We start from the raw sequence: 72,089 nt of genomic DNA, 5'->3' as shown, positions 1-72,089 counted from the left end.
TGTTGCCAATTCCTATTTGTAGGTTAGCTTAGCCAGTGAAAGATCATATAGTAGAATTTTCTTCGAATGCGTTGCTAAATATAAACAGAGGGCAATGGGTCCCCCTCATAAAAAGCTACAGTAACACAGTGTCGCCAACACTGTGCCCCCAACAGTGTTGGCAGACATAAAAAATACATGGGCCCCTCAGGCCCCTTTGAAAATTTACAGTGAACCCAGGTTGACAACACTGTCAGAAAATCCACGGCAGTGTTGTCAGACATAAACAGGGGGCCATAGACCCCCTCATAAAAAACTACAGTAACACGGAGTTGGCAACACTGGGCCCCCAACAGTGTTGGCAGACATAAAAAGCTACAGTAAAAGCCCACAGTGTTGCCAACTCTGTCAGAAAATCCACGGTAGTGTTGCCAGACATAAACAGAAAACCATAGACCCCCCTCATAAAAAGCTACAGTAACACAGTGTTGCCAACTCTGTCCTCAAATACATAAGGCTACAGTGGGCCCACAGGCCAACTCTGTCTACGGCAGTTGCCAGACAGGTGCATGGGCCCCTCAGGTCCTTTGATTACAGTGAACCCAACTCTGTCATACGGCAGTGTTGCCAGACATAAAAAGCTACAGTGGGCCCACAGGCCAACTCCTACGGCAGTGTTGCCAGATGTAAACAGGGCAGGACCCCTCAGGTCCTTTGATTACAGTGAACCCAACTGTCTACGGCAGTGTTGCCAGATGTAAACAGGGCAATAAACCCCCCTTATAAAAGGCTACAGTGGGCCCACAGGCCAACTCTGTCTACGGCAGTGTTGCCAGACATAAAAAGCTACAGTGGGCCCACAGTGTTGCCAACTCTGCCCTCAAATACATCATAAAAAACTTCAAAATATCAGTTGGTGAAATTTTCGTGGGGTGAGTTGGCAACACTGAGCCCCACATGATAATTCGAGCCCCAAATGAGGGCGTTGAACTCTCAAGAGTGTCCCAGCTCTTTCGTGCTTACAGAGACCTTACATTTCCAAAGCAAAACTTTTCAATAATTATTCAACTTGACAGAACACAATTAACAGAATTATCTTATATGTTGTAAGTGAATCTGAAATAGTTAAAAAAATTGTAACGTTCAAAAAGAATTTGTTATTTAACATCTACTCAAGGATAATGCAACCCAGCACATCCACATCTCGTCGCACAAGAGCGTGGTTAAAAATATGGAAACAGCAATAAACAAATTAGTAATAACAACGTAGAAACAAGACAATAAGCATGTTTAATATTATATTGTTGATGTACAGTAAATAATATACATCCCTTGGCGCGACACAAATGAAAAATCTCAGCATTGACAACAAGCGGTTCACTTCATTGCTGGTGCAGGACAAATTTCAATCTCATCTTTCTTTCTTATATGGAAAAACATCACGATAAGACTTTCTTAGTCGAAAGAGGAATGATGGTACTTAAAAAAATACCAAAATGAGAAAAATTGGGGGGAAGTTGAGCTGATCAAACTTGAAATTTGAACATTTCAAAGGAGTGTTCATATTGGATCAAGTATCAACAATTGATTCACTACCCTTCCTCTTTACAAAGATCTCAAGAACACTTCTGCATGTTCCTTCATTCCAGAGATATAGGCAATTGAAAATTGCATGTGTGCGAAAATGACTTTTAGATAAACCCTCGTATATTCCGTAATGATCATATTTAAGCGAAATCCTTTCGCAGGTTAGGATTTGGAGCAAAGCAAAGCTGTGTACAAAATATCATCAAAATCGTTGTCTACCAGTTATATATATATACCTAGGTATGTATCGTTAAATCTTTTTTTTATCATATCAGAAGCAATTGCTTGATGTTATTATAAAAATACTTTTCATTGCTTTCAAGCTATTAAATTTGTTAAGTACTACTTCAGTTGATAACACTTAAGATCAAATGACCTAGAACGTGAGAATTGCACCATTAACAGCTTTTCTGTAATTTCAAAAAATAATGTTGCGTTGACGCAACGTTGGCCTTTATTGTTTTATTTATCATTGAATCTAATTTTTCGGTTGCTTGGCTATTTTATGTCAGATAAATGTGTGAATATCAAATATAAAAATAGATAGCCAGATTGATAATATAATTTATTGGATAATTTACAATTTAATTATTCACTCCTTGAGTATTAATATACAGGATGTTTGTAAAGTACATATACCATCATAATCAAACATAACTCTGAAATCACATGACATAGAGCAGATTGTCTTTTGGTAATGTTCTACAGGTCAAAATGTTATTTTTTTCTTTTTTGCCATTTGTGTTTTTGGACCACTTTTCGTAATGGAGGACTCATTACAATGAAAATTTACTGCGATATTTATTTATTTTTAACTAACAATTTCAGGTACAGTGCCAAAAGACCATTTTATACTGTAACTACGAAACAAGAAAACTTAAACAAACAACAAAACAAAACAATATGAGATGGCGGAGAAAAACCTGTTACACGTGCATTTTTAGCAATTGTCAGAAACTGTGTACTAACAAGAAAATATCATTATTTCCGGGCAGGTTATTATATAAGTGGGAAAACCTATAACAAAGAGAGCGCTGTAGAAGGGAGAGCCTTGTAGTGGGAACGTGAAAGAGCTCTTAATTGCGGGTTGGCCTTGTGGGTACTCATAGATGAAATTGGTCACGATTTTATGCAAAATGTTCACGTCTGCTAGTTCGTGACGAGTGTGAGGTGACTAGATATTCAAAATAGACATAATATTTGTTTTATGGAGTTGTCTGAGAGAAGTTATTCGATGGCGTTCAATGGCGAGGAAAAAGTTGAGAACAGAATCAATCCTCGAAAGATTAATTTTAGAAGCCATAGTCTAAATGGGTGAGCAGTGTTCGAGGATGGGTTAGTTAAAGGATTTGCAACATATACTAATGGTTGATTACTTATGTATTTCAGTAAACTTGTACAGAAGGCCAAGGAGAGCTAATTGGAATTTATTTTTCCGTCGTTGATAACACCAAGATATTTTTTAGATGGAACCTTTTTCGAAGGACTCTTTTCGAGAGTATAGAGAGCCATCACTTTGTTCCTTTTTAAAAATATTGTAAGGCAGGAGCGTTTTTCGGGATTCAATTGAAGTTTCCACTAACGACACTACACACGTAGTTCTGTAAGAGCATATTGTAGGATTAGTTAATCACGTTCAGATGAAATTTCTTTGAAGAGTTGACAGTCATCAACAAGGGGAAGTACATGTATTGGAAGAGAAGACAGTCTGTCGTGCAGATTATCCATATAAAAAGGAACAAACGTGGGCCTAAGATCTCCCCTGGGGGACACCAGACAGGACGGGTAGAAAGATGAAAGATTAACACGCTGCTCTCGTTTATGGAGATAGTCGTTTAGTAAAGACAGAAGTTTACCGTGGATGGTGAATCTGGATTGTAATTTATGAAGAAGGAGATTATGGTTAATTTATTGAAGACATTTGAAATGACCAAATACATAACGTCAAGCTGGGAATTATTTCAGCCGTCCATTTATTTTCATCAATTTAGATCACCCCTGCATTGGTCTAATGATGTTTGGGAATTATCTAGATAGACATTACTCTGGGAGATGGATAGACTGTTACTGGCCGATCACCTGACACCCGCAATTTTCTGATTTTTTCTTTGATTTTTTTTAGTTGTATGAGATACACAACCCTGAAGGCCAACGTTTCGTTAGGGCAAAAATTTTATTCTGTTCATATCAGTCGTATAAAATTTTCTTAAGCCACAGACTTTGCAAATCTGCTATGCTATGGTTGTTTCTTAATGGAATAATATTTGCTGTTGTTATTGGTAAACATATATCGTTCATATTTTGGAGTTTAATTGACAGATATTAATTGTACGGATGAGAATGCTGCTCTCCAGTCTGGTCCATAGCATTTCCCACTCATCTCTCTAGAATATATTTTCATCCTTCCACTTTTGAGTGATTGATTTTGTTCCTTTTACTTCGCATTTCGTGCCACTTTTTTCTAATTTGAGAATGTGTGATGATTTGATGATATTGATGAATGCACACTCACAAACATCCATGCCGAAGACAGGATACTAACCTGAGACCCCTGGCGTCGTATGGCGATGTGTTAACCACTCCTTCACGGGTGTAGGCCTTTCCAATTTTATCTAATCTATAGTTCGTAAAGGGTTCCATCATTACACAGTGTTTCAAAATTTTTAACACCAAATCTGAAGTCCTTTCTATACTTACACACACCCTATTAACGCCGTTTGCTGATATTTCAATTTTGATATTTACAGTGATGATGTACATATGTATTCTTATTACAGGATTTTATAATTAAAAAAACACTTGAAATAACTCTGCCCCTCTAACAAACTCCCCAGCCTTATTCAACCCGTAGGTACATGGGTGCAGCAACACAGGCCTTTCGTCTGTCCCTATCCTGATCAAGTTCTATATACTATTTTCCATCCATGCCAATTTCCTTTAGGTTAATCTCAACATTATCGAATCATCTTCCTACAGGTCTTTTACTATCAGGTTTCCCAACAAGAATCATGTAAACTCTTCTTTCCTCTCCCATCCGTGCCACATGGCCTGCCCACCTAACTCTTCTTGATTTTATGTAACCTTCTCCGCTCACCTGTCTCCTCAACCCTTTTAGATCCAAATATTTTCCTAACGATCTTATTTTCAAATATTCTCAATTTATGTTCCTCTTTCAATGTAAGGGATAAGTTTCGTATTCATATAATAATACAAGCAAAATTACTGTTTTGTATATTTCAACTTTTAGTTTCTTAGATACTAAACAAAACCACAACATTTTATGAAGAGGAAAGTAACGTGAATTTCCTGAATTAAGCCTGCTCTTTATTTCCTCTTTAATATCATTTTAATTTGTTAGTATTATTGATAAGTACTGGACTTGAATTTGGAAAATCGTTGAAACAAGTTATTATCAATTTTTAGATTTTGATTATTGCCTAACACTTGCTTTCGGCCTGTAAGCTAACTTCCAAACCTCTATTTTAGCTGCTTTGGAAAATAGTTTAGAATTATTCTTAATTGTATTTACATCATCCCCCACTAAGTGTACATCATCTGCATATGCTAACAACTGAGTCACACAATTTAATTCTAGTCCTTCGTTAGCTTCCTTTACAATCCTAACAGCATATTCTAAGGCAAAATTAAAGAGCAATGGAGATAATGCATCTCCTTGTTTTAACCCATCATGAATTGCAAATTTGTCAGACACATTAATACCCACACGACTCTTACTTTCTGTTTCACTGGTGCATAATATTATCATACTAACAAGCTTCTTAGGTATTCCAAACTCGACTAATAAATTATATAATTTATCTCTTTTGACTGAATCATACGCTTTTTCGAAATCAATGAATAGCTGACAGTTTGATTAAATTTCCATTTTTTCTCTTATCTGTCTGATGTGAAGACTTTGATCTGCAGTTGATCTGTTACGTTTAAATCGACATTGATAATCACCTATAATTTCATTAGCATATGGAGATATTCTTGCTTAAAGAATGTTAAATAATATTTTATATATGTTGTTGAGAGTAGAAAAATTCCTCCGTAATTATTGCAGTTCATTTTATCACATTCTTTAAACACAGGAACAATTGTGGATTCTTAACACTGTTAAGGGATTTCTTCTTTATTCCATGTTACACAAATTAATTTATGAATTTGACATATTAACGAATTCCCACCATATTTAATTAACTCAGCTGATATTAAGTCAAGGCTTTTCTTTAGCCTTTTAATAGCATCTTTAACTTCCGACAAGTTATGTTCTGCAACTAAAGGTTCTGCTGTGTATACTTCATTTTGTTCTGACTTTTCTCCTAGATGACCATTTCAAAGTTCATTAAAATAGTTCTTGCTTGGGTCAGCCACAAATTGCCATTTTTATATTTTATCAAGTTTACTTTAGGTTGCCACTCCTTTCTAAATTCATTTACACCTTTATATAAATCTCTTGATATTTTTATTTTCCCTGTTTTTTTTTTACAATTTCGTTAATGTAACTTTACAAGTAATCTCTTTCTTTTACTACTAATTTTGCAGTTAATTTCTTACTTTATTCTACTATAATTGCTTAAATGTATATCATCAGAGTTATTTAAACACCTAAGTCTAGCCTGATTTTTTATTTCTATTAGATTATGACATTCATTACCAACCATGGCTTAATTTTTCTAGGTTTATGGTGTCCTATACTTTCTTTAGCTGTTGATTCTATTGCATTACGTATGTGATCAAAATTATTATTTACGTCTGTTTCATTTATATTTTCATCATCATTTAATTCCTGCAAACTATCGAATCTGACAGTTTTATTTGGTAATCGTCAGCAAATTTTCCTGTATTACATTTTAAAGCTTTTAGATTTTATTGTTCATGATTTATCACCGAGATTCTTTCTCTTAATTTAACGATTACTAAATAATGGTCACTGGCACAGTCAGCACCTCTATGTAAACGAACGTCAATTATATTAGTACGCCTTTTGTTATCAATGAGAATATGAACTATCTGATTATGAGTTTTACCATCTGGAGAAAACCAGGTATAGTTAGGGATATCTTTATGTTTAAGAGTGGTACTTTTCACAATTAAATTCTGTCAGGTTGTAAAAGTAATTAATCTTATACCATTATCATTCTTTAATTCATGAAGACTTTATCTACCAATAGCACGTTTAAGTGTTCCTTCTTTGCCAATCTGTGCATTACAGTCACTTAACACAATTTTCATATCATACTGGGAAATTTTATCAAAGACCTGTACTAACTCTGCATAAAAATCATCTTTAGTATTGTCATCTTTATCTTCCGTTCGTGCATGAATGTTTATTAAAATAATTTTGCACCACCTACCTTGTAAAACTGCATATGATATCCTATCGTTATTAAATTCTAATGTTTTAAGATAATTTTATTACTTTTTCTATTAATTCTATAATTTAAGATCATTCTATTATTTAGGAAGAAACTTGTTCCATATTTATGAATTTCAGTACCACCATAGAACAAGAAAGTATAATTTTTAGTTTTACAATTAAAAATTATTTTACAATAAATAACTGTGCCCTCGAGCAAGAAAATGGCAACCTACAACGAGATACGTTTGAGAAAAACGCGATTGAATATTTGTAAAATTCATAAATTTCACAGATATCTTTTAAGTATCTTGAAACTATGATTTAGTTATAAAATATACTTTCATTAATCACCTAACACATAATCCGTGTATTGCAGGAAAAAAAAAATCCACAATAAAATAATTTTTGAGACAAGAGTTGGAAAAATAATGATGTAGCTTACCATTGTACTGAACCGAACTGTTGTTTGCCCTTTCTTTTATCTTTGCAACTTTTGATAGAACAATTAAGCATGATCAGGTGAAATTCAGTACATACGAATGAATAATTTAGACCTTATTTCAAGAGTGCTTAATACAACTCCTTACAACTTAATAAATTAGTGTAAATCAGTATCATACAGGCTTTGCAGTTTTCTAGGTGATTTCTATTGAAAATTAAACTTGGGATCTGATGTAGAAGTAACTTCATCATCCGAGGTCATAGAAGCAGTCTCTAATTGCAACACCGAAACATTTTTCAGAGAGATTAGGAGCAACATATTGGTATTCAACACAGGTGTAATATAATGGTAGGCAACACAATAAGAACGAAAGAAACAAATACTTACACTTTCATCACCATCTGAGGAATTTCCACTGCTTGACGATTTTCATGATGAATAAATACTTTATAATAAATTATATCTCCAACAAGTTCAATTTCCAATTGCACCCATGGGCGTTCAAGCTTTCCCAGCAAGACGGCCATCTTGCCTTGTGGGTTACCAGTATGTTGCTACACATACGTCGTGATGAAATAACTTTTATAACGCACTGTACTGCAATACTTAGCCTCCCTACGACGTGGTGCTAACGTCGGCACCTTGTAATCAAGGAATCCCGGTTTCGGTACTCGGTGGAAGCTCATAGTGGTTCCCATCTTACTTTAAACTATAGGTTCAATCCCGATTAGCCTTCTGCACATAGAAGTTAACTTAAAACCCAAATCAAACCGTGCGCTTGATTATTTGAATTACTTCAATGGCTTTTTATTGTTGTTCATTTTCTATTGGCAGTGTGGAAAATATTTTGCCAAAGTTATCATAAATGCTGTCAATTGGGTTTTTGTTCAAGATTCGGATTCATTGTGTGTTAACTTCGTTAACCTTCTGCATGTGCAAGTACGTTTCAAGATCTTAAACGCAAGGCCATGAAAATAGGCGGCAGGGCAGAATTGCGCTGTGTCTAATGGGAAAAGCAAAGCGAGAGCTGGACAAAAGTACTCTGTTTGAGCTCACCGTTTGGCATCCCTTCAATAAACATTCATCACTTCTTGATGAACAGTTCTTTGTCCTTCTTTACAGTGCACAGATATCAATCAAAGCCAGAAACCACTTAATCTACTGCCCTCTGATCCATGCTTTTACGTGCCGAAGGGTACTGCAATAATAATAACAATAACAACAACAACAATTCAAAATGATGGGGTGTGAATTATCGAGATCAGATCCCGACTTTGTGAAATGATTTCCCGTCGTCCCGTAATGATTAACAGATGAGAAATTTCAAAAGATCTTATTTTAAAATTCTTGATATTTTCTGAACTATAAGTGTCTGACATTTATTAAAATTGAACAGTTTTTATTCAAGAAGCGCTTGAAGGAGTAATTGTTCGTACGTTTCGAAATTTTAAAGGCTGCGGAAAATTTTGAAAATTTCTCGGCCTGGTCGATAAATGGAGAATATTTTTTCAGTTCCGATTAACAGGATTATTAATATTCCCAATGCCGTCCCGACCAAAAGTTTTCCCTCTCGCAAATGCCTAGTTCCGGAAGTCAGCATGATTCTAGTGTCTCCTTTGAAAAACTTCTCTCGTTTTCTTGTTGGACATTTCAGTATAATATTATTAATATATGTCTTCTTCTTATTATTACCATTATTCATTCATAAATCATAATTACAAACACAAGTCAAAATCAAGGAATAATTTTCTTGAGTCAACTTACAAGCACTGAAAACAGGGAAATACAAAAAAAAAAAAACTCTTGATGTAAAATTTTATGGCCGACACTGACTGACGTTTCTTTAGTTTGAGTATTATCGTATGTGTATTTTCATGTTTTATATGTATTTTATACTTCCATTACAGTGTATTGTGATTCGATTTTTGTTTGTCTCTTCTATTTTTCATTTCTGTTTTTTCTTCTTTTATTTTATGTTTAAAGGTTTTTGGTTTTTTTCCGAAACTGTTAGCAATTACAATCAATTTCCAAAAGTTAAAGTAGATATGGAGTCATTCCATGCCAAATCAACACGGATATGTGCAATTTCCAACCTGACCACCTCCGATTTTCATGAAATTTGGGGAGTTGAAACTATGCATGGAACTTAGTAACTATGAACATTTTTAGTCTCGTGCGTCTCGTAATTGTTAAATTATTCAAGGTCAAAGTTAGCAGAAATTGCCCTTTTTGAGCCCGCTTAGCTATGCTAAATCTGATGTAACTCCGCCACTATTTCGACTAGGAAATTCAAATAAAGTTTATTGAACAGGGAATTGAACAAGCTTTCCAGTGATATATAACAAGCTTACCTATGGATAAAAATATAATTTTGTCAAGTGACCTTGACTTCTGACCTTGAATATCACAAAACATGTCATCACCAAAAATCGTGAAAAAAAAATATATTTGGTCCCTCATGCCATACTATAAAACATATCAAAAAATCATTCTGGGACTGCAATTGGATCAGTAGATACAAAATAATATGTGTAACTATGTGACTGATAAAAGCCCCATTACACGAACTATGACGAGTCAAAAGTTCCTTAACACACTTTACAAAATGTAAGGGAGTTATAATGGTCATGAAGGAAATAGGTTAGACACAGGGAGATCCCTAGCTATGTGTGTCAAGCGCAAGTCCGGCACATTGTTGACCCCCATATTGCATTCAACGCAAAAATTTCAAAGGGAAGGGTGTGAAGTGATATATCAGATCAGGCTAGAACTTCACGAGAAATGAAACGGTGAAGGTTTTTCTAACTTATTTTTAGGCAGCAAAACGTTATACGCATGTCTTTCACTTACGATAAATGCACATTATAGTGTTGTCAATATTCCTGTGAGCACACTCGTTGACGTCTCTCACACTCACATAGAACATTTGGCAATGTAGCAGGTGCAACATCATTGCAAGCAGCAACTATGCCTTCTCTCAGATGGTCAATATCAGGGACTTTTAGTGCATGCACCATTCTCTTCAAATGTTTCTGAAGGTAAAAGTCCTCCTAAGATGTTAGATCTGGGGAATGTGCAGGCCTTTTAATAGATCCCCGTTTGCCCATCAATCTACCCAGATATTTACCATGAAGAAATTGCCAAAATGTTCACATAGTGTGGTCACACACTGTCCTGTTTCAAAACTCTGGAAAAGTGCCATATCCCGTAAGCAAGATTCAAAAACCAGTTCACTTAACACATCCAAGAAACCCTCACCATTTAAGGTTCCCTTGTTGAATATGGACCAACCATTCCCGTTCTCCATACACTATACCACATCATTAGCTTACCAGCAACAACCATTCGGCTGGGATCTGTCTACTGTAGATTATCAAATCACATGTATTGCATATAATTTTTATTAACTTTACCGTGAACATAAAAATGAGCCTCGTCACTGAAGAATTTTTCATTCCAAAGGAAGTATCACGTAATTGTTTGAGATACTTTTCCCGATATTCTCTACTATTCAAGTGTTTGGTGAATGTTGCTGATTAAAATCATATGCAATGGTGCGTATACTTCTTTCTCTCCAAAGATGACAGCGTGATCTCGACGAGTTCCCAACACGTTAGGAGCATTCTAATGCTTTGGTGATGATATGTTTTGAGATATTCAAGGTCAGAGGTCAAGGTCACGTTACAAAATTATATTTTTATCCATACGTAAGCTTGTTATATATCACTGGAAAGCTTGTTCCATTCCCTGTTCAATAAACTTTATTTGAGATTCCTAGTCGAAATAGTGGCGGAGTTACAGCAGATTTAGTATAGCTAAGCGGGCTCAAAAAGGGCAATTTCTGCTAACTTTGACCTTGAATAATTTAACAATTACGAGACGCACGAGACTAAAAATGTTCATAGTTAAGTTACTAAGTTCCATTCATAGTTTCAACTCCCCAAATTTCATGAAAATCGGAGATGGTCAGGTTGGAAATTGCACATATCCGTGTTGATTTGGCATGAAATGACTCTATGGTGAAGTGGAAGAAAATGCTTGTGCCATAACTTCGTAATCCAAAACAATAAATACATAAATAAGTAAAATTCAAATTCAATTGAAAAATGCTTTGGCTTATTTGAAAGTTGTTGATATTTTCTGAACTATAAGCGGCTGAAATTTCTTGATATTGAGAGCCTGTATTTCACAGGAAACAATGAATTTTATTTGTAATACTATTGTATATCTAATTTCATGAACTCATCCAAATACAAGGGGGCAAGTACCCCCTGCTCCCACTGAGGGCACCCTTGGCTGAAAGCGTAAATCTATTTCTGAGAAAGATCTCGTGATATAAGAAGCAGAAGACCACAGTGCATTCTTATGTACTACTCTAAAGAAAGGAATGAACATTTTTAAAGTTACCTTTCTACAGCTCCACGATTCTTGCTTGATGTTTCTGCAAGACCATGGAATGATGATGTTCCGTAAAAATGTTTAATGTAGGGAATCATTTGACAGCTAAGTAGTTTCCCGCTTGTCGTAAATTTAAAATCTGTTTCGCCACTGTAATGGAAAAGGAACTCATTTGATTGTAGACATTTTTCACCCGACAATAATAGTACAATAATGGTAAATAAGTCGAATACCTTTTTGCATAATCAATATTTTGCTTCGCTTTTCTACCTGTCATGTTAGTCGTGGCTATGAAGATCACTGATTAACCAATGGAATGGATGAAGGAACGAACAAAATTCATGACTTAACCAAGGTTCAAATTTTCGGCATCGGATAATGAAATGAAGGAAATGGTTACTTTCTGGCATCTTAAATGTGCCATTCCAGCTTTCTTCTAGATTGGTTCAAAAGATCATCGAAATGATTGGCCGCACATACACGCACACACGGATTGGCATTTTTTAATGGTAAATTAATTTGTGTTATTTACCTCGGAATAAAGGCATATTGCATGGGCCCGTGTCCAAATCACACTTTGAGTAAATCCTCAATAATGTACGAGGATCATCCAGAAAATGGAACGTTTTTATGTAGAACCCACAAATGATGTATGCAAAAAAATATGGTACAGAAACTACATTCTAATTTTCCACATATTCGCCATGCCCATTCAAGCACTTGTCATAGAGTGATACCAGTTTGTTCATACCTTCATGCAAATTTTGACTGAAATCAATGCAATGAAATAACGTTATTATATAAGAACCATTTCTATATAAATAGAGATTTTTCGATTTTCAAGGGAATTGTAACGGAAAATAAGTAGTATTTTGGAGGACAATTTATAATTTTACACATTGAGCCTTAAATGGTCACGTGCATTCTGGTGGTGGTTGAGGTCTAAACTTTGAGGGAGGGGCCATATACAAATCATTAATATCCGTATAAAGTCGCAGATTATATCAGAGATTCCAGTTCTCAGGAATTTAGCAACTCTCAATAACTAGTTTTACGTGTTAGACTCTAACTAGGATTGAAGAGTTGGGGTTGACATTTTTTACTGGGGCAATATAAACCCTAAGTGAAAACTGGCATTGACGTTCTGGTGTGAGCATTGAGTAGTAGGTTTTGGGAGAAATACATAGCATCAGTCTTAAGCCTCTTAGATTGTTGAGAGGTTTGTGTAGTGTACGGGTGGGAAGGTATAGAATGTTCTGATATTTGGGGGAGCAATATGAAGCGATATTTTATACAATTCCTGTACCGATAAAAACTTGTAATTTTCTACCAGTCGATTTTAATATTGTATCTTGACACAAACACACTTTAAATATAGTTTCTTATATCAGACAACCTTTCAAGTCTTATTATATATATATATTTAAAGTTGCCTACGTAGTTTTTTTTAATTATGCATTTTTTTCAATATTCTTATTGTTAGTCATTTTTTTAATAATGTAAATTTTTTATTTGATTTATGTATTATCATTCATCGTGTATCCATTTTTCTTGTCTTTGTCTCTTTCTTATAGACAAGAGTTGATTAGACTAGCCGAAGCACACCTGCTTACATAAATACGATTATTTCTATTGTTATAATTTTCATTACCACCTCACAGCTAAATGTTATATTAAATAATGAAGCTCTTGGTGTCGAAACTCATTTGCAATTAACTGATTTATTGATTTGGTCTATTTTATTTCGCAATTCTGCCACATTTGGCTAATTGCGAAGATGAGCGTGAATGATGAAATGATAAAAGTGATGAAGCTAAAACACAAAGAACACCAATGCTGGGATTCGATGCCAAAACCCCTCGCTTCGTGGAGTGGTGCTCAAACTACTCCGCCACGGTGATGGCAACTCGCTTACAAGTCTTGTTATGTGTATAGCGCCCGTTTGATTATTATAAGCCTTATTGGACTGTACCTGGCTTTCTGAGGATCTGTATATATGGAGCTTATATTAAATACCGTACATAAATTGCCTAAAATATTAATCAAAAGTATTAACATTAGCACCTTTTTTCATCCTAATTTAATATCGTGAACATTAAGAATAGCATCAATGCTAGGAATATCGAAACCGCGGCCAAGTTCATTTGAGTCCGCAAGACGGAAGAGGGGACACTTCAACATCTCCTGGTATGTGGAAAATGTATACCTCATAATTTTTTGCAGTTTTAAATTAATGTACACTATATATCGAAAAGTCACCGGACACCAAATTGAGCGTTGTGGTATTGTCATGGTATGTGGCTGTTTTTCCTGCCAGAAAAGCAGGGTCCATTGCATCGTGGTTTGAGAGCAATCTAGTGGATGTGCTTAGCTGGCCCGCTCAATGCCCTGACTGGAATCCCCATAGAACATATTTGGGATGAACTGGACCGTCGATTGCGTGCCAGACCCACTCGACCGAGAAACACCCTTGAACTATACACGAGGCTACAGGACGAATGGAAAAGAATCAACCAGCAATATACCAGATCTTATTTAAAAGCCTCCCTCGAAGAAAGAATGCTGTAATAATAGCGACGAAGGGAGGGGTCCAATATCTTATTAGTTACCTGGGTGGTTTCTTTGGAATGGACATACTGGTTAGCTGGTGACGTTTGGCAACATAGTGTACTCTTTGCAACACCTTATTTGTCCGTTTTTAAAACTTGCATAGTCCTGAATTCGTAAATTTGGTACCAGAGCACTTCAGAGTCCACAAATGCTATCCAACTTAGCAACAGATTTTTTTTTCTTAATAAATGAAAACATTCTTGTGATTTTTCTTTATTATTTCACATTCCATAAAGTTAGTAACCTTAAACCAGTAATAAAAAAATGCAATTATACAAAAAATTGGAAATTGGAAATACGAATGTTTAATTTTCTTTTACGATTCTTCGTTCTGAAATATAAAATGGGTAAATTTATGTGCAGTTTGAAACACTGAACTGGTTCTCCACCACCTGGATAGAATTGACATCACATTGGAACGCAATGAAGCAAAGTTATCTGGATTTTAGGCAAAATTACAGTAAAGATACTTTGCACAATACGGGATGATTCTGTAAAGTGCGTTCTTTCCTTGATCTGTAGCGAGAAATGGTTCAGAACTCCGGCACGATGTTCTTTCACTTGGGATCAACGTGTGTTACAGAATTTCGCGTTAGTAATCTCCTGGAGCAGTTGCTTAGACGGTCATCTTGTTATACTTTATCTTGAAAAACGAAACATCGTAGGTTAATATCCCACCTCCTCCGGATGCTTTTTTTTGTTATTTACCGAATACAAAGTGTTTTATTCATGTAATATAAAATTATATTAAACCACAGTAAATATTTATGCAATGCATACCTCCAGAATGTTTCTGCTCATCTACTTGATCTTTCAGTGATTGGCAGGATTTATGGCAAGTCCTTTCTTTTCATTCAGCTTTCTAAAGTTATGTTAACACACACTAAAAATGTATATGTCATAAATATATATTCTTAAAGAGAATGCTGTAATCAATAGGACCCGGGTTTTGATAGGTGAAGGTTCATGGCACAGTGGTTCGGATTCCTGTTTAAACTGTAAGCCCAGTCCCGATTAGCCTATCTGTGCATAAAGTAGACTTGAAACAACAACAATATCAACAACAACAACACACACACGTTCACACAGACAAATACGATGTTCTGTGTTTGTGTTCTTCACTGCGGACCTAAAATATTCGTCAGATTTTCAAATGATACAACCACAAATATTATGCTATATTCAACGTTTGAAACTACCCACCTCAGAATTTACATCCAATGTTTCTGCACATTCCAAATTACCTTTCTTACTACGATTGAAATGTTCAACCGGAAATGCTGGATGTAAATTGCATAAATATCAACGGAAATTTCTAAGAAATGTCCAAATCGTTTACTTTCCGAAAACGATTTTGCAAGTAAGGAGGTTTGAACCCACAACCTTCTATTTCGCAAGCGAACATGATCCCTCTACACAACACGGTTCACGTTTTTTTATGCACTTGGTTCGAAGGATGAAAACATACACATTTCTGTTGTTGTGTAGTACAGTGTGAAGTAGAAAATTTTCAGTTGTTTGCTCGAGACTTTAAGATAGCTGAGGAATGTTTGAGGAATGATCTATAGAATGACCTATAAATGGTAAAATAAAATAGTTTTCGCTGTAAAAATGAAAGCTTGATTTTTTTCATAAACTACAAAAGAGTAGTCTAATAAGTCCATGAAGCCCGTTGTTTGGTGGTTGAAACTACTGAAGCAAAGGGGAGAAGAGCAACTAAGTGCTAATGTAGTTTTCTTTGTTTACTTCAAGGTTATATAAAATATACCTCAAGGGTTTTCTTTATGAATCATTAATCATCTTTCAGAGTTGGCCTTTTACGATACTGCAGTCGGCCAGCATCCGAAAATACAGTTCTGTTTCGCGTACACCAGAGTGTAATTTCATTTAACATTGTGCCTAATTTTACTTTAAGTTGAGTTGTTGAGTTGAGTTGGTGTTTTAAGTCAAGTTAATGCACAGTAAGGCTAAGCGGGACTGTACCTACAGTTTAAATTGGGATCAGAACCACTTATGCTTCCACCGGGTATCGAACCTAGGGCCCTTTGATTACAAGGTGGTGAAAAATAATTTTACTTTAAAACCACAGCTTAAAGCGATAATAGTGTAACACAAAAAACCTTAAAGTACGCTTTACATAAAGTATTTTAATACATTGCCAGACATTTCAGTTAAGAATAATATTTTGCTTTTCCATTTACCGTATTTTCGATTCACGGCGAATTTGCTATAGGACCATGTCAATAAATTTAAATATGTATCTTTTACTAGTAAAAGCATTGAAAATTCATGAAACAACAGGGAAGTTGAAAAATAAGCCTAAAAATAAATAAGAAATCAACAAAAACTGTTAAAAATATTGAAAAATAATCGTAAAGCCAAAAAAGGCCTAAAAATACAAAAAAAAATGCAAAATAGAAGGTGTTTTCAGGTTCTAAGTGGATAGAAGAGAAACTGACATGATATCATGTTTAGCATTATTTTTAAGGGTCAGAAAAATAATTAATTTTTCATCATCTTCCGGGCCGTAATTACTAATTATGACCATTGAAAAAGTTGGAGGGAAGGAGGCAGCTTAAGTAAATTTTCCTTGCTGAGGGATCGTATCGTCCCAAATCTCCATCTTATAATACAGAAAAGAATCAGGTTCATATTTGGAAAATGACTTGCAGTTTTCCACCACGAAAAATGTTTTTCATAGTTTGAAATTCGTTAGGATGCAATTCCAAGGTTTTCCATTGCCTTAATTTCACACGTATTTTATATTTCAGACGTTGAATATCCGTTTCATCTCTTCCCACAGTCTTTCGAAAAAGGATGAAGTTCGTTGGAAACCAGAGACTAGTTCAAAAAACTCCTTTTCCCTCTCCTGTTCCTACTTTAAACAAACAACAAAAAACTCCGTAACTAAACGATTGCTTGTTCAAAACACGGAATTTACACATTATTTACAAAATGTGACAATACACCAATAGAAATGTTCATCATTCTTTCCTTTCAGCGTTTCTCGGTTTTGCTGAATTCATTTCCTCATAAATATATAATTTATAGACATGACATTATGTGTGAATGGCTTGCTCAAACTGGTAACAAATGTTAACATGAGCTACATGGAGAAGAGGTAGCGTGCTTGATTCTGCGACGGTGGTTACACGTTCGATTCTCCACCCAGGCAGGTTTTTTTTCAGGAGTATATCGTTGGGTGTAAAGTTTATCCACCGTGCTAATAAGTTAACTTTGGTCTCTCTGTACTTAACGAGGTCAAAGGAAATAGTAAAAGGATGTTATTTCATGACACGTGGAGTGTGCAGAATCCAGTTGCGTAGAGCTGCGTCTGTAGTGGTGGTTTCGAATAAATTGCGAAATTAGTGGAAAGTTTGTTAGATCTGATACTCGTACTTTCAAAGCAGTGACGAATTAACGATCATTCTGAGGTTTTTTAAAATTTTTTCGTGACTCACTACATAAATAGTTAGTAGTTTCTTATCCCATCTGCCTCCGTCGCAATAACCATTTACTTATGTACATTGGCGATTTATTATTTGCTTTAAACGCATCGTAAAATGGAGGGGGGGATTAACAACAGCCATTTAGAAGGAACAGACATAAAATTTTCGAACTTAGCAAGTCTCTCTTTCGATACAGTAATGCACTACATCTCTGCTTAACATAATTGTATATTTGTGTTTTAGTATATTGAAGTGATCAATATTTTAGGTGCCAGTAAAGAACATAAACAATACATAACAAATTACATTACATTTTGCATCATGATGTGTGTGTTAACACAATTTATGAAGAATAACTAAAATAAAAAGGAAAGCTTTAACCTTAAATATTGGTAATCAACCACTTTTAGGGGGAAAATGCGCAGAAGGGACGTCCCTCAAGTATGCGTCGAATTTATTTTTAAAATATTTAATATCAACGGTCTCTGTTCAACGAACCAAAAAGGAAGAAGTGGAGAACGTAGAATTTGAACCAGCGACCTTTCATGCGTGACGAAAAATAAGGTTTCTAGCATCTAACCAACTGCTCTACATTAACTTACTGACAACAAACAGACCCTTAAAAACAGGAATTATTTCGCGGCGGTCAAATAAAATGTTGCGAATAGTTTGATTGATTGATTTAGTTTATTTTGCTTCGCGTTTTGTGCCTCTTGGCTAATTTGCGAAGATGGGGATGAGTGATGAAATGATGAAATTGATGAATGGACATTCACAAACAACCAAGCCCGACCGGGATTCGAACCCGGGACCCTTGGCGTCGCAGCGCGATGTGCTAACCACTTTTTTTTTATTACATTTTGCAATTTATTACATTACATTTGCAATTTACATTTCAACTCATTGGGCAAGTAAAAATTACAGTAAGAAAATTAGCATACAATCTATTTCTTTTACAGTCAGGTATCTTGTGGTATTCTTGATGGAGGTAATTTACAAATTGTATACTAAAATCTGGTTGCCGATATGTCGATAGGAAATAGGCATAGTGTCCTAGGAGCCATTGTACACTTTTACGTTTTGTTTTTGGGTAATATTCAAAAGCTGGATATAAAAGAATATCTACAGAGATGTTATACACTGATGTTCGACAAATAGTACTCACAAGTTTCCTTATATAAAGCCATGATGTTTCTATTATTTGGCATTCACTCAGTCTATGGACTAAACTATCAGATACATTACATTTAGCACACATTGGCGTATTTATTAATTTAAGATCATAGAGTCTCTCTCCAGTGATTAATTTTTGGTGGACAATTATATACCATGCTGATCGGATTTGTGATGTAAGATGGTGAGCCTGAATATTATTCCATATTTCTCTCCACTTCATTCTGGGATTTTGCTCAATAATTTTACATGTTGGTTGTTCTAATTTACATAGTCTGCGATATATTTCCGATGTCACTGGTATTGTTAATATCGGAGATTGTAATAGGGCATAACTAATATCCACTATTGTTGACTTAAAATACCATAAAGTGTCTACCAGTCTAGTAATATCAATAGGAGCCTCTAGTGAAATATAGTCCAAAGCGCTTCTCAAAACTTTACTTGTGAGGTTGAGTGGATGCTGAGTCAATGTCTGCGTGTCAGCTTGAATACGTAAGGCCTGGCATTTGAGTTCTATATTCACAAGATTCATTCCTCCCTCGGCAAAAGGCAAACAAAGTAATACATGTTTAACCCTCAATATCCGACCATTCCAAATAAACCAATTTACTGCACTCTTAAGTTTATTTATATCTAACTTCCGTAGTGGGAGGATTTTTGCCATGTACCATACCTTTGACAGTGCATAGACATGTACAAAGGTCACCCTTGACTGTAAACTAAGGCTGCGAAATTTATTTGTTTGTAATATCGCTTTAACCCCAGTTAATACTCTATCATAATTTAATTGGATCATACTTTGGATAGAGTGCGTATATATTATACCTTGTATACGTATCATTTGTACAACCTTAAAATTACCTCGCTGCGAGTGAGAATGAACCAAATTTAAATTCAAAATTGACGATTTTTCTTGGTTTATTTTTAATCCCGACCATTTTCCAAATTTCTGTAATACTTGACATGTTTCATCAATATCAGACTGTTCATTTATTAATACAGTAACATCGTCAGCATACGCTAACACCTTAATGGTAGTAGAGTGTATGTTAATTCCTTGAACTTTTCGGCCTATTTCAGACAGAATGGGTCTCAGTGCAATACAAAACGCTAACATCGACAAAGGATCTCCTTGCCTTACACCTTTATAAATATAGAGTTCTTTTGTCAGAAAACCATTTATTTGAATTTTTGCTGTTGCATGACTATAAAGACTTTTAAATACTGAAAGAAAATGTAAACGTATACCGTAGCCCTGCAAAACGTTAAATAGATATTCATGATTTATCGAGTCAAAAGCACGTTCAAAGTCTAATGCTAATATAGCATTTTCAGAGTTTTTGTTCTGTAGTCTATAACATGTAATTATTTCACGCATCGTTTGTAAAACATTTGTGATTTTCTTATTTAAACCAAAAACATATTGATCCTCTCCTACTAATTTGTCGACATAAGGCATAAGTCTACCAAGCATACATCGCGCCAATATTTTATAATCCGTACAAAGGAGGGTGATGGGTCTATAATGACCAGCTTCGCTTGGTTTTGGACATTTTGGGATTAGAATTATAATACCCGTATTGGAAGATTTACCCATTTGATACTTGCTAAACACTGCATTTATCCAATCCGTTATTGTTTGACCCATCAATTTCCAAAAGGTTTGATAAAACTTATTGGGTATCCCATCCCAACCAGGAGCTGAAAATGATTGCCCTACCTTAACCGCTCGAAACACTTCCTCACTTGTATATTCTTTGTTTAAGTTTTCACTTTCTTCATCTGTAAAAACCTCTGATTCGGATGCCAATTCATCCATTAAAGCTCCATTATGTGACGCTGGTTGGGAATATTGTTGCTCAAAATAATTATAAATGCAATTACGTATTTCAGGGGCTGAATTGATCTTTGTTCCCCCATTATCAAATATTTCACTAATACATTGTCTTTTAGCATTTTTTCTTTCATGAATTACATGGCTGATAGAGGCGACCTCATCGTTGTCAAAATGAGGAAGTCTACTACGAATTTTGACCCCTTGACGCCTTTCTGCAGTCATTTTTAACAATACAGCTTGTATACGTTTGACTTCAGTTTGCACTTTTTTCCCGTCTGTTGCTTGCTGAATTTGTTCACGCAATACCCTGTAGTAAAAATTATATTTATTTGTCCACTCTCTCGACCGTTCCTTACTGTAACTGATACAAAATCTTTTTATACCCGGTTTGAGAATCTCCTCCCACCAGCGGATTATATCTATCCTCCTCAGACGGTGTGTTATCCATCTCAACCATTGGTCATTAAATGCTTGTTGGAAATTTTTCTCATTAAGAATTGAAGCATTTAATTTCCAACAACCGTACCCTCTCGGGACTATTGGAATGTCCACATTTATCATCATAATGACAGCACTGTGATCTGAAAAACATGTAGGTGTTATACTGATGGACTTTACGTTCTGACGTAATGTGGGTGTGACATAAAATCTATCCAAACGGGATGCACAATTGTCACGTATATACGTGAAACCCCTCTGCCCAAAACATTTGTCACTCCAGACATCTGTGAAGTTAAAGCCAGTTACTAATTTTTGCAATGAATTCGACGTGTTAAATCCAGGTCTTTGATCCTGCGGATACAATACACAATTGAAATCTCCCCCAATATTATGTGTTCTCTCCTACCCTGCATTTCAACAGCAACTTCCTGCGCAAAAAACTCATCCCTTTGTTTTCTACACTGTGACCCGGATGGAGCATATATGTTATATATCCATACATTTGCAATTTTTGCTGATATGATTCTATTATTAGGATGACATACCACATTTGTGAGGGGAACCGTATTACGTGTTAACAAAGCTGTTCCTGTCGATTGGAAATTTGCATTATTATGAACTCTTATCGTTGGGGAAAAATTGAAATTCATTTGTCCACATTCTTGGAGAAAGATAATATCTAATGATGATTGTATAATAAAGTCCTCTAACGCCGCCTGTTTTGTAAGGGATTTCATTTTGTTTATATTTATTGTAGCAAAACGAAGGGTCGTCATCATAAATACTATGAACAAAATTTTTGGGATTGGGTATTCCCAATACTTATACTTCCACCTTTGCCCCATCTAAGAGTAATAGTTCTTACACTATTTTTATATGCCCCTAATGTTATACACCAAAAATTAACAAACACACTAACAATATTATTTTTGTAGGGGGGAGGAAATACCCCTTCCCTTTGTATAGCTTAATCCATAAATATCTACCACCACGCAATACAATATCATTAGCTTTCTGACAGTCCATATAAAAATATTCATTCCAAATAATACTATTTTCTAATCTTAAAGTGATTACCTGTATCCAGTATTCACAAACTTTCATGGCCTATCGGACTTGGATCAATAACCATGTCTTGGACATTTGTTTTTACATGTCGCAATGATCGTCTTTTCGTCCGATTGCTGCCTGACGCTTTCCTTATACTCTTTGGTCGCTTTTGTGAGCCGGAAATCGAACGACCCGTACTACTTTGGACACTTCCACTTTCACTATCCGTTTCCGAATCTTTTTCCTGTACAGTTTCTTGTCTGAAGTCCTTTTGCTTGGTCTGATTCTGCTTCCTCTCCTTGTTGCTCTGTAGCACTTCATCACTCGATTCCTCTTGCACTTTAGTTATGTCTTCTTGTCGTCTTAGTGGTCCACCCTTCTTCTGCTCCATAGTATCCAGGGACATTTCTTCACTTTGTCGCGTAAGTTGAACATTTAACACAGGTTCTTTTGGTTGATCTTGCATATTTTCTTCAGTTCCTTCCTTGGTCAAAGTTTGTTGATCATTCTTGTGAATATTTTTCTCTTCCTGTATATGTTGTTCCTGTTGAAGCCCTTCTATCACAGTCAGTTGTGCTGATTCTTGACTCACATTTATATCTTCGTGTGTATATGTAGACGGTGCAATTGCTTCGCTATAGGACCGAACTGCACGACCCATGACTTTGAACACTGTTGGTTTCCGTAAGGTACAATTAAACCGCATGTGATCACTACTACCACACCATTCACAAGTCGGGATTTGACCATTATATACTACATGTGCCGTATATTGGCCTATTTTCACAAAGGAGGGAATTGGCTTCTTAATTGCCATCAAAACCTGACGCACCCCATTATACACTTTGTACCTAAATTTGTCACTCCAAGTTTCTGCTTTCAATTCATCGATTGTCCCATATTCACTCAGTTTTTCACGAATTTGTCGTTCTGGCACTTCCAAAGGAAGATTAAACACTCGAACCGGCTTCAAAATTCGATTCCCATCACTCAGTTTCACTTGTGTCACAGCTCCACTACTATAATAAAAATTCACTTCACCAGTATTTTCTTCTAATATTTTTCTCATTTTTCCCGGACGCACTAATTTCAAAAATACACATTTAATCGTCGTGGGAATTTTTATGGCTGCAATTTCATCCACACTCAGTTTGAATTTATCATGAATAAATTCATGTACTTCCAAAGGACTAGGTTTCAAAGTTCCCGTTTCAAAACTGATTTGTATCGTATTTTCGCGATCCATTCTATATTTTACTTTTGTCCAATTCTTCACTAGCACAGTTCAACAACACACCCTCTCCCACACGTACGTACCGATATCGCGCTGAACTTTCACTTTTCCTCAAAGCACAGAGCTCGTACAGCACGACCTACCTGTTCCGCGCTAGGCGCGAGACTGCCACTCGACCACAGGGTCGGGCTTTTGCGAATAGTACATATTGGCCTTGAGCAACATGCATTCCGCACTCTATGCACACCCAGAATCTCTTTGTGTTTCTCCATCTGGCTGAAACATGCCTCTCAAATTCCATGAGTCTGTAATGATGTTGTATGACAACACATTGACATAAATGAGATTCCTCAGATGGGGTGGTACAACGTCGTCGAATTGCAATTAATTGGTACTGGATTAGATGGCCGATGCAGGCACATTGTACAGTACTTTGCTCTCTAAATTCTAGGTGCAGTCCTTATTAGACTATCTGAGCATAAACTGGACTTAAAACCCAAACTCCGTACCATAAGCCTTTTTGAATCTTTAATGTTGGACCGAAATGCACAGCTAATTGATGTTTCTGCATTATAAATTTATCGGCTCAAATGGGCACAGGACTGACAGATCGCAACTCGGCTGATGATATTCTGTACGAAAACACACACACACACATACATATATATATATATATATATATATATATATATATATATATATATATATATATATATATATATATATACACAGGGTGGCCTGTAATTAGATGTATTCCCTGAAAGGGGTTAAAGTAGAGACAATTTGCAATAAATTTGACCATATGATACCCTGTCCGAAAATTAGTAGTTTTCGAGATAATCGAATATCTATCGTTTTTTTTTAAATGACAATTTTTCACAAAAAAATACGAATTGAGAAAAAACAGTTCATTTTATGGCACATTTTTCAGCGTTTTCTTATAGCTAATAAATAAGTGGTTCGTTGAAAAAAAGTTTGTCCCAAATGACATTCGCATGTAAGTAACGGGTGGATCTAAACTTACAAGTGGTGATAAAAAAATCCAATCTTAGTTTACTTGGCAACATATTAATAACAAAAATTGTATGAAACGAAGCGTACAAATTACTTAAGTTACTTCCTTGTGTCATCATATATTTAACATGAAAGACTTAGTTCAGAAGACACCGGTAAACTCGCAAGAATAGCTCAGAGAGAGGATCTTAACAGCTGTTCAACACATCAAGGACACCATCACATCACGAGTTACGAGACCAAATACCCGTAAAAACCTGCATGCCTGCATTCGTAACGGAGGTGCCCACTTTGAGCCAGGGTTTCGGAGCGGAGTGCGGAGCGTACTAAAGGAGCGCTCCGGAGCGACTTCGAAGCGTCATTTCTACTCCGCTCCTCGCTCCGGAGCGGAGCGTGGTACGACAGCACTCCTATCCGGAGCGGAGTGGTTCGACTTTTTGAGAGACACGCTCCGCTCCGGAGCGGAGTGGTTCAGCTTTTTGAGAGGTACGCTCCGATCCGGAGCGGAGCGTGATACAACAGCACTCCGCTCCGGAGCGGAGTGGTTCGGCTTTCTGGGACACACGCTCCGATCCGGAGCGGAGCGTGATACAGCAGTACTATGCTCTGGAGCGGAGCGTGAGACAACAGCACTCCGCTCCGGAGCGTGGTGCTTTTGACAGCACGCTCCGATCCGGTTAGGGGTTTGTTTTTACACGAATGCTGTAATGCAACTATGAATAATGGGAATGTGCACATTAAAGCCGACTTCCGTGACGGAGTGGTTATAGTGGAACCACATGGAAAAGAGCCTGCAGTCCTGTTTCCACGTACTCTAGTTGTCTGTCTGTATGATGGAGGGGAGGGACAGAGTGGATCATGCTTCCTTATGGCCCTAGTCGAACGGGTGAAGGGGGAGGTGCGCGGGGACTTTTGGCAGAAGCTTTTTTGTTTGTGGTCGCTCTACAGCACAGCACCGTATGACGTCAGGGATCCGTGGGGTGGTTCAAATCCCGGCATGGGCTTGTACAGGGTCAACGAAGTTAGTAATAAATTTGTTTTATACACTTGTATGTTGAATTGTATCTTCTGCAAATATGCTGTATAAAGAAACAAACTGCCGGAGTACGAAGTGAGGCGAGTGTACAATCTTTGTGTGTATCGTTCATCAATTTAATCATAACATCGATCATCCCCATCTTCGCGATTAGCCAAAAGCAACAAAGAAGAGAAGTAAAATGAACTAAATCAATCAATCAATCAATCATGCACATTAAACATTGGTAAAACAATACAATAATGTTGTTTTGGCTAAATATATATATATATATATATATATAGAGAGAGAGAGAGAGAGAGAGAGAGAGAGCTATAGTACGTAAATTGTACATTTGATGTAAGTTGAAATATGTATTACGTAAATAGTATTTCTGTGATGTACTATTTGTATTGTGACTCTTAGATATAAGAGTTTGAATGTTATGTGTTGAATGGGTTACGAATAATTTCAAGCAATCAGTTTTTCTGCTTTGCGGATTTGTCCGACCCACCTCCCCCATACAACAGACAGCTTCGTTTTGTGCCGTGTTCCTTGCAGGTGACTCAGTGCAGTCGGCTAGCGCATTGGTCTTGTACCCATTTCAGGAGGGAAGGAGGTTGAAACTGGTACATAGCTTGTTTCTGTGTGCTTTCGGGGTTGAGAACTTCGTTTGCTGCGCTGTACGTTGCGTTCGACGTATCCGTAGAGACATCGCCTTTGCCAGACAGATCCAGTGTTGCCAGTTGTATTAGAATTATCTTTTAAAAGTATTACTTGCGCGTGTTGTTCTTCTCTTCACTGTCATAAAAAGAAGCCTTTAAAGGCTGTGTTCTCTTGTATCATTACATGCATATTATGTGTGCTTGTCAACGGTGATGTATGGACATTTAATGAAATGTTTAACGCCGCTGATACATGGACGTCTTCAGGATTTTTTCCAGGAAGGGACAAGCAAGATATTTTTCCAAGGGAGGGGGGCAGAATGAGGCAGAATTTCCCCAAAATAATATTACTCCCTTTAAAAAAATTATACAGTTTGAAGTTATAATGTTCCTGCAACACCCTTGCAATAATTAACATATATTACTGTGACTGAAATTAAATTATATGCGTGAAATATATACTTTTTGATTGACTTTCATTTCCGGGTGGCGTGGCCCCTCCCTTCCGGACGTCCATGAGAATGGAGAAATCATTTCAACCAGTCTCGGTTAATGGAATTATAAGGTGACTAGATTTGTTAAATCAATATACAAGAACAAAAAAGAAAAATCCGTAATTGTTAATTCTATGCATCATAAGCCACGAGAATCATGGAAGATCTAGTATACTGTAATAATGAATTGAAGGAAACCATGCCGAGTTTTTATTTATAGTCTACCTGTTCAAGTAGGAATGGAAAGGTTCACAAAAAGAATTACAAAAATGTATGTAAAAGAAAACCAAGTATTTCGATCAAGTTATTTCTATAATTGTAATCAACAATGACCAATTGTCCTTTCCAGTGGCGTACGCAAGGGGGGTGTTACGGGGTTTAAACCCCCCCCATGAGCTTGTGGAAAAAAATGGCCAATTTTCACAGTCAAACATCTGGGACAATAATATTACTATTACTACTTCTACTACTACTACTACTAATAATAATAATAATAATTTGAATTATTATTTCCATGCAGCATGGAGAAAAGCAGACCATTCCAAACACATGCGTCTTTCAGATTGATGCCTTGAAAATAAACACGAGTTTATGAGGTTAGGTTAGGATAACTATGATTTAAAAGAGAAAAAAGTTGTTTTGTATCTCAGTTGCAACAATGTTCAACACACTGGCGTTGAAATGTCTCACCTCGTTGACCAGGCAATTATTTCGTAACAAAGAAAAAAAAAATGCTCCCGGGATTTGATAAAAATCGAATTACTAGAAAGTAATTTCGTTCTATTGTTTTCATAAATACTATATTTATGTAGATCTCTACTACTTAATAGTAGTAGTAGTGGTATTAGTAGTATTATTAGTATTAATCCAGCTAATTAATTAATTATAAGTATTATTAATTAATTGTGATTATTATTATTTAATTAAAGTATAATAAAACAATGGTAATGTGAATTTGGAAAAAAGTTTTAGAAATAACACCCCCCTTGATGAAATCCTGCGTACGCTACTGGTCCTTTCAACTAACTATAAGTTTCAATTTGTCTTTTCCGGACTATTACCTTTGCCTTGCCTTTAATCGTATATTTCTCATGATCCGTAATTTTAAACAAATCCTAGATAAGTCGGCAAAAAAATAGGACACCGAAACTATGGAAAAGAAATATACTGTGATAGAGAAACAAACACAAAGGAAACACCAATGACATTAACGCGGGTCAAACCAACACCATTTGTCGTTGAGAGCTGAAATCACATCCACGAACTCGCTGAAATATTCCCATGGAATTCGTTATTCGTCTGATATTGAATACCCAATGATTCTTTCTGTTATGTAATAGACATTTATGAAGTGCCAGATTTCAGAAAACACACACCCACACACATACGTAAAAGATATGCATAAGAGGTAGTTCATTTGGAAATGAATTTCCAAGTTGTATTTTTATGCTCTTGTGAATAGATGTAAAGGAAAGTGAAGTCTCTTATTGTTAAACAGAATTACAAATGTATATTTGCTTAAGGATTAATTTATCACAATATACATTGCAATTATACATTCAACATACGTTGAAACAATGCCTTTTGTTATGGACTTTAGGTGGATTTAAGACTCAACAATACGCTATCGAGAATAGACCAACAGTTTAAATCCTACCTAAAGTGGGATTCGAGCCACTATGTCCCTCCACCGGGTATCGATCCCAGTGCCCCTTCATTACAAGGCGACGTTGTTACCACTATGTTATCGGGGTACAGCGCGCTACATTTTTTTTTCAGTACACATTTATCAATTCTCTCATTATCATCGTCGCGATTAACCTAAATTCAAAGCTAAGTAACAAAAATCAAATAAAATGCCATCAGTGAGGAAGGCACGTATTTCTCGCAGCCCTGTTTTTCAAAATGAAACCATAAAATTCAGGACATGCCCCTATCCAAGTAGATAATATTACATTTTGTGTTTATCACGGTTATTAAGGTTTATACATCTTGTTTCGACTTATCTGCTGACTACACATTGTTCATTACTGAAAACTTGCTTTCAGTTTGCTGCGTACTCAATACAAAAAATATTAATTTTTTACGTATACGTTTTCTGGCTTTCTGGACTCAGAAAGTTAAATATAGCAACATTCCATTCGTCGTTTTTCCAAAATTTTTGCAATTTTCTTATAACCACCATGCCTATTTCCAGGTTACTGCTTACAAACTTGAAATGTTAGATATGGCAATCAGACATTTTGTAATTTTTGCAGTAGTATACGTATGTAACCATTAAATACCTATTTCAACTTCCTGCCTTTAAAATTGGGAAAAAGAATCGATATGACAACCCTGTATTTCATACTATTTAAATTCCCCTGTTCGGCTGTAGACAAACAGCATTCCGATTTTCGACTTTATAGCTTCATAAAAGTAAACCAAATCTGGCAAATTACATTTTTGGTTAAGCAGGTTTTCAACTTTCTAGTGTTAGGATTTTCAAAAAGTTAGATATGAAAACTCTGTATTTCAAATTAAAACGTTTCCTTATTGGCCGACGATAACATTAATAAGCATGATTCCGAATTTCAACTTCATACATTCAAAAATCGAAAAGTTAAATTTAGCAACCTGAATTTCCAATTACTTTAAACTTTTCCCTTTCGCTACATTCAAAGTATCATACATAACCAGCGTAAAAGAAAGTTACATATGGCAATCATGCACCAGCGAGTGTTTTGCATGAACACCTGTCTGCCTTTTATCTTCCTCCGTACAAGTTGCTTCGTCTTTCCTCTGCGCGATCCTGGCCTTTTAGAAGGTCAAATGGATTTTCTGCAGTAGTTTCGCCAGTGTTACTCGAACCAATATTCCGGAATAACTCACTTCTTCCGCGGCGTGGACTGTAATGTCGAGCCGATATGCCGAAGTGCCTAGCCCGAACCAGAAGTTGAGTTTCAGTCGCGATCCCTGGTGGCAGGAAATGAGAGAGTGGTTCCATTCTCTCAACTTATAAAACCACAGGTGCCACACCTGCTATTGAAATATATTGTCCCCAGAAGTAGTAATAGAGTTGTAAAAGTGATAATGAAAATGTAATAATAATAATAATAATAATAATAATAATAATAATAATAATAATATCGCTCTCTTCACGAAAACAGTCCAGTGAATATCGAAGCTTCCCCTTGCCTCCTTCACATCCCTGGCCCTCCAGGATTGCCACACTTCTTCTACGCTTCACAGTTGACACATTGCGCGTTGTATAGTCACGGACACTGCCGGCTTGTTTGGTTTGAGTTGCTGTTTTAAGTCCACTTTATGCACAGTAAGCCTAATCGGGACTGGACCTACATTTTAAAGTGGGATCCGAACCACTTGTGCCTCCACCGGGTATCGAACCCGGGACCCCTTCATTACAAGCCGGCAGTGTCCGTGACTGTACGTATGCGGTGATTGTGCCTTCCCTGGTGTATTGTGTAAGGATTATTCCTTGCTTATTGGCAACACTGTAGACGAGTGACGTAATCTTTTCTGGACTGTTTCCGTGGCGTTAGCTTTAGTAATAATCAGTTTTATAAGAACAATAACGGGCGATTTTCAAATGCCGTACAAATTCCACAAACAAAATTACTAACGTATTCGGAACCTTTGATCGTTAGTTTTCTGTATACAATCGTATTATCCAACCTCGGAGCGCTCCGGAGTCGCTCCGGAGCGGAGTGCGCAAGTTCTGAGAATATCGCTCCTCGCTCCGGAGCGGAGCATCAGCAGGTATCGCTACGCTCCGGAGCGGAGTGAACCGTTTTCTAAAATTTCGCTCCTCGCTCCGGAGCGGAGCGAGAAATTTTTCAACTTCCTCTGCTCCGATCCGATATATATATATTGAGCCTAGATAAAGGTATGGGACGAAGTCCAATAACTTATGGAACCTCTAAATTTCCTTCGCAGTTTTCCTCGAAACTCAAACTTTATATAATAGCATAACACTCCATGTCGAACTACAGATCCTGCGATATCATTTGAGCACACCTACCTTCTTAAATTCTTCAAAATGTCTTCTTCCACTTCTGCCGCAGTCGACTCAATTTGGAATTTGGAAAGAGCTTCTGCTTCCCTTACCAACAAAGTAAAACTCGCTTGCTGACAATTTCAAACCCAATAAGTCTGATTCTTCTGGATGTAGCCAGATAGGCAACAGGTTTAATAATTAATTTCGGCGACTAGTTTTCTCCGACAACATCACACGAAGCTTTCGTGCAAAAGTAGGAAAAGTTGGTATAATGGTGATATAGGTAACATCGTGCTAGTTTTATATTCAGGTATTAATTTATTACCTCGCGTGCAAGAAATTTCTTGTCGTTCGTACGTGTTTCGTAACGGTCCTGTCAGTAAGTCAGCAATGGAGCCAGGCAGAAAACGTGTATACGTCAATACAATACTATCCCGATATTACATACATCACGATAATACCAACCTTTACCCTGTATGAATAATATATATTTATCTACGCTGTAAGAAGTCCATCGATTACTTTTGTCTTTGTTATTCTAAACATGAATGTATGATAGCATTACATGAAATTCAAGTTAGCTTTCACATGTGTTGAAGTAAAATTACGGCTGAGCTCCTACCGATGCCGATACTCTTATCGATACTTAAGGGGCATTCCATGTGAAAGTGCCCCTAGACCTCAATTTTGAAATGAAAGGCAATGCAGTAAATTTGTTTTAATTTAAGAGTGAACAATTTAAAATTGTAATTTCCATATTAATTCAATCATTACGGGAGACTGTTGTACGTATGTACCATAGGACACTTTCTACATTTTTTTTTCAATTTTATGTACTGGCATTTTATCGAGAAAAATCACTGGTAATACCTATTGAGGATTTATTTCTGGTATTTTACTGTTTTACAGTCCTATTGATGATAACATAAAAAAAATAATGATGTGTAAAGTGTACCTTGATGCAACATGATCATGTACCATGCAACATACCTTCTTGTACCTTGGAACATTGAATGTAGGCTCCAACATGACTTTAAAATAACTCAACTAAAGTTAAATTTATTTAATACAAATACGAGGGTCGTTTGAAAAGTTTTACGAATGACCGACAAATGGCCGCAGTGTTTTGTCTGGAGGTAGAAAGAGCAGAGCAGGTTTTAGTGTAGTGTAAAGATTATAGCGCAGATAATTGAGCACCGTACAGTGATTCTTAGTGTAAAAGAGACCGAAGGCGACAGAAAGTAATGCCTACATGAACATTTTCATGGAATACTTCTGTTCAGAGAGAGTGGCACACTCTTTTGAGTTGAAGTCCAGCTTGGGAGCCGATGGAGTGTGGCAGTACAGCAGAAGTAAAGGATCGGAAACAGTACACTCTGCAGTGTTGCTTACTACTAAAATGTTTCACAACATGCAGGAAATGTTCTGAGTTTCCAGGTGAAAGATAACGGTTTCAGGAAAACCTTACATTGCAATTACTAATCCAATGCAATGTCCAATATTACAATCGAACGGCAAGGAAAATTTTCCGAAAAAAGTGTCCAGAAACTTGTATTCCATAACTAATCTAATTAGAGCCCCAGTTTCTTCACCTGTGGAAAAGCTCATATTTAATTGAATGCAGAAGGAAGTGGAGTCCGGTTCAATTACGCGATTTCCTTAGCGTAACGTGACAGCAAAGTCGACGTTCACTTAGATAGCTCGGGTTCGAATTCTTACCTGGACCTGGATTTATGTTGCAGGTGTGACGAGACTGGGTAAACGAGACCTTCCCGTCCAGCAACGCACGGATACGCAGCATCGAAATTGCTCGTGAGATTAAACCCCTTTAAGTTCCCAGATAAAAAAAAATCAACGTCCAAAATACCACATGTGTGGATCAACCGGTTGGAATGAACAATTCTGCGAATGAAATTATCTCACCCTAGCCTTTACCTTTAACTTACATTCCCACAGGCTCTTAGAAAGAAAATAAGACAATTAATCTACACTGATGCATGAAATTTGTGAACTAAAAAAAAAAATTCAGCAGTTCCGCTTACCACAAAAAGAAAAGAAAGAGGGGGGGGGGAAATATGCTAGTTTTCCGAACACCAAACCCAGAACCATAGAACTTAACATAAAACCCTTGCTGAAATGGAAGTTCAGGTTATCGACTTATGAGACCAGAGCGAGATGAATCTTTCCATCCTGAAAGAAATATTCTTATTAACATAATACCATTTAAATTACATCAAACATGCCTGGATACAAAATGCCAATTTGGAGTCAGAAATACTGCTTTGACTACAACTATTTATTTGCATTAGCACATAAACAAACTTGTATTAGACAATAAGTATTTTTCAAACATGTCAATTGCCAAGTACAAATTATTATTTTTCCTACCGAAATATTATATCGGTTTCAAATACTGGCATTGTATTATCCAAACAAAACCAAAACTGAATCATTCATCAAAGTTTGTCGTAAAGACATTCGTTTGAGACCTTTAACATTCTTTAACGACTAAAAATAAAATTCCTCAACGTTCTTATTTACTTTTATCCAATATGGCTGTCACGGACGCCAAGTTTTCCGCCAAATTTTAAAACAAAGAAAGCACACGAATCATGGCCATTTGTGGCACACGGATGCTAGCATTATTATAATTGAGAAAGAATTTGGGCGTAGAACACAATTCTTCCCATTCTTGTAACTGTGATGCAAGGAATGACATCAAAACAGTACTTACGGACCAGATGACATCGGGGAAATTTCCGTTATGTTTAATTTAAAATATCCATCTTCAGACACAATGGAGAATCCATACTGATCGAGATTTTTGGCTAACAGTCCTTCCTGAGCAATTTAAGACATATGGATTCACTTAACACTTCCCATTATCTTCGATTTCCATTGATGCTTCGTCCAATTCATTTTACATCCACCAAGATTCTTTTCTCTCTCCCGGACCGAGTCCTGAACCGTTTTTTTGATTCCGAATCCTGCTCTTTCCAATCCACCGCTTATGCACAGGTAACGGGTACGATGACCCGTTCCTCGAACCAGTTCACTTTTATTGCGCCGTCTTCCGGCGGTGACGAAAGTTTTTCTTTTGTTGCAATACAAAAACGCAAGTTACTAATTGCGATATATTTTAAATGTTCATAATCTAATTTAAATATTATTATTTTTTGTCGTATACACAATACAATCTTATTTATAACACTTATACAAACATTCGTGTTAATTTTCACATAAAGTACCTTGAGGCCATCTATTGTCAAATCTTTGTACTAATGTTCGGTTCAAGGTAAATTCAGCACTCAAATGCCATCTACGGGCAGTTTCGGCACAATCGGCCTTAATTCACTTTACAAATGTCACAGCCATGACAAATATTGTCATACAGGTGTCCCTTCATCAAATTTTTCATGTCATCAATTATCATCATCATCACGATTAGCCAAAAGAGGTAGAAGAGCGACGCTAAATATCAAAAAATAAATCCAATTGAGATTCAAAATGCAGACGGAAGAAAATAAACAATCCAAATAAATATGAGTATATCTGTTTCTGTAACGGCCCAAATTACTTGACTTCAAAATCACATTCGTTTCTATCCCTTACGTGTGCATACTGCTTTCCTAGCATGTCATTGAACACAAGAGTAGGATAATAATGCTTGAAAAATCAGTACAGGCCGAATGAATGTCTTCGTAGATTCCCGAATAAAGACTCTTCTTCGCGACATAAACAGTTTAAAAATATAATAATATTTTCACCGATGGACTATTAAATTTGTCCTCATCACATAGCAGAATTCGCTGTGTTATCAGAAGCCGGAAAACGGTAATCATTTAGGGTTGGAAACACTAACCCTGCACAAAACGACGAAGTCCAATTGACATTGACGATATTGTTCGTCAGAATTAGACTTATTTTATTGTATTTCTAAAAATAACATTAAATATATATATAAATAAAAGAAGGTAAAAGGAAACACTCACCGGACAGTAGAACAATTCAAAATTTTCGCTAACTTCGTAGCATCATCGGTGTTAGGAGAAAGAGACGGAACCGAAAGTTGGGGCAGGGTCAACGGCGCCAATGACAGCGCCTATACCCTGTCCCAGCTAACTGTAGAGCAGGGCCGCGCATATCGGCAGAGGAGGAGGAGGAAAATCGAGTGGTGAGAGCGCAGCGTTGCCAACCGTACGGTCCCGACCGTACATGTACGGATGTACAGTGGTGGAAAAAAGTTCTTCCCCATAAGACTTTAATGGCAGTAAATAATGCCGGAAGGGTAGGCAACACACATTGCACGTTTAGGTGATCGGCTGATTCTGTCTGTTTCAAGAGCAACTAGTATTTCATGCAATAGCCAACAGACACAGGAAATGTAGGAAAGTCACGTGACTTGTCAGGTGGAATGTTGTTCGTCAGAATATCGCCTGTTCTGAAGCCAAGTCGCAGAATCGACAAGAGCTACATGTTTCATGTCCGAAAATGATTCGCCTAAAAGCATTGAACGAAACGCTAAAATAATTATTGCCTTAATTACAAAGGCTACTGTACTAGAGTGCGCGTCAAATCTGCTGCATATGGCGATAGCCAATAGCAGCGCACTGCAGCGGTGCCATGTCGAAATCTCGCACAGAAAAGAGACAGCGTGGTTGAGCGAAATGCCTTGTCACGGAACTAGGCAACGCCGCACGTCTGTGATTCGCTCGTGCTGTTCAGCCGTTCAAGGCCATATGTAGGAGATTTGATGCGCACTCTATATGTGCCACGCTAGCTCGGTCGTTAGGGCATTTGATTACCATGCGAGAACTCAGAGTTCGATCCCCGACTGGGGAGAATTGGAATATTTCCATTGTCCACCTGTTCAAGTGGCTCCGGCGCCCACCCGGCGTCGTATAAAGTAGGTACCTGTAGGAAACTTAGGGGGGGGGGGAGTGATAAAAATGGCCAGGGGCGTGGTGCAGATCGGCCGTAACAAGAAAGTGTGGGGCCCTAACTCTACACCCCTTACACTCCTTCATGACTTGGTGCAAAGCACAAGGTTGCACTTTGCTTTTTCATTTACTACACGTCAGATTTTGTCGCAACAGAACTTTCTAATCTCTACGTGTACTTTCTTCCAAGTTCCGTAGGGATGTGAATAGGCTCCACTTTTTCTTGACACAAATCATTCATGTTAAAGTTCGTTATAAAAACCACGGCCGATATCCTGTGTGTGTGTTTGGGGGAGAAAGTATAATTCAAACATGTGAGGTGATCCTTTTCCCACTACTCCATTGTCCGATTCTTCGTATCCAAAATAACTTTCAATTCCACACACTGAAAATGTACCACTTCCTACATCTTACCATGCAAATATTAGTAGCAAAGTAATGTGTAGCACACAGTGGTTCGGATCCCACTTTAAACTGTAGGGGCATTCCCGATTAGTCTTACTGCGTATAAAGTGGACTTAGGACACCAATTCAATCAATCAACACAATCCCTTTATTGTCCAGATTATCGAATCCAGAACCTTCGTCGCAAATTACATAAGCAGGAAGACAATGTGAAATAACCGAACAGAAACAGAACCTAAAAACTAAAAGGAATAGATTGGATTAAGTCGACGATACAGCACGCGTTCTGAAATGAAGAAGAATACGAAAGTTGAAGGACCTCGATATACACACGCATCCCCCCCTCCCCCAATGGTAAGCTATCCTTCTTGCAGAAGCCTTTATGTAGGCCTTAAAGGCCACGACGAGAAAGAGTTCTGACGGGCCCAAACATACGTCTAGTTTGATATGAAAGCTGTGTTCCTCCTTAATTCGCACGTCATTGATAACAGGAACAATTGGCCTCGTCTGCTAACCCTAGTTTCGTAGAGCAGGCGCCTATTTGCCACCCTTTGGTTCAGTGACCTTCGCTCGTAGTTAGCAAGAGTGAATGACTCACCAGATACCTGTTGCCTGTGAGCTTATACAAGAATAGATATTTCTTTAGCGTCTGTAAGTATTGTTTCATGTGCAGTTATATCAGTTAACGTTCGAATAGTTTCCTAATGGATACGTTATTTATAAATTAGTTTTCGAGCGTGAGCTTTCTATCTACTTGCACGGGGGAGGGGGTGGGGGGGTTACACAGCTTGCATGAGTTATTCTTTCTTTCCTGAAACAAGAAGAAATTCGAAGACACAAGATGAGTCGTATAAGAGTAGTTAACAAAAAGAAAGAAGAAAACTAAAATGTAAACGTTGAAATAAATTGTTGTATAGATCGAGTGTATTACATTTTGTCACGAGGCCTCCTGGATGGCGTAATGATAACGTCGTCACCTTGTAATCAAGGGATCCCGGGTTCGATATACGATGGAGGGACGTAGTGGTTCGTATCCCATTTTAAACTGAAGGTTCAGTGCCGATTAGCTTATCTGTGCACAAAACAAAACTAAAATAATAAATTGTCACTGTGTAAGAAAATTTTGTGTTCAACCACATACGAATCAAGAAATAATAATTTATTCCATGTTGGATTTCACATCTGTTGCACATAACCAACACAATTGTGGATCGCAACATATTTTCTCAGATCCATTTTAATTATACATGTATGATAAAATAACAGAAATAGAGAAAAGAGAGAGCCAAGCGAGACAAGTATGCATTCTCCAGAATTTCAAATCTCGTTACGTAAGGTCCTGGGTTGAAGTCCCGGGCAAACATTACTTTCTTCTCCTTGCCCTTTTGTCTGCTCTATTTCATCATAAATTGTCGTTATGGTTTACCTACAGGGGAGGAATAATGACAATAATTACCAATACAAAGCCAACAGAACAACAACTCAATTAGGGAGATATCAAGAAAGAAACAAGACTTGACAGTGTCTCAGTCTCTCGGTTTCTCGAATTGCAAATTGTTCTCGACTAGCTAAATATATAAAACGTATGAGAAGATACATTATTTCATATATCCCGGTTTTGTAGGAAATTTCGTGAGAGATGAAATATATTCTGTCAAAAAAGTACCGGGAATTGTCAAATAAAAAAAGGCACAATTTTCATTTATTCATCACTATTTATTTTGTCACCTTTAAAGTAGGCCGCATTTGATGCAACACACATATGCCAGCGTTTCTTTCAGTCAGCGTAACAATTTTTATAGGTGCTTTCCGGTATGGCCTTCAGCTCCTTCCGCGAATTTTGCTTTATGGCTTCAATCGAGTCAAACGGGTACCCCGGAGCGGCAATTTTAGTTTTGGAAACATAAAGAAGTCACATGGGGCCAGATCTGGTGAATACGGTGGTTGTTCGATGGTATTTATTGTAATTTTGGCCTTAAATTTGGTCACAACTGTCGCTGTACGCGATAGCGCATTATCGTCGTGTAAAATCCACGAATTGTTCTTCCACAAATTTTTCTGTTCCTGGCGGATTTTCTCAGCAAACGCTTCAATACGGCCAAATAGTATTCTTTATTGATCGTCTGTCCCTCTGAAATGAATTCATGATGCACCAAACCACGAATATCCAAGAAAACAATGAGCATCACCTTGACTTTTGAGCGACTTTCACGTGGTTTTTTCGGTTTCGGCTCGTCTTTTGTCCTCCATTCTGATGACTGTTGACTTGTTTGCATGTGAAACTCGTACACCCATGTCTCGTCACCAGTTATGATGCGCATCCATGAATGTCGGATCAGAATTGGCGCGATCCAGCATGTCTAAAGAGATCTGCTCACGATACTGTTTTTGAAAAAAATTCAGCTCTTTTGGAACAAGTCGTGTGGCGACACGTGTCATGCCCAAAATATCCACCAAAATCGAACGAACAGACTCGTGAGAGATGTTAAGGTCACTAGCTATCTCTATAGCTGGAATGGCGATTATCAAGCACAATTTCCTTCACTTTTTCGATGTTTTCATTGGTTGAAGAGGTCGAAGGTCGTCCAGAACGAGGCATGTCTTCAACGATCTCTCGGCTTTCCTTGAACGCTTTGTACCACTCGTAAGCCTGTGTTTGTGATAAAACTGATTCACCATAAGATTTTTCTAACATTTTTAGCGAGTCAGCACACGAAATTCCGTTCGCAACACAAAATTTAAGGCAAACTCTTTGTTCGATAATTTCGTTCATTGTAAAAATCGTGATGAACTACTGATGTGGATTGATTCAACCTGCTGCTGTAAACAAACTGATTGACAGATCGCGCTCATGTTTGGCATAGTAATTAAGTACAGAGCTACCAACTTACGGAAAAAAATTAAAAAAATCATTTGCGCGGGCTTTTAAAATTACAAATTCCCTGTACTTTTTTGACAGAAGGTAAGTACTCTTCGATCATGTTTATTTTTTTATTTTTGTTACGTACCATTACTTTTCTTCCCAGTCGCGGACGAGTGGCCATTACATGAAATCAATGACGAAATACTCAAACACCTGTGACAAGGACGGTACTCAAACCCGGGAACTTTGGTGACGCGATCGAATATCGACCACTTAATGAGCTTGCCCACCGAGTCTGCTTAATGTTGATTGTGTCAGGTAATTCGTAATAACTGTAAAAATACCACATTCATTATCATTTGTTTCATAATGTATCTTATTTATGTGATTAACCTGAAGTCGAAGAATTCGTTGAAAGGCAAAAATGCAAGACTGATCTTACTTCGTGCCGAATAATATGACGTGATATTATGATATGAATATATTAATAATATAATATTCCTAGTCATTCCATTGATTGATCCCAATTGCGCAAATACAAAATATGGTATAATGTCCACTCCTAACCGACCTTCCTTGAATGGCTTAAGATTTATTTTCTCCTTTATTTCACATGGAAGTTTATTGTATAGTAGTATTCCTGTTTCTCTGGCACTCCTTTTGTATAGGATCAGTTTGTGGTTGTCTATATGTATATTTGCCTTTGTTCTTGTGTTATGATTATGTATATTACTATTTTTATTGAGGTTTTTGATGTTGTGATTTACAAATAGGAGGCATTCTAATATATATAGAGATGGTACTGTGAGTGTTGAAAGTTTGGAGAACAGATTTTTACAAGATGATTTTCTGATGATTCTTTTTTTAGAATGAAAACCTTCGACAGTTTTGTTTAGTTCCCCCATAGCAATATGCCATACTTTAGTCTAGATTCTACACTTGAAAAATAGAGGATTTTTACCATTTTTAAGTTAGAGATACTTCTAATTTTCCGAATTGCATAATGTAAAGTGGCTAGATGTTTACATAGATTTTCAATATGATGACCAAAAAACATGTTCTTTTATTATTGTGGTTTATTGTATGATTTTTGAGTCTATTTCGAGTGTTGGGCAATCTTTGTGTTTCTAATGTGTCGTGTGGAAGGCCATGTTCCTAGTTTTTGTTGAATTTAGTATTAGTCTGCTTTCCTTGCACCATCCGTTTAATTTTTTTAAAGTGTTATTTGAATTTTACTGAAGAGAGTTCATTTTACAATCTGCAATACTTAGGAAGGTGTCATCTGCATAGAGTAGTGTAGTTGATGCATTCACAGCAGATGGGAGATCATTTATATATAGCAGAAACAACAGGGGACCTAGTACACTTCCTTGGGACACACCAAGATTATTTGTATTGCTATTTCTACAATTTGCTTTCTGTTTGGCATGTAAGATTTAAACCAACTTAGAGGAATTCCTCTCTTTCTAGTATTTTAAAGAGTATATCATGATCTATGGTATCAAAAGCTTTACATAAGTCACAGATAATTGTTGTGTTTAGTAGTTTCCTTTCCATGTGGAGAAGTATATTTTCTGTGAATTCATGAAGCACTGTAGTTGTACTTTTGTCTCTTAGAAAACGATGTTGGGTTGGTGTTATAATTTGGCCTGTGTTACAAAAATTCCTTAGTTAACTGCATGCTCAATTATTTTAGAGAACACTGAGAGTAGTGCAATTAGCCTGTAGTTTTTTACATAATTTTTTTTCACCTTTTTTTAAAGATTGGTATTATTTTGGCTGTTTTTAGTTCTTCTGGAAAAATTCTAGTTGAAAAGGAGTGGTTTATAATATGTACAAGGGGTTTCACTATTTGCAAATGGCATGCTTTTATAATGTGGTCTGTTATTTCATCGAGTCCTGCTGTCTTTTTGTTTTTTAGTTTCCCGATGATTTGAATAATTTCTGAATCATCTGCTGGTTCCATAAAAAATGTTTTTGGGTTCCGGTTGATTGTCAGTGATGATGATTTGTTTTGGGGGGTGAGGTTTTGTGGGTATAAGTTTCTAACACTTTCTATGAAGTGATTATTAAAAACATTTGAGATTTTTTGGGGTAAGTGAATTTTATTTTCTCTTAGATTTAAGCTGATGTTTTGGTGGTTCTTTGGTGCGGTGTTGGTTTCTCTCTTTATTATATGCCACATTGTGTTTGTTTTATTTGTTATTTTTTTGTTTATTGCTTATCTCTTTGTCATACTGCTGTTTCTTGCAACTTTTAGAACTTTTCTGTAAATTGTTTTGTGTGTTGCATAGTTGTTCCAGAAGGTGGGAGTGTTATTGGTTTGCTTTCTCCTTGAAGTGATTTCATTTTTTTGCTTGAGATAGTAATTCCATTTGTAATCCAGCTTTTGTTTTCTTTATTTTTAAGTTTTCTACGTTTATCAGGAAAGGTTTCTTTATATAGAGATTCAATAATATTAATAAAAGTTGTTACATTTTTCTTTTGTGCTGTTGGCTTCATGGATTTCTGTTCATTTCTCGTTTGATAATTTCTGTATGAAACAAAGTACATTGTTTGGGTTATAATCACGCATTTCTGCAGTGTTGGTATATTTTGTATTTTTATTGCAGCTTTTGTATATTGTGAGTAGCTGAGCATCATGGTCTGAGAAGTAAATGTCAATTCTTTTACATGCTGTTTTATTTACCTTATAATTTGAAATAATTTGGTCTATCATGGACTGTGTGGTTTTAGTAGTTCTTGTAGCAAAGTCAACATGAGGTGTCAAGCTATAGCTACATGTTACATGTTTTAGTCTTGTTTTCTGGGTGGAGTATTTTACAAAATCAACGTTTAAGCCACCACAGACAACTTTGTTGGATTTGAAAGAAAATGTGTGTTTAAGCATGGAATTGAGATTGTTTAGAAATACTTCAATATCACCATCCAGTGTTCTATATTTACATATTACGATTAGTTGCATTTCTTTTATCGTTGCTGTTGAGAATTCAAAATCTTTTTCTACTTTTTTAATATTAAATTGTAATTAATCTACCTTTTTGTTTGACTTGGTTAAAATACATGTACCACCACGTTTGTATTTTTCTCTTTAGTAGCTATTTACTAGATTGTACCCTGGCAAGTTTGTATGTTTGCATTTATCACTTTGGAGCCAATGCTCGGTGTTTCATATTATGTCTGCCTGATTTGCATCATGAATTATCATCTCTAAATCAATTTCTTTCCCTTCGAGCCCTTGTATATTTAAGTGAAGAATATTCAGTGGATTTGTTATTGCATTTGTATTATGGTGTTTTCCTTTCTTGTTTTCATTTACTTTAGCCAGATTCTTTCTTGGATGAGTCACTTGTTTTTACCATAAAAAAATATCTTTTAGTTTGTTTGGGATGCACTTTTTCCGATTTGAGATACGAATATAGTTATAAATAGTTTGATGACATACCTGTGAAGCCACGTGCGTACACTGGAAATCTAAGGAAACGGCCCCCCCCTTACGGTTATGCAACCCAGAATTTTATATCATCTAGTTTCACCAGGAAGAGCAGTTCGAGAGAAGCGTAGTGTTTCCAACTCTTGAATCTAGCCAAGATTCACGCGACCGGGTGGAGATCTTGCTTTCCTCTTGATTTCATTTCAACGGACAACAAGTTTATTTTGAGAATGTCTCTGGTAATAATAACAAGTGCTATTAACATTTATGCTTGAGTTTTTTATTATTCTTTTACCACTTCCGAACGAATATTTGAAGAAAGGAGGTATCACGGATTTCATTATCGCTCGGATACTTGACACCTCCCATGAGAGACTCCTGCAAACGAAAATATAGCATTATGACTAATTCTGTTTTCTAATTCAGAAAAAAAAAGCCCCTTCCGATAGCCTAAAGTCGCCTTGTAATCAAGCAGTCCTAGATACAATTCCCACTGGTGGCCCACCACTCTAGATCATAAGTTCCGTTTCCATTAATGTATCTGTGCATGAATTGAAAACTAAAATTTTCTTAAAAACTTACGTGTGCTCGGAACAACCCTTGAAAGGCAAAAGTAAAATGACGTGGAAGTTGTGATTGGTTTTTACATAACACGCGCTAATGCGGACCCCCGAACTCCATTGTTGCAGTTATTCTTTTCGAGATTTTACTAGTTGGTCCTGCCACCATAGGTAAGTCCAAAAAGAGGATTCTGACCCCCATAACCGCCCCCTCCCCGTTCAGTGTGCTTGTGTTTTTCCCACTGTATCCTATTTGCACACATTACACATTTTTTTTTCATTTTGCAATAACGCTTTCGGCTTTTATCTTCAGAGTTATTATTTTTGTTTTTAAATGTTTGGAGACATCTGTTTTGGAAAAAGTTCCACTAAGTTTGTTTTAAGTGTAAATGTATCTGGACATAGAGTGTGGAGTGGGATTCGAGCTTCCGTCGCGAATCGAACCAGCCCTCCTTTCATTATGTTTCTTTCCACGTTTATTAAAATTTGCTTCCTTCAGCCTACTTCCGATTGTCATATATTTCAATTCGTATCAGTTCTTTTCCCTTTTTTTCATTTGAATTTTTCGAGCCGTGATAACTTTCTCTCTTAATCTGGTTATTCGAATACTTTTATACATTTTTTTTTCTTATCGATTTTCCCTTCGCACTCATTACAGATTTCGGTATCGCGTTTTTCCATATTTTCAGCAATTTAATTCTCTTGTGTATAATTCCTTTGACTATTTTTAATTTGCCCTTGGTGCGAATCAAGAAAATATGTTAGGAAATGTTTCCCGTGTAAATCTTATTGTATGGTGGTGTAAAATTGATGCCAGCTTTTTCTTGCGATGAGGGTTTTGAAAGTGCAAGGGTCTCATTTATTAACCATGGTGGGAAGAAGGGGGGTGCCATAAACCTTCCAGACGGGATATGCTTGAAACGAAAAGTAGGTGCAGCATTTGACCGTACCCTTCCATCAGCAGGTGGGGTGCTGAGAAGGCTACCTGCGAGCGAGGGGGAGGGGGTGGCGAGCAACACTGCCACAGCGAGTCGCTGTAAATGATTTCATCATCTGTGCTAAGTGAAACCAGTTCTTGGTGCTTCTATACTTTTCCGATACATTTCTGCCAGCCTTTTTAGCGAAACGAGGTCATATGTTCAAGATTCGAGCTCTGGTCAGGCATGAATGTATCACTGAGTTTGTCCCGTCACAATTTTATAAATTGATAATTCATCCGTATCAACAAAAGAAGAGGAGGCTTTTTTAAAACTAGGAAGAGGTTTCAAAGTTAAAGAAAGAAATGTAGATTATGAGGAAGTTATATATGACATTGAAGAAGCAGTGCTCCATATAAAAGAAGAACCAGAAAGAGACAAGATTAGAAGACGAACAGCAGCCATACTGAAGAAAGAAATGGGAAAACAAGGAAAAGTAGATAATTTGAGTCAAAAAGAAAGGGAAGGGATGAAGAAAATGAAGACAAGAAAAGATGTGGTGATAGAGCAGGCAGATAAAGGAGGAGCAATTGTGGTGATGGAAAGAGAATGGTACGAGAGGAAGTTTGAAGTCCTAAAAGAAAACGGATATGAGGAGATTTGTGGAACAGGAGAAGAACAAACTATAAAAGAAAGGGTCATAAAAGACTGTAGGAGGAGAGGATTCAAGAAATGCATAAAGGAGACAGGAAGACTACCTAGTTTGAAAGGCTTTCCAAAGATCCACAAAGAGGAGATAAAGTTAAGACCAGTAATGAACTGCAGAAACAATATTTTGGAACCTTTGGAAAAGAAATTAAAGAAAGTTATTGAAGTGTTAGTAACACAGCAAGAAAGCAGAGCTGTTAAGAACAGTGAACAAGTAGTAGACCTCATAAAAGGACTTAAGTTAAAAGAGATGAAGACGACAATGTTTAGCTTAGACGTGAAAAGTATGTTCCCGAGCATCAAGAGGGGACACGTTTTGGACATTATTAAGAAGAGAATGGGACAAGAAATTATAGGAGAATGGGATAGTGAAAGGGTAGTGAATGCGCTGGAAACCATTTGGAATAACGGTTACAGTATAATGGGAGATAAAATAATGTTAATGAGTGAAGGACTAAATATAGGTTCTAGCCTAAGCCCAGCATTGGCTGAATTGGTTATGAATGAATGGGAAAAGAAAGTGATAGAAAAAGGAGGTGACAAAATAATTCTGTTTTGCAGATATGTGGACGATTGTTTTGGCATATGGAAGGGAACGAAAAGGCAGCTCGACATTTTTGCCAAAGAAATACAAGATGAAGAAAGAGGGATATTATTGGAACTTGAAATAGAAGAAGAAGACAAATTAAGCTACCTAGATATATTGATGCAAAGGAAGAGAGGACAAGAAATTGAAACCACTTGGCATCAGAAGAAGTGTGCAGCAGGGGTATTCTGCCACAAAAGAAGTGATGTAAGTGAGGTGACAAAAATAAATTTTATAAAGAATATGGAGGACAGAATCAAGAAAATATGCATGAAAGAATGTGAAAAAGAAGGCAAAATAAATAGCCTATGGAAACAGCTGGAAAAGAATGGCTATGAGACGCAGGATAGACTGGACATAAACAGAAGAAGGAAGAAAAGAGGAAGGGGAGAATTGGAAGAGAAAGAAAAAGAGGAGAGAAGGTTTGGAATAAAGAGTATGGGGAAGACCACAGAAAAGATATGCAAAGTGCTTAGGAAAGCAGGAATTAAAACTTACAGGAAGGGAGGGAGAAGCATCTTAGGAATAGCGAAGAATGCAAGCAAGAAAAAGGAGAACAGAGAAGAGGAAGAGGAAGAGGAAGGGATTATCTACGAAGTGAAATGTAAAGAATGTCAGAGTGTATACATAGGAGAAACGAAAAAAAGGCTGAAAGACAGGTTGAAACAACATAGGGATGATGTACGACTTAAGAGAGAGAGAAATGCAATATTTAAACACACGAGAGAAACAGGACATGACATAGAGTGGGATGAGGCTAAGCAGATAGGAAGGGAGAAGAGAATGCTAGTGAGAAAATGGAAGGAAGCCAAGGAAATAGAGAAGAGAGGTGAAGAAGACATAATGAACTGGAATGGGGGACTGAAGTTAAACAAAGAATGGAAGAAGGTGTTAGAAAGAGTGGAAAGGACAAGAGAGAAAGAGGAGAGGAGAAGGGAGAAAAATGAAGGAAAAAGAGCGTGAGATATTCTATATGAATATCTCTTCACATTCTATATGAAAGTAATTATGTTTAGCCTTTTAGGTGAAAGTTCAGTTGGAGAGTGAAAGGCACTTGCTAGAAAGTTCCTAACAACTTTCTAATAGTCTGGAGAGAGTAATGTTTGTGTGTATATATAATGCCCTTTTTGGTGTATCTTGTTACTTTTGTACTTGATACAGAGTCTGATGAAGACCTTGCTAGAAGGTTGAAACGTTACGTTTTAGTTTATATTTTTAATAAAATTAAATTACTGCCTTGGTCAGCATATTTAGTTTTTCATAATCATGGAAACAAGGCTTAATGGTGTTATTTTAGATTTTGTTGCTTATGATTTATCACTGCGAGTCTTTCTCTTAATTTAGCAATTACTAAATAATGGTCACTGGCACAGTCAGCACCTCTATGTGTACGAACGTCAATTATACTAGTATGCCTTCTCTTATCAATGAGAATATGATCTATCTGATTATGAGTTTTACCATCTGGAGAAGACCAGGTATATTTATGGATATCTTTATGTTTAAAAGTAGTACTTTTCACAATTAATTTCTTTGAGGTTGCAAAAGTAATCAATCTTATACCATTATCATTACTTAATTCATGAAGACTTTCTTTACCAATCGTGGGTTTAAATGTCTCTTCTTTGCCAATCTGTGCATTACAGTCACCTAACAGAATTTTCATATCATACTGAGAAAATTTATCAAAGACCTGTTCTAACTCTGTATAAAAATCATCTTTAGTATTATCATCTTTATCTTCCGTTGGTGCATTTATGTTTATTAAAATAATTTTACACCACCTACCCTGTAAAACTGCATATGATATCCTATCATTAATAAATTCTACTGTTTTAAGAGCCGAGATAATTCTATTATTTATAAAAAAGCCTGTTCCAAAATTATGATTTTCAGTACCACCATAGAAAAAGTATAATTTTTAGTTTTACAATTCCCTTCTCCTGGCCACCTAACTTCCTGGACAGCTACTACATCTAATTTATACTTCACTATCTCATTAACTGTACACTGAAATGCCCCAGGCCGGTAAAGGCTCAGAACATTCCAGGTGCCTAATTTAATATCCTTATTCCTAACGTAGATCTTATCCTTAGTCCAGGGACCTCCTTAAGTAGTCCCCACCCGGAGATCCGAACGGGGGACTATTTTAACTCCGGAATATTTCACCTTGGGAACATCCATGGTCTTATATTTCTGTTTCTTGACATGTTTTTTTACAGTGCAGAGTTGTCAGCTCTACGCCTAACCCCAATATGAATGGAGGAACTACTACACAAGACAAACACAAACATATTAGACTGCACAATTACTACACAAGACGAACACAAACATATTAGACAGCATAACTACTACACAAGACACACACAAACACATCAAAACTATAACACAATATAAACACAAACACACCACAATTCGGACTAATTCCAATGCCTGAAAATTATAACAATTCTAAGCAATTCACAGTATTCATAAATTTAATACACTTGAGTTTTCCGTTGGATCTGTACCATATTAATCAAACACAGTTTTTGCTGTAAAATATTCATATCTTATTTGGATGGATATCTGAAATCTACTGTCGTGTCATCTAGCGTTACCTTGAAGGAACACTGTAGTCTATTAACTTCCGAAATGACTGCCAATCAGAAGCCAAATCTTTCTGGAGGTTCTGCAGCACTATAGGGTTTGTAAATACGCACCCGGGACCCCTTGATAACAAGGCGACAGTGTTACCACTACATGGAAGCCCGCACGCACTGAATCATTGCCGCTGAGAATTCCCTGTTGTCAAGGAATCTTTAGGATGAGGGTGCAGAACGCAGCACATAAATGAGGCTGGAGTAAGAAAATAAAAAAAGGGGATAGAAACGTTAAAGGGAAAATTCTGCTGAAGAGGTGCTGCCTCGAAGGGTGAACAAAGAGCCTGACGACCCTTTGTTAAAATGTCTTTTTATTCTCTTCACAAAGAAGCGCTTAGGGATATCAAACTTCAATCTTCCTGTCCCGTATTCACCCGCCGCACCGCTAGCTATCGTGGAATATGATAACGCCCTCTCTTTCTTGAAGCACAGGTAATAGGCGTTAAAAGATCTTGAAACTCTGCACCGATACGGAGAGCTCTCAAAGAACGTCTGATGCAGCGATAGCAGGCGGGTTGTAAGGATAGCAACGTGTTAGTATTCTCTATTAATTTTTCCTCGCTTTTCTACCTCTTGGCTTAATCGGGAAGTCTAGGATGAATGGTGAAGTGATGAAATTGATGATGGGAAAAGCAGTGCCTCACCCAGGGTTCAAACCAGAGATCTTTGGCTTCATAACACGATAACACCATTAAGTAGGGATGTGCCGAAGCCGATTACAGATGTATAAAAATCGGCAGAAATTGACATATCGGCATCGGTAAAAATCCGAAATTTAAACCGGTACAGATTATACTTGAGTTTTACCTTCTAATAAGTTTTATATTTTAGTTGTGTAAGATTTATTGAAAATTAGGTTATGATCCATCATTATTGTAGAGTTTTTGTAATAAAATTATTGCAAACTCTCATTCAGAGGACCAACCTAATAAATAAAACAGTACATTGATGAACCAGGATTTGCTGTTGCATTGGAAATTCAAAAATGAGTATTCAAACCTGAAGCAAGTGCTGAGAAAATACTTGGGCATACCTGCTGCATCAGTATTCAGTGCTTGAGTGTTCAGTGTTGCTGCACAGATTTGCAATAAGAGAAGAAGTAGGTTACTTCCTGAAGTGCTTCCAAAACTAGTGTTTCTGAAGTTGAATCTGGCAGCAGTAAATTTCCAACACTAAGAACAGAAATTCATTTTGCATTTCAAAGAACTGCTTGTGTACTAATGTAAAATCTCTTGACAATCCTTGTTCTTTTTAAAGGTTCACATAACCACCTTTTGTAGATGCAAATGTACATTCGCATCTCTTGAGAATATATATAATATGTATATACATATGATATGCAATAGAAATGTACATAGAAAATTAATTTTTGACATGCTGAAAATAACATCCCATTTCTGTTTAATAATCTTATTATCGGAATCGGTTAAATATCGGCATCGGTATCGGTTCCAAAAATTATCGGTGAGTACATCGGCATCGGTAAATTTTCAGCTTCGTCACATCCTTACTTTACACTTTCTCTTCCCCTAAAGTCATGTACTAATATTGTACCCTCTTTACGTTAATATACATAATAACTCTTAGTAGTTGATCAGATATAAGAACATCAGACATAATAAGTATGGATTAACAATCCAAATCTTGCACATGCAAATACAGTTGTGTGTCTGGTTCCTTTGATCTCCAGTCCCAGTTTTTCACTTCCCACACAAACTCCCCCTTTGCACTATTTCTATTTTTATCTCGGGCTGTCTTTCACACTTCCATTCTCCCCTCTTCGTTATGTGATAAGGGATGTTAGGTTAGGATACTTCTTTCCACGCATCTTTCATGAACTAAACCATTGCAACCTCCAGTACAAAACAGGAAGATATATATATATATATATATACACACACACACACACACACACACACACACACACACAAATTACTCCCCTCCAGACATAACATTATTAGAAAGTTATCTGGAACATTACTTTCCACGTGTTCCAGCAGGTGACTTTTTTGTGTATATATATATATATATATATATATATATCTTCTTGTTTTGTACCTTATTTCATTTGTATTTGGTACACAGTCTGAAGAAGACCTTGCTAGAAGGTTGGAACGCAACGTTTATTTTATGTTTTAATATTTAAAAAATTCTGCCTTTATCAGCACATTGAGTTTTTGGTTCGTAACACGTCATACTCACGATAAAACTGATGAAAGGATAATTTATATATTGATTTTCTTATCGTGAGTCGCTTTTCTGCCACTCTTGGCCAACCGCGAAATGGTGATAAGACGAAACTGATTAAGTACATTCAAAAACACAAGTGAACAGGACAACACAAGTCCCACAAGAATACCACGCAAAATTTCATCCGCTATAAAGCTGAAAGCTTATCTTCATGCGGTTCCCCGTCTCTAAACTTCGTACCAGCTAACTGTAGACCAGGCGAACGAGGACAAGTCTCTGCGCAAGTAGTGACGCGAGACGGCTCCACCAATGAGCAGTGAGAGAAACGGGATTGTGTAATGGGCGACGGGAGTTACCCGATTTCCTCGTCAGCGTTACAAACTTTTGAAAAGGATAATACCGAACGCACATGGCAAACGGACCGTATTTTTGTCTCCAGGTCCGTACGAAAGGTTTTAGAATTTCTTAGGGAAATATGATAAAACTGCAAGAGCAAATTTTTTGACAAGCCCTGCATTTAGTGTACTAAGGTCTGGACCGTACGTCCGTATATGTACGGTCAGGACCGTAGGGTTGGCAACGCTGCGCTTTCACCACTCGATTTTCGTCGTCCTCCTCCTCTGCCAATATGCGCGGCCCTGCTCTACAGTTAGCTGGGACAGGGTATACGTGCTCCCTCGTCCGCGAGCTGCTGTTACTTCATTTTACTTTTCTTCCACTTTTGGATAATCGCAACGGTATGGGGATGAATGGTATAAAATGAGATTGAAGAAGGTCCAAACACACATAAAGAGGACAAAACACATGTCGCACAAAGGAATATCCTGGCTGTGAAACCAGACGCCAGAGCTCCGTTAGTCTGATGAAGGGACAAGCTCCGTACTTGATTGTAGATGCGGGTTCAGTAGTTCACTCTGAACGAGGCGGTATGACATGCAAAGGGTGAGAGGTCATCTAATTGTAACGTCCACTGCATCAAATTTCAAACAACCGAAATTTAACACTACCCATTTAAAAAACGTTCCGCTAATCAGTGTCAAATGTATTTAGAAAGACATTACATTATACTTTGTCCCAGGTGTATCTGAAGAGGGTGACGAAAGCAAGTCTCTGCGGAAATAGTCTCTCCGGAGGACTGACGGAACGGGTGCGAGGGAACGGGATTGTGGGGAGGAGAAAAAGCGACTGCAGTCACCAGCCTTTCCAGCAGCGTGCAGTCCACTAACTCTCCCCTGTTTGTGCGGTCTTACTTCTGGGATATCCGGGACAGAGTATGCGCCGAAATTTCAGATCTCTTAACGGGGATTGAACCCAGGACCGCCCGCACCAAGGGCGAGTGCGCTAACCCCTTGGATGCGTGGGAGCTCTCGAGAAAATACACCATCGCCTACTTAAATCAGAACGTGGCATACGTATAAACCAGGAGCGTATATTCTAGGCTATCTGCGAAGCCTAAAGTCTAGAGAATAAAATACAGGAGAAAAATCGATCAGAAATTGTAATTAAAATTTTTCATATTAGTGAGATTATCATGCTGATTCTGGAGTTGGCAACGTCATTTTTTATGGCTTGGCAACCTGATTTTTTATGAGTTGGCAACCTGATTTTTATGAGTTGACAACCTGATTTTTATGAGTTGGCAACCTGATTTCCTCCGAGTTGGCAACCTGATTTCCTCCGAGTTGGCAACCTGATTTCCTCCGAGTTGGCAACCTGATTTCCTCCTAGTTGGCAACCTGATTTCTCCTCTGAGTTGGCAACCTGATTTCTCCTCTGAGTTGGCAACCTGATTTCCTCTGAGTTGGCAACCTGATTTCCTGTGAGTTGGCAACCTGATTTCTTAGGGGTTGGTATACTTATTTCTATTCATAGCCTAGGATCACGTGACATAGTGAGATACCCCAGATCTTGGACTCGATATACGCCACTGGTGTAAATTAGCAAACGTGGCAGTGACCAAAACAACTGCAAACACTGGGCAGAATTCTTAAAAATCCTTAACATGCAGCCCCAACCGCTGGTGCCACAATACCGCAACACGCCCGAACGATTCCACGCCCCCACTCCCACCCCTTTACATCCCAGACAAGCCAAACCAGGAAAAATCTCCAGGATCAGCGGTAAACACCAACCTCAATCACCGACCAATAAAAGCAATAGCATAGGTATTTGTTCCGCTCGCGAGGGTAAAATCGCAAGGGAGGGGTTGGTGACGACTAGGGGGATGTACCCATGGCTTCAGCCAGCAAACAAAACCCTCAAAGTTAGTGCGGTGGATATTTGTCACGACGCCTTGAAGTAAAGTATCACTCCCCTCCTCGAAGGCGACAGGGAGGCAAAAGTAAAACAGATGAGAGGAGAAGGATGCTGAAGAATCTCTCCGGAGAAAAGGGGAGATGAGGAAACCTTCTGGATCCTTTTGCAGACACAGAAACAAAGCGACACCTCCGCTGGGAGACGAAACACAAAGAAACGGTTCATCTTCCTCACCCTTGAAAGGATCCTCAAAGAGCCATCCTAGTCGTAAGCACCTGTCTTTGTTTCCCCTTTCGTTATTTATTGAGGGAGAGTGGGGAGTAAGGAAGAAAGGGGATGAAGACTGGGAGATCTTGGGAGAAAGAATGTGAAAAAGAAGGCAAAATAAATAGCCTATGGAAACAGCTGGAAAAGAATGGCTATGAGAAGGAGGATAGGCTGGACATAAACAGAAGAAGGAAGAAAAGAGGAAGGTTAGAATTGGAATAGAAAGTAATAGAGGAAGAGAAAGAAAAAGAGAGGAGGTTTGGAATATGGAGTATTTGGAAGACCAAAGAAAAGATATGCAAAATGCTTAGGAAAGCGGGCATTAAAACTTACAGGAAGGGAGGGAGAAGCATCTTAAGAATAGCGAAGAATAAAAACAAGAATTAGGAAAACAGAGAAGAGGAAGAGGAGGGAATTATATATGAAGTGAAATGTAAAGAATGTCAGTGTGTGTACATAGGAGAAATGAAAAAGAGGCTGAAAGACAGGTTGAAACAACAATGGGATGATGTACGACTTAAGAGAGAGAGAAGTGCAATATTTAAATACACGAGAGAAACTGGATATGACGTAGAGTGGGATGAGGAGGCTAAGCATATAGGAAGGGAGAAGAGAATACTAGTGAGAAAATGGAAGGAGGCCAAGGAAATAGAGAAGAAAGGTGAAGAAGACACAATGAACTTGAGTGAAGATAAACAAAGAATGGAAGAAGGTGTTAGAAAGAGTGGAAAGGACAAGAGAGAAACAGGAGATAAGAAGGAAGAAGAATGAAGGAAAAAGAGCGTGAGATAAGGAGTCCAACCACATTCCAGATGGAAGAAAATGTTTAGTCTTTCAGGTGAAAGTGCAGTTGACAAGGGAAAGCCACCTACCAGAATGTTCCAGAACAACTTTCTAATAGTCTGGAGGGGAGTAATTTTTGTATAAATATAATGTCCTCTTTTGTAGCTTGTTACATTTATACTTGGTGCAGAAGACCTTGCTAGAAGGTTGAAACGTTACGTTTAGTTTATGTTATATAACAAAATAAATTTCTGCCTTGGTCAGCATATTGAGTTTTTAATATCATGGAAACAAGGCTTAATTGTGTTATAATTAAACTTAGAGGCTCACTTAATGTAGTTGAAAGTAATACCAAGAAGGGAAAGTGAACAGAAATTGATTCTTGGATATGGGAAAAAGGACAAGCTTTTACATGGCTAAAAATCGAAAAATCGAAAAAATCTTTTAAATGTAAAAAATGTAACAAATATAGCATAAATAATTCACAATAATAGTAAAATTTTATAATATATGCTTTAATCCTAATATCAACCAAACATAACCCAAAATATGCAAGAAAGTGGTAATTGCTAATAGCGTAGTAGATTTCTACTTGACAAGAATTCAAAGCATGATCCTTTTCCTACACTATAACATTAAATATCTACTGTAACTACTGGTAATATTCAGTATATCAAACTGAAGTATAGTTTGCCCAAAACAAATTAGAAATATCTTGATTTTCATTATTTTTTGCTTGAATACTTACATCAGTACAGTACTACGAACATTTTTTTTTCCAGACACAATAAATATCTGTGACATTTCCATGAATTTTTCAGAAATAGTAAATTCCCTGTCATTTCCAGGATTTTGAGATTTTTCAGACTGGTAGACACCCTGACGAATGGCTGGCTACTGCTTACATGATGAAGTGGTCCTGAGAAAATCTCTTCATTTACTGCCAGGAAAGCTTCAAGAATTATTTCACACACCTTTAGATTGTTTGTTTCCAAGAAACTGCCATTTGGAGCCAACAATCCAATCAGTTCAAAATGATACAACAACAATTATCATTACAATATTACTGGAAATAGAAAGTTCTCTGTTTCATTATTATTGATTCATATCAGCCTGATGGTGAGAGACCTGTAGGAGGACCAAGATGAAGATGGAGGGACAATGTTGAGATAAACCTAAAAGAAATCACTAAGTATGGAAAAAATTGGATTGATCTTGCCCAGAATAGGGACAGATGGAAGGTTTGTGTTGCTGCAGCCATAAACCTTCAGGTTTAAGAAAGTTAGAGAGTGAGTTAGTTGAGTCATGTCAGCTCAAACAAGGTTTCTTTCCTCTTTTTTTAAAATAAAACTTCATTGTTGTTTTTTATGACAAGCATTTTATTTAACTACATTCCTTTTTTAAACGAGGCATGAAATGTACTGATCTTTGGTTTCTTCTCAGTGATGCCCACAGCTTCTTGCACTTCCAATTCAAGCAACAGAATTATATTAATGAGTGATTTCATGCTGCCAGATATCATATCAGATAAACACAAACAACACAGAACAAGAGTGTCAGAAAGGAAGAAGAAAATTCAACAATGTGGAATAACAATAGGAAGAAAATAAAAATGTTAAAAACTTAAATTTTGGACATGGAAGTTGATGCAATGGCTATAGCTAAAATTAACTGATCCATTTCCATGATATTTCAATTTTCAAAATAGAATAGCTCTTTTAATTGATACGAATGACTTTTCTATATTACAACTATTGTTACTAAGAATCAACGTTATTACTTGCAGAAAATGTCAGTTATATAGCTTGAATACTGAAACTTCATCAATTTAACAACTACTCTAATACATAATAATTCATGCCACTTGTTGACAACTTCATAAAATTAAACATGACAATGGGCAGATGAAGAACTGAGGAAGAGCCTGATACAGGGTTGAAACATTACCTGTTAAGTGTTTTTTATCTTAATAAACTGCCTTGGTCAGCAACTTAGTGTTTTTAATATTATTTATTTTATTTATTATTTATTTATATATTTTTAATTATATTACAATTCATATACATGTTTGCCACTTGTCGCGCATCAAGTGAATTTGAAAGCTCCGCACAGTGCAACGGGATGCAGTAAGATAGCGGAAGTATAAATATTTATTTTTTGCATTAATGGCAGCAAATTATAATTTGTTTAGGGATGCTCCGCCGCTGAATAAAATCAAATTTCGCTGTTATAGCGGTGAAAAAAATTTCAGATTTAAAAATATGAATATAATCTCAAATTTGATTTAAAAACTGCTCTTTCTTCAGAAAATAAACATATCCCTTCTATAGCACATTTATGTTGTTACCAGAATATTAAAATTATTCCTGTAAAAAAGGGGTCCATTTTTGCTTCTCAAATAATTACAGCAGAATTAATCAATTTTCAGTGAATTGCATAACTCTCAGGATAATTCTGACTTCAGAAAGAATCATGTCAATAATTATACTCTAAATTTCATGTTTGAGTGAGTCGCCGATGGCACAATGGTAGCGTCGTCGCCTTGTAATCAAGGGGTCCTAAATCAATCAATCATGTTTAAGAGTTTATTTCACATTTTGCAGTTCATTTCACATTATTTCTTGACAGAACAGTGTGGGAAAATGTACATCACATCTTTCAGAAACATGAAAAATTAACATTACAATGTGTTATTTCACATTTCGTGTTTTTGTCAAAAACGAAATATGCGTGCTTATAGTTATGAAGTTATGAAGTTCTGGAAAAAGCACAAACGTTAGTGTACATACAATTACTGTGCACGTGTAATTGAAGAAGTAAACCAGTAACATAAACTTGTACTGAGATGATATACTTCAATAATTTCAGGCAACAGTGCTAGTAGAAATGACATCAACTTGCCTTTTTAAAGCCAAGTATAACATGTAAAAGTAATGAAAAATTATATATTAAAATTTGTTCAAAATATTCAGTAATTAATCTTCTCCAATTATGTGCATGAATTTTGCCAATAAATTTGCTTTAGAAGATTAAAGAATTACATGGTAAAGGTAAGGGAAAGTGCTCCCCTGTACTTAGCACCACGCCATGAAGGCGTATAGGGTGTGTGGGGGTAATGCCCTACCTACTTTCTTGATCCGGTCGTGAGTTTGAGAGTATTAAAAGTAGATGTTATGGAATAAAAAATAGTTTTTCTTTCATAGTTTGTGCAAAAGATAGAGGAACTTAGAATTTTGCATGATTTCCAAGATAATTAAACTTTGAAAATGTCACACGGTACTTTTGTGGACTCCGTAAAAGACCAGTATGCCCGAAAATAATCTGTCAGTGAATTCCAACCGATGCTTTCCAATGCCACTGTTAACTGCCAATACCGATGCCCTATTTTAAAGTATTTGAATAGAAACTCCTTTATAGACAACAGTAATTTGAATAATTATGAACATTTAATTGTATTACAGAATTTCCTGTTGCCATATTAATATCCTTTTCCTTTCAGGCTTCGTCATGGATATGATGCACCATATGAAAATTTTTGATTGAAGATGGTTGCAGGGTATTGAAGTTTTCTTCATTTCCTTTCTCTTAATGTGTAATTCCTGGGTCTTGTAATCCTTATGTATTCTATTAATATGTAATTACTGGCTCTTATAATCCTTATGTATTGTTATTTTTAATATGTAATTTCTGTTTCTTGTAATACTTATTTATTGTTTTTTAAATATGTAATTTTTATATACAGGGTGGCCCAAAAGTATTTATACAGTACCAGCGACTTTATTCATCAACAATTAATGAACAATTTTTAGTGGTTACGGTAGTAGGATTACTGTGTATTTTAAAATTACAAGCCATCGTTCATAGTATCAATATATTTTAAAAGGATAATGAACTTACAAATAACAATATCAGGCTGACAGTCGTATATACAGTATACCTATTTTTAGCCACAGTGTATTATGTGATCAATATAAACTTCCTATACTTACACATTGTTTTTTTAATATGTAATTTTTATATATCATATGATCAATATAGACTTCCTATACTTATGCATTGTTTTTTTAATATGTAATTTTTATATATCATCCATATATACTTCCTATGCTTTCAATATATTAAATATTTGCTACATTGACCTTTCACGTTCTTGAAGAATTCCCTTCATCATGCTGTGATGCCGCATGTATGTTATAAGTTGCTTTACATGACATGATGTAAATATTAGGTTTTAGTGTGTAGAGCAGCTGTTCTGATACCTTACTTTTTTTGTCGTGGGAAACGATTTTACCATGCATAATGTGTGTTAATGTTTTCCAATTTTTATAATGTTTCATATGGTCTGTCAAGCAACTTAGATTGATGGCCTCATTGGCTTCAGCAGTAGATTTTCTTCCATTACTGTGGCTGATACATGGTGTATATGATAAGGTAACAATATTGAGTTTTTATTCATTATCCACAACTTGCAGTGTTTTATGGGATGGTATTGAGGTGAGACTGCAGCACGTTTCCTCTGCATTTAGGCATTGCCATTTTACTTAGATTTTTAAATCGTCCGAAACTGAGAGAGCATCATAATTGAAATCAAACTTTCAGCTTTACCATCAGCTGTGAATATGTAATAAATCATTTGTCTGTGACATGCCAAACTTGAGTAGTTATGCTTTATAGTAACTTCATTCCTGTAAGAAAATGAAGTAAGTTAATACAAAATACAGGAGTCTGGACATTTTGAGATAGGATATTAAAACATTTCATTAATTAATACAATATTGAATTAAAGGTCTTGAATTATTGCTGCTGGAGTGCATTCAAAAAAACTCAACTGCTAACAGCATGAATAACTTTGCAATACATTTTAATATGTGGCAAATCCAAAGATTTTAAAATTCAGCTAGCAACAGTAAAAAAAATTACAATTTAATGTTTATTGTTCTGATTTATTGATACACATGATACAGAAAACACACCACCATAAAATAACATACTGTATTTGTTCTTTTAAAAAAAGGTAGTGGAAATTTCCATGAGCGAACTCATATTTCATTATTTTTTTTAGAAAAGAAAAATTCAGGCACCATTTGAAAATTTCCAAATCTCATGGCAACCATATTTTTCTACCCCTGCTGATGATGAATATGCCAATTTCATTACTAGATTCGTTGATCGAAAATTAAAATTTTGGTGACATCAGTACAGGTTCTTTACTGGAGTGTATGTGGATATGAATTTCTCACAAAGAATAAGTGATGGAATAATTTGTTATAAAATTATGTATTTCAAGGTATGGCATGATGGGATCCATGTGCAGTTGGGTCTACACAGCATGTGAACAGTAAACCTCTATTGGTGTGTGGTATTCTCTTTGAGAATGAGCTATGAATGTATGTAATATAATATATTTGTGTGTGTAATGCCATGAAATGTTTTGCTGAGAAGAGAAACAAGGAGTAACTGTGCTAGTACTCTTTGGCAATTGAACCCTCAGGATTAAGATAACACCTTGCTTACAAAATAAGTTTCTTCAACAAAACACAAGGAATTAGACTACACTGTGACACCATTGTCCCAGTAAGCAATTCTCATCTTGGTTCTATTCGCTTGAGTATGGATTATCGATGAATTTCTCCTATTGCCAAATGATGGTGAAAATTACTTATTGCCAAAATCTGCAGTATATTATAATTTAATCGATTAATTCATAATTCAGTATGTTATAATAACATAAGAGCTAACTATATATCCACAAGTCTGATTTGGTTGTTTTCAATTGAATGCAGTGTTGTGCCCGTAAATTCTTAAGTTGTTTTGTGACTTCTTTTTTAGTAACCCCTTAACACATTAGTAACAGATTATTTAATTTTCCATGTGTCCAATATTTTCAGTTTGTAAATATCTTCACTTTTCACCATTGTACTCAATGGTACAATTTTGAAATTAATTAACTTTCAGTTGTAACAAGACTACTTATAATCTGAATGCTTCACTGTAGAAGTTAAATTCTGTAGCTTTGATTGATTGATTTTGTGTTTTACGTAAGTCCACTTTATGCAGAGTAAGATTAATCGGGACTTTCCCTACAGTTTAAAGTTGGATCTGAACTACTCTTGTTCTTACAGGAGTAGACAAAGCATATGCGGAATGTAGACATTGCCACTAAATCTAAAACAACACAAGAAGATGCATTTGTTCAAATTTTGAATGAATTAGGTGAATATGTTCTTTCTATCGATATACTGTGTTTGTTGAGTGTAGTTTAGCAATGGGACAAGTTAATTTGTAGTGTTCTTTCGATATATTAATCAGATTAAACTGAACCCCAAGAACATAGAATGTACGTCATTTGCAGAGTTTCATTCGACAACAGTTTGTGCTGAAATACACGATTTGGTATTACATTATCAATTAAATGTGAGACCTTAACTATTGCACTTCACTGACAGAAATATCACTCAGAATAGAATCTGAGACTTCTTATTTCAAGGCAACTGCATTAGGCACAGGGTGCTCAGTTGATATGCACAGATGGTCAGTGTGTAGTTCGTCATAGAAGTGCATTCGAGAACTGCAAGGTATAATTTTGTTATTTCACAAATACTATTACCGATTTTATTTAAAACTTTTAACCTGGGGCGCAACAGCTCGTGAAGGATAGTACCTATCAAGTGATTGCCAGACTCACTTCCACATGCTGAGGTGGGAGCAGTGGCGGCTGGTGGTCTGGCTCTATGGGTGTGCACTTCAGCCTTGCATCCAGAATAAGTGTCATAAGAAGTAACCCCTCTCAAATACGTGAACCCGTTTTTGCATACATAATGATGTATTGGCAACAAAAGTTATTACCTAACAGGAGCATCCTCCTTGATTAGAGCCAAATCCCAAGCATGGCTATTTATTTGTTTGCATAGAAAAGCAGACACAACCTACAGTTTGAAGTGTGATCCAAATTGAATTGTGCCTCCATCGGGTGTGAGGCTATTTGTTTCTATAAAATAGTTAGATTTATTGTTGTCAATAATTAATTTAAGTTACTGCTGAATAACCTAATATGCATATTACAAAATCATGCAGGAATATAAGCTAAGATATTACTGTTATTTTGATGCCATTATCTAGGTATTAAATAAACATATAACAATAAACATGTTCTTTAGGAGTAATACTCAAAGAATTTTTAAAATAAGGCTATTATTTTTCGTCATCAGAACCGTAAATATGTAACATGTCCGTCATTTACTTTGGAGCAAGTTGGAAAGAAAGAGCACCAGGATGTAAAGAGGGGCCAACACCTTGCTTGGGTGAAAATTTTATCTGAAGTCTCTACTGCAAACAAGGTGGCTGATTCAAAGACAACATGCAAAAAATCAGTTGTAATGTATCTAGCAGTTGTTTATTTCTAATGACCAACTGATCAAGCAAAATCAAGCGAATAATAAATATTAAAGAAAATAGCAGTCCTCACTCAGTCCACACTGCCCTGCTTCGTATTTCAGATGTTTATCCCTTCTGCTGTATCCGTATTATTACTGCAGTCGCTGCATGCTTTGTAGCTAACTTCAATCCAAATATTCAACAATGTTAAATATTTTTTACAGTATATGCTGTAGAATTTTCCCTTTCATCATGAAATCAAACACTTTGCACTGAAACAGGAACGAGCTTTTGACAGTGTAACAATTTTTGCAATGCATGAACTGGCATACAATGAAAACAGCTGACTGATCAATGATTCCCCATGTGCGTCGATCGACTACAGCACCATAAAGACGGTTTATTTTGACCAAGCTGCTGCACTAAGCAAAGGCAATGCAAGACATTGTTTAAAACACATGTTTAACTCTCAATTGCCCCTCCTTCCTCCCCTTCTTTCTTGCACTTGCCATGCTTGGAACACCAGTGTGGGCAAAGATACCATAGACATTCCCTTTTCCAAAAAAATCCCTTGATTTACAATGATGTGTGAGCAGTGGTGCAACCACAGAGAGGCAGGGGGCATTGCCCCCGAAACGTGGTCAGAAATGAGTTCTAGGGGGAAAAGTGGAAATATTGATGGCCAAGTGTACCTGCAGGGGGCAATTACCACCCAGAACTTCACATTTTATGCAAAGAAAAGTACTTTTCATAAAATCTTAATGCTCGCTTCGCTTGCAATACCTGTTTTCCTTAGTCTTATCAATTTCAGAACCATAGCTAGGGGATGGCATGAGACGGCCCTGGGCACCGAACTATCTAAATTAAAAAGGTTGTAAAATCGATTGATTCATTTGTGTTTTTTTAAAAGTCTACTTTATGCATAGAAAGACTTAATTGAGACTGGGCCTATAGGTTAAAGTTTGTTCTGAACCACTATATGCCTCCACCGAGTATCGAACCCAGGAGCCCTTCATCACAAGACAATGATGTTACCACTACACCATCGGGGAGGCAAGAAAGTTGTAACTGATATAATGCCATGGAGTTAAAATTGATTTCAGCCAGCAAAAAAATTGAATCTAAAAATTTTCTTTCTCGCTTTGCTTGCAATTTGTTTGTTCACTGTAATGCATTGTAAATCCCCAGACAGAGAGATAAGACTTGTTTTAATTGATTTGTTTTAAGTGCATGAACAATTGTTTGGAGAAAAGGGAGCGTGCACATTTCAGAGACAATTTATGTAATTTTTGCTGTTAGTTTATTGTGAGATGGAAGAATTGGTTGTGTAATGTATTTAAATAATATATGTTGTATATAATATTTATAAAAGAAATTTTTACTACGTACACAATTTAGAGAGTCTTCTTTCTCTCTCTTTTCTCTTTTTACCTTCTCTCTCTCTCTCTTTCTTTCTCTCTCTCTCTTTCTCTCTCTCTCCCTCTCTCTTCTATACCTTTTTCCTTCCTTCTTTCTTTCCTTAGAGGAGAGAGAGCGAGAGAGAGAAAGAGGCAAATAAGAGAGAAGGAAAGAAATAAGGAGTGAAAGGAGAAGAGAAAGAAAGAGAGAAATAAGAGAAAAAGAAAGAGAGAGACAGAGAGAGCTCTCTCTCTATTTTCATGTCTACTCTATTCCTTTATCCTCTCTCCCTCTCTCTCTTCCATCTCTCTCTCTTCTTTCTCTTTTCTTTTTCAAAGAAGGAGAAAAGGAAAGAAAGAATGAAGGACAAGAGTTCTCTCTTCTTTCCTTTGTTTCTCAAGAGAGAGAGAGAAGATAGAGAGAGAGAAAGAGAGAGACCTCTACCCTCCTTTTTCCCTCTCTCTTTCTTTCTTTTCCCTCTCTCTCTCTCTATTTCTCTCTATCCTCTGCTCTCTTCCCTCTCCTTCTTTGATTTCTTTCTTTCATTCTTCTCTCCTCTTCTTTCCTCTCCCCTTCCCTCCCTCTCCTTCCTTCTATCTTCTTTCTTTCTTTCCTTCCTCCTTTCGAAGCTCAGTCGGTAACGTGTCTGACTACCATGATAAAGGTCCGGGGTTCGATCCCTGCCGGTTTAAATCCGGGAACTTTTCTAACGTTGGAAGCGGCCACGGTGCCCACCCAGCGTCGAATAACATGGGTACCTGGGGGAAACCCTGGGGGGTAAAGGCGGTCAGGGGCGTGATGCTGATCACATCACCCCCACTCACGACCGGATCAAGAAAGTGTGGGGCGTTACCCCCACACCCCCTATACGCCTTCATGACGTGGCGCTATGCACAGGGGAGCACTTTATCTTTACCTTTATAAATTAAATATACTATATATTTAACTATTTGAAGCTCATGGGTTGACCACAAAACATACTCAGTCATTAAGTGTTTACAGTCTTGTTCATAACTTCTTCTTTCTTTATTTTTATCTGTTCTCTTGAATGTAGGGAAAGTGACATTAAAAGTAGATATGTTTACCTATAGTCAGCCAATGGTTCCCTACGTGCCTATTTAAGAAATTAATGTGCTCTTAGGACCTTCATACTTGTATGTGAGGTTGTAGACGCTGACAGATGTTCAGATAAAACTTTGAAATGTCATGTGGAAGAACACTCACCCACCCAGGACCACCCCCCGCCCCTGCCCGACTCCAAAGTTAAGCATGAAAGCTGGCGTGAATTTTATATTCGTACACGTATTTGACAAAAATGTTATAACCCGTAGACTATTTGACCAATCTACTTCAGGTAACTTTGTTTTTTGCAGCTAGAACATCAGGGCATGTAACCGTGCAGAAATAGAAATGCCAAAGGCAATAAGAGATGTTGGTGGGCCGCAGCCCTCAACATTTTGAAAAAATCATAAAAATGGGAAGTTTGAACCCCTCTTCCCCCCTATTTTGGTAAGGAGAGGCAAACTTTAGCCTTATTTTCAAAGAATATTCCTTTCTCAACCGAATGAAAGTCATTTCATATTCCTGGGTGATTACATTATAGAATATGTGAAAAAATCCCAATTTTTAAGATTTTTTTCATTGAAAGTTGAAGGCCATGGCCCAGCCAACCCCTTTTATTGGCTTTGGCGTTTGATTTCTGCACGGTTGCATGCCCTGATGTATTAGCTGAAAAACAATAGTTTCTCGAAGTAGATTGGTCAAATAGTCTAAGAGTTATAACATTTTTTGTCAAATAAGTGTACGAATTTAAAATTTGCATCAAAGGCCTCGGCGATTTGCTTATTATCCATGTAGTGCTATGTTAAATAAGCAGGTAGATAGTCCATCTCCTAGTTTTACTCCTGTATTATATTCTGTTAGTTCACAAATATCGCTCCATGTTTTGATCTTGAAATATGTGCGTTGCAGTGTTATGTTTGTTAATGTAATCAATTTCTTAGGTATTTGTAAATCTGTCATAGTTTGCATTAATTCATACCTTTTAATACTTTCAAAAGCACTACGAAAGTCTATGAATATATAGAGATTTGTAATATGTTCTTAACGTTTTTCCTTTATTTGTCTTATTGTGAATAATTGATCAATGGTGCTTCTTAACCTAACCTAACCTGACCTAACCTAACTCTTTCCTTTCATTTTTCCTTCCCTTTCTCTCTCTCTCTCTCTCCTTCTCTCTAGAAAGAGAGAGAGAGAAAGAGAAACAGAGAGAGAGAAAGAGAAAGAGAGAGAGGTAGAGAAAGAGAAAGAGAGAGAAAGAGACAGAGAGAGAAAGAAAGAGAGAGAGAGAGAATAGAAATAAAAAGGAAGACATCTCTCCTTCTTTCTGTCTTTCTTTCTCTTTCCTTTCCTTTCCTTCTAAGAAGGAAAGAACGAATGAAGGAAGGAAAAGAGAAAGAAGAAGAGAAAGAAAGAAACAAGGAAGAAAGGAAAAGAGAAAGAGGAAGAGAAAGGAAAAAGAAGGAAGAAAAAGGCGAGAGAACAGGAAGAGGAAGGGATCTCTTCCCTTTCTCCCTTTTCTTCTTTCTTTTTCTTCTTCCTCTCTCTATTTCTCTTTCTATCTTCTCCTTTTCTTTAACGAAAGACAGAGGAGAGAGAGAGAAGAGAGAAACAGAAAGAGATAGAGATAGATAGAGAGACAGAGATGAAGATGGAAAGAAAAAGGTAGAAAAGTGGAAGGGGAGAATTGGAAGTGAAAGAAAAAGAGGAAGAAAAAGAAAAAGTGAGCAGTCCCTATCTCTCTCTCTCTCTCTCTCTCAAGAGAGGAAAGAAAGAGAGAGAGATAAAGAGGGAGAGGAAAATAGAGGAGAAAAGGGAGAGAGAGAGAGAGAGAGTAAGAAGGAAAGAAGGAAGAAAGTAGAGAAATAGAAAAACAAAGAAGAAAGGAAGCTCTCTCTCTCTCTCTCTCTCTCTTTCTCTCTCTCTCTCTCTCTTTCTCTCTCTCTATCCTCCAAAACAAAAGAAAGAGTGGAAAAGGTTACTTCTTTCTTTCCATTTCACCTTCCTTCCTTCATTCTTTCTTTCTTTCTTTCTTTCTTAATTTATTTTCTTTTACTTTATTGTTATGAGAGTTTCCATGCTAACTAAGCACGAATATTACAAATGGATTAAATTTTTCCGGATGAACAAATAGAGAGCTTCGACCTGATTACATTGAGTGTAAAATCACTTCTGTATCATCTATAGTAACGGAGATTTGCGAGTCTGAAATTTTATATAATGTTTTTTTAAAACGTGAGACCTTAGTATGTATTACATTGTTTCAACAATCAAAGTGGTTATTTCAAATCTCCACGACGACGACTACAATCATGCACAATTAGATTGTTCAATTTATTGTTATGAGAGTTTCCATGGTAACTAAGCATGAATATTACATATGAATTAATTTTTTTCGGATGAGCCTATAGAGAGTTTCGACCTGATTACATTGATGTAAAATCACTTCTGTATCTTATATAGTAACGGAGATATGCGAGTTTGAAATTTTATATAATGTTTTTGTAAAACGTGAACCCTAATGATGTATTACATTGTTTCAACAATCAAAGTGGTTATTTCAAATCCCCACGACGACGACTACAATCATACACAAATAGATTGTTTGCTTTATTGTTATGAGAGTTTCCATGGTAACTAAGCATGAATATTACACATGGATTAAATTGTTTACTGATGAGCCAAGAGAACTTCGACCTGATTTCATTGAGTGTAAAATAGCTTCTGTATCTTCTATAGTAACAGAGATTTGCGAGTTTGAAATTTTATATAATGTTTTTGTAAAACGTGAAGCCTAAAAATGTATTACATTGTTTAAACAATCAAACTGGTTATTTCATATCTCCACGACGACTAAAACAATGGAGCACAAATATATTGTTTACTTTTTTGTTATGAGAGTTTCCATGGTAACTAAGCATGAATATTACACATGGATTAAATTGTTTACTGATGAGCCAAGAGAACTTCGACCTGATTTCATTGAGTGTAAAATAGCTTCTGTATCTTCTATAGTAACGGAGATATGCGAGTTTGAAATTTTATATAATGTTTTTGTAAAACGTGAAGCCTATGGATTTATTACATTGTTTCAACAATCAAAGTGGTTATTTCAAATCTCCACGACGACTTCTACAATGAAGCACAAATAGATTGTTTACTTTTTTGTTATGAGAGTTTTCATGGCAACTAAGCATGAATATTACACATGGCCTAATTTTTTCCTGATGAGCCTATAGAGAACTTCGACCTAATTAGATTTAGTGTAAAATCACTTCTGTATATTCTATAGTAACAGAGATTTGCGAGTTTGAAATTTTATATAATGTTTTGGTAAAACGTGAAGCCTAAGGATGTATTACACTGTTTCAACAATCAAAGTGGTTATTTCAAATCTTCAATTCGACTACTACAATCAAGCACAAATAGATTGTTTACTTTATTGTTATGAGAGTTTTCATGGCAACTAAGCATGAATATTACACATGGATTAAATTTTTTACTGATGAGCCAATAGAGAACTTCGACCTGATTACATTGAGTGTAAAATCGCTTCTGTATATCCTATAGTAACGGAGATATGCGATTTTGAAATGTTATATAATGTTTTTGTAAAACGTGAAGCCTATGGATGTATTACATTGTTTCAACAATCAAAGTGGTTACTTCAAATCTCCAAGACGACTACTACAATGAAGCACAAATATATTGTTTACTTTTTTGTTATGAGAGTGTTCATGGTAACTAAGCATGAATATTACTCATGGATTAATTTTTTCGTGATGAGCCTATAGAGAGCTTCGACCTGATTACATTGAGTGTAAAATCATTTCCGTATCTTATATAGTAACGGAGATATGCGAGTTTGAAATTTCATATAATGTTTTTGTTAAACGTGAAGCCTAAGGATGTATTACATTGTTTCAACAATCAAAGTGGTTATTTCAAATCTCCACGACGACTACTACAATGAAGCACAAATAGATTGTTTACTTTTTTTGTTATGAGAGTTTTCATGGCAACTAAGCATGAATATTACACATGGATTAAATTTTTCCTGATGAGCCTATAGAGAACTTCGACCTAATTAGATTGAGTGTAAAATCCCTTCTGTATATTCTATAGTAACAGAGATTTGCGAGTTTGAAATTTTATATAATGTTTTTGTAAAACGTGAAGCCTAAGGATGTATTACATTGTTTCAACAATCAAAGTGGTTATTTCAAATCTCCACAACGACGCGTACAATCCTGCACAAATAGATTGTTTACATTATTGTTATGAGAGTTTCCATTGTAACTAAGCATGAATATTACATATGAATTATTTTTTTTCGGATGTGCCTATAGAGAGCTTCGACCTGATTACATTGATGTAAAATCACTTCTGTATCTTATATAGTAACGGAGATATGCGAGTTTGAAATTTTATATAATGTTTTTGAAAAACGTGAAGCCTAATGATGTATTACATTGTTTATACAATCAAAGTGGTTATTTCAATTCTGCACGACGACGACTACAATCATACACAAATAGATTGTTTGCTTTATTGTTATGAGAGTTTCTATGGTAACTAAGCATGAATATTACACATGGATTAATTTTTTCCTGATGAGCCTATAGGGAGCTTCGACCTGATTACGTGAGTGTAAAATCACTTCTGTATCTTCTATAGTAACATAGATATACGATTTTGAAATTTTATATAATGTTTTTGTAAAAGGTGAGGCCTTAGGTTGTATTACATTGTTTGAATAATCAAAGTGATTATTTCAAATCTCTACGACTACTACTACAATCAAGCACAAATAGATTGTTTACTTTATTGTTATGAGAGTTTTCATGGTAACTAAGCATGAATATTACACATGGATTAAATTTTTCCTGATGAGCCTATAGACAGCTTCGACCTGATTACATTGAGTGTAAAATCACTTTTGTATCTTCTTTAGTAAAGGCGATATGCGAGTTTGAAATTTTATATAATGTTTTTGTAAAACGTGAAGCCTAAGGATGTATTACATTGTTTAAGCAATCAAACTGGTTATTTCAAATCTCCACGACGACTACTTCAATGGAGCACAAATATATTGTTTACTTTTTGTTATGAGAGTTTCCATGGTAACTAAGCATGAATATTACACATGGATTAAATTGTTTACTGATGAGCCAAGAGAACTTCGACCTTATTTCATTGAGTGTAAAATAGCTTCTGTATCTTCTATATTAACGGAGATATGCGAGTTTGAAATTTTATATAATGTTTTTGTAAAACGTGAAGCCTATGGATTTATTACATTGTTTCAACAATCAAAGTGGTTATTTCAAATCTCCACGACGACTTCTACAATGAAGCACAAATAGATTGTTTACTTTTTTGTTATGAGAGTTTTCATGGCAACTAAGCATGAATATTACACATGGCCTAAATTTTTCCTGATGAGCCTATAGAGAACTTCGACCTAATTAGATTTAGTGTAAAATCACTTCTGTATATTCTATAGTAACAGAGATTTGCGAGTTTGAAATTTTATATAATGTTTTGGTAAAACGTGAAGCCTAAGGATGTATTACACTGTTTCAACAATCAAAGTGGTTATTTCAAATCTTCAATTCGACTACTACAATCAAGCACAAATAGATTGTTTACTTTATTGTTATGAGAGTTTTCATGGCAACTAAGCATGAATATTACAGATGGATTAAATTTTTTACTGATGAGCCAATAGAGAACTTCGACCTGATTACATTGAGTGTAAAATCGCTTCTGTATATTCTATAGAAACGGAGATATGCGATTTTGAAATGTTATATAATGTTTTTGTAAAACGTGAAGCCTAAGGATGTATTACATTGTTTCAACAATCAAAGTGGTTATTTCAAATCTCCAAGACGACTACTACAATGAAGCACAAATAGATTGTTTACTTTTTTTGTTATGAGAGTTTTCATGGCAACTAAGCATGAATATTACACATGGATTAAATTTTTCCTGATGAGTCTATAGAGAACTTCGACCTAATTAGATTGAGTGTAAAATCCCTTCTGTATATTCTATAGTAACAGAGATTTGCCAGTTTGAAATTTTATATAATGTTTTTGTAAAACGTGAAGCCTAAGGATGTATTACATTGTTTCAACAATCAAAGTGGTTATTTCAAATCTCCACGACGACGCGTACAATCCTGCACAAATAGATTGTTTACATTATTGTTATGAGAGTTTCCATGGTAACTAAGCATGAATATTACATATGAATTATTTTTTTTCGGATGAGCCTATAGAGAGCTTCGACCTGATTACATTGATGTAAAATCACTTCTGTATCTTATATAGTAACGGAGATATGCGAGTTTGAAATTTTATATAATGTTTTTGTAAAACGTGAAGCCTAATGATGTATTACATTGTTTATACAATCAAAGTGGTTATTTCAATTCTGCACGACGACGACTACAATCCTGCACAAATAGATTGTTTACTTTATTGTTATGAGAGTTTCCATGGTAACTAAGCATGAATATTACACATGGATTAAATTTTTCCGGATGAGATTATAGAGAGCTTCGACCTGATTACATTGAGTGTAAAATCACTTCTGTATCTTATATAGTAACGCAGATATGCGATTTTGAAATTTTATATGTTTTTGTAAAAGGTGAGGCCTTAGGTTGTATTACATTGTTTGAATAATCAAAGTGATTATTTCAAATCTCTACGACTACTACTACAATCAAGCACAAATAGATTGTTTACTTTATTGTTATGAGAGTTTTCATGGTAACTAAGCATGAATATTACACATGGATTAAATTTTTCCTGATGAGCCTATAGACAGCTTCGACCTGATTACATTGAGTGTAAAATCCCTTCTGTATATTCTATAGTAACGGAGATTTGCGAGTTTGAAATTTTATATAATGTTTTTTCAAAACGTGAGGCCTTAGTATGCATTACACTGTTTCAACAATCAAACTGGTTATTTCAAATCACCACGACGACGCCTACAATAATGCACAAATAGATTGTTTACTTTATTGTTATGAGAGTTTCCATGGTAACTAAGCATGAATATTACACATGGATTAAATTTTTTACTGATGAGCCAATAGAGAACTTCGACCTGATTACATTGAGTGTAAAATCGCTTCTGTATCTTCTATAGTAACGGAGATATGCGATTTTGAAATTTTATATAATGTTTTTGTAAAACGTGAAGCCTAAGGATGTATTACATTTTTTCAACAATCAAAGTGGTTATTTCAAATCTCCACTACGACTACTACAATGAAGCACAAATATATTGTTTACTTTTTTGTTATGAGAGTTTCCATGGTAACTAAGCATGAATATTACACATGGATTAAATTTTTCCGGATGAGATTATAGAGAGCGTCGACCTGATTACATTGAGTGTAAAATCACTTTTGTATCTTCTTTAGTAAAGGCGATATGCGAGTTTGAAATTTTATATAATGTTTTTGTAAAACGTGAAGCCTAATGATGTATTACATTGTTTATACAATCAAAGTGGTTATTTCAATTCTGCACGACGACGACTACAATCATACACAAATAGATTGTTTGCTTTATTGTTATGAGAGTTTCCATGGTAACTAAGCATGAATATTACACATGGATTATTTTTTTTCCTGATGAGCCTATAGAGAGCTTCGACCTGATTACGTGAGTGTAAAATCACTTCTGTATCTTCTATAGTAACATAGATATACGATTTTGAAATTTTATATAATGTTTTTGTAAAAGGTGAGGCCTTAGGTTGTATTACATTGTTTGAATAATCAAAGTGATTATTTCAAATCTCTACGACTACTACTACAATCAAGCACAAATAGATTGTTTACTTTATTGTTATGAGAGTTTTCATGGTAACTAAGCATGAATATTACACATGGATTAAATTTTTCCTGATGAGCCTATAGACAGCTTCGACCTGATTACATTGAGTGTAAAATCACTTTTGTATCTTCTTTAGTAAAGGCGATATGCGAGTTTGAAATTTTATATAATGTTTTTGTAAAACGTGAAGCCTTAGTATGCATTACACTGTTTCAACAATCAAAGTGGTTATTTCAAATCTTCACGACGACTACTACAATCAAGCACAAAAATATTGTTTACTTTTTTGTTATGAGAGTTTTCATGGCAACTAAGCATGAATATTACACATGGAATAAATTTTTCCTGATGAGCCTATAGAGACCTTCGACCTGATTAGATTGAGTGTAAAATCCCTTCTGTATATTCTATAGTAACGGAGATTTGCGAGTTTGAAATTTTATATAATGTTTTTTCAAAACGTGAGGCCTTAGTATGCATTACACTGTTTCAACAATCAAACTGGTTATTTCAAATCACCACGACGACGCCAAGAATCCTGCACAAATAGATTGTTTACTTTATTGTTATGAGAGTTTCCATGGTAACTAAGCATGAATATTACACATGGATTAACCTTTTTACTGATGAGCCAATAGAGAACTTCGACCTGATTACATTGAGTGTAAAATCGCTTCTGTATCTTCTATAGTAACGGAGATATGCGATTTTGAAATTTTATATAATGTTTTTGTAAAACGTGAAGCCTAAGGATGTTTTACATTGTTTAAGCAATCAAACTGGTTATTTCAAATCTCCACGACGACTACTACAATGGAGCACAAATATATTGTTTACTTTTTTGTTATGAGAGTTTCCATGGTAACTAAGCATGAATATTACACATGGATTAAATTGTTTACTGATGAGCCAAGAGAACTTCGACCTTATTTCATTGAGTGTAAAATAGCTTCTGTATCTTCTATATTAACGGAGATATGCGAGTTTGAAATTTTATATAATGTTTTTGTAAAACGTGAAGCCTATGGATTTATTACATTGTTTCAACAATCAAAGTGGTTATTTCAAATCTCCACGACGACTTCTACAATGA

This window comes from Lepisma saccharinum, unplaced genomic scaffold, assembly GCF_977018435.1.
Source record: "Lepisma saccharinum unplaced genomic scaffold, izLepSacc3.1 HAP1_SCAFFOLD_35, whole genome shotgun sequence".
Classification (NCBI taxonomy): Eukaryota; Metazoa; Arthropoda; class Insecta; order Zygentoma; family Lepismatidae; genus Lepisma; species Lepisma saccharinum.
The sequence above is the reverse complement of the archived record's forward strand: the minus strand, read 5'-3'. Positions refer to the sequence as shown.